This window comes from Triticum urartu, chromosome 3A (genome assembly GCF_056163025.1).
Source record: "Triticum urartu cultivar PI428250 chromosome 3A, HENAU_Tu73, whole genome shotgun sequence".
Classification (NCBI taxonomy): domain Eukaryota; kingdom Viridiplantae; phylum Streptophyta; class Magnoliopsida; order Poales; family Poaceae; genus Triticum; species Triticum urartu.
In genome coordinates, this window is record NC_141875.1 from 401,919,850 (window position 1) to 401,991,938 (window position 72,089).

Genomic DNA, 72,089 nt, shown 5'->3' on the forward strand with positions numbered 1-72,089 from the left:
TTTTCAGTTGTGGTATTCGAGTTGCTTCGAAGTCAAATGTTGATTCCATACCTTCCCTAAGCGGTGTTCTCATATTTCTATGTGAATACTAATCCTTCCTAATAATTGAGTTTGTCATGTCAATCCTTTTCAACCGGTGTGCATCTCTTCAAGTGGATCCGATCATTTTCAACATTCGCGAGAGCAATTCTAAGTTCTTTGCAACGGTGTTCGTTTCATCCATCCCAAGTTGCCTATGTTTTACCCACCCTCCCACCCTTTTTCTTCAAGGATTCTTATTTCTTAATCAAGTATCCTTTTATTGATGGGAAGTCTCTCCATTCTTTTCCGCCAATGTTCTTATCCGGTGATTCTCAGGAAGATTCTAACAGAGCTTCAAGTTTATCATTCTTTGTTCTCTTATCTTCTCCGGTGGATCCAATTCAAGTTTTGGGGGTTGATCATATTCCTTTCATTGTTTCAAATGCTTTCCCATGCCGTTGCACCTCTTAATCTTTCACCTCTCGCTATTCAATTGTTCTGGAGTGCTGAAGATATCTCAGGAGATTCGCGTTTCCATTGCTAATTCGCTTAAGCTATCTCGAGTTTGTTATCTTATTCAAGCCATTTAATTCAACCGGCGCAATCTTCTTTTAAATCATTCAACGGTGCTTTTCTTTGAGTGGGCCCTAACCCACATGTCTTTTCCCAGGATCTTACCTGACTCTTCTAATTTTCCCGGAGCTAGCCTAAATTCTTTCAAAGTTGATGTAAGAATGAATTATCATCAGTCATATGTATTTCTCCAAGATCTTATAACTCTTTTCATTGTTGGCTCAACCTCTTCGTTTTTTTCATTCTCCCGGAGTGCCTCAACAACTCATGGTGGTGTTTCTTATCGTCATTCTCAACATTTGAAGACCGAAGAAGAGTTTTTTCCTCCAAATCTTACAGGTTCTCTCAAGACTCGTGGTTCTAGCTTGATGCCATCCTCTCATAATTGTTTTCGATTGTGAGAATTCTTTTCACCCATCCGGAGCAGTTCAGGAGTCTTTTCAGTCTGATTCTCCGGAGGCCATCATTTCAGAATTATTCATTCTCAGCTTTCAGCTCTCATTCTCAAAATCTTACCGGTGCATCGCTCAAGTATTCTCTAGTCAGTTCATGATCTCTTCGTTTCACTTGTATCTAAATTCCTTCAAGTATCTTCATTCATTATTTTTCAATTCTTCCCGGTGATTCATCCCTTTACTTCGTTCGTTTTCAATCCTTACGGTGGTTCGTTCAAGAATTCTCTTCCGTTGTTTTTGTATCAATTCATTTGTTCTTTCCAATCTTACCAGCGGATCGTTGAAGTCTTTTCTTAAGATTGCGCTATATCTCTCTTAATCCTTTCTACGAGAATAAGTAGTATGTCAATTCCGTTGATTGTCATCAATTTAATTGATGAAGGATAAGCATAATGTAATTCTTATTCTTGTTTCATCGAGGTTTTTTTTCAACTCCTTATTCCGGAGGCTCATCAAACTCTTGATCTCATTTGTTCATCTTTCTTTTCCGGAGTTCCAGGTCTTCTGCATTATATCATCGCGAAGATCCATCTAAATAATTGCAAGGCTTAACCTTGTGTTTTCAACTTCTCTTTCTTTCTATCATCCTTTTATTACCGGAGTTCTTCATGGAGGCTCTGCTTGGTTGTTCGTCAAGGATCCCTTTCATTCTTCATTTGTTCTTCAAGATTTCTCTTGAAGTTATGATCCACCAAGCTATACTCAAAATTAAACATGGTGCTCAACACATGTTTTGTTTGAGGAGTTCAAGTATTCTTCTTCTTGCATTCCGAAGTGCAATTCTTTATACCTTATCTTTTGAGGTGGTGTTATGTCATTTTTGAAAATTTTCCTTCGTGTTTCATGATTCGCAAGTTGTCACGGATGAGATAGCTAAACCCATCAATTTCTTCGAGCATGAGCTCTTATCAACCAATCAATCTCCTCATTGGATTTATATTGGGTTATATTTCACCTAAAGCCTTCCCTAAGGAATGTTGCTATTGTGGTGCTCATAAATGACCCAAGTTCTTCATTTATCCTCCTGGTGAAATAAGTTTCTCATCTCCTTGTTGATATCAATCCAATCTTTTGTTTCCGTAGTGGCAGAATTTCACCTCATAGTTTTCAGATATTTTCCATAAGCCCACTACAAGCTTATCCTTTTGTTGTCGATAATCCAACAACTCCGTTCTAGCATTTGTTGTAAGCGTGCTCTCTCAAGATCTTGTTTCCTCCGTTCATTTCATTCCTTTCTTTCATTTCTTCCGGAGACATTGTGACGTTGCTCTCTTCGTCCTATTATCTCATTTTTCCAAGATCATGCTCTTTCCTTTGTCTATCCATTCAACCGGAGTGCTGTCTGCAATCTTTCTTACCCCATGTGCCATTCTTTCAATAGTTCCGGAGGCAGTTGTTGTTGTTTTCGTCAAGTATCCTCTCATCTTGTCAAATTCATGTTCAATTCCTTCCATTTACAGTCGGAGTGCTGCCCAAATTATATCATTCTTTTCCCTTCTCTATCTTGTTTTAACCGGAGTGTTATGTCTATCATTCCTCTTCTAACCGGAGTCTCATCCAAGTGCTTTCATTTTGCCTAGCTCATATTCTTTACCTTCCATTTCCAGCCGGAGTGTTGTCGTAATTGATCCTTATCGTTCCTTGTACATCTCGTTTCTACCGGAGTGCTTGCATGTACTTCTTGTCCATTGCAACCCTTTTCTTATGTCTTTCAACCTACAAGGTTCTTGTAATGTTACTTGTTCCTCTTTTCTAACAGAGTGTTTTCAACTTTGTTCATCTACGTTGTATTCTTTCTTTCAATATGTTCAACCTCTCAAGGTTCGTGGTTTCACTTGTTTGTCCAAGAAGCAACTTAGTTTACCTCTCCTCTTCCTTTTCTGCTTCTCTCCAGTGCCATCCTAGATCTCGGGACGAGATCCTCTTGTAGTGGTGGAGTGTTGTAATGCCCCGAGACCAATGCGCCAGGTGTCTTCCAGTTTTTCGCTGTTGTTGCCTTGTATTTTGCTTGTGTGTTGCTTCTTGACATGTCATCATGTGCATTGCATCATCATGTTTTCAAAACTTGCATCCGTCCCAGTCTCCTCGTTCTGTCCGTTGTCCATTCTGAGCCCAGACACACTCACACGCGCCCGCGGCACGTCCGAAATATTATTCTATAAGTGGCCAGAAAATGTTCTCGGAATGGGTTGAAAGTTGGCATGCGGTGTTGTTATGTTGTAGGTAGGCCGCCTGCCAAGTTTCATCGCGTTCGGAGTCCGTTTGATGCCCCAACGGATAACTATAGCGACAATATAGTCGGTCAAATCATCGGACATTTTTGGTCTCCGAAAACAGTCGCTGGGTCTCTCTCTCTCTCTCTCTCTCTCTCTCTCTCCCTCTCTCTCTTTTCTCTCCTCTCAGCCCGAGGCCTTCTGCACAGCCCACAAGTTCCAACCGACCCCTCATGTGTGCGTCCGAAACTTCCCCGGACCCGACCCGGGCAGTCGTCACCGTTGGATTCGGATCATCCCCAAACATCTATAAAACATCACCGTTTTGTTAATTGGGCTCCCTAACCTATTTATCCGAGGCCGTCCGATTTTGAGTGGAGGGTCCAAACCTAATCCTATTGTCCCTTTATATCAGTCCAAACCCTAAAATCTAGGGACTTGTCCCCCCTAGCCGCCGCCACCCACTCACCAAATACCCCTCGGGATCTACCCTGCCCAATCCATCGGTCCCCACCAACCAGAGCCCTCCCATGGCTCCCTTCGAATCCTCCCTCCCTCTGACCGAGGAACCAGCGCTCTCCACCGATCTCCCAGCCACCAACCTCCTCCTCCTCTCGATCCATCCTCGCGGCCACCTTCAGATCGAGCAGGAGCACTCGGCCTCGTCCCGTCGCGCCGCTCGAACCTCCTTCCAGGATAGCCGAGGACCTCCCCGACCCCGTTGTTCCTCGCCGGACCAGCAGACCGCCCTTGCCGCCTTGCTCAAGGTCACGCCAGCCGCTCCCCGTGCCCTTTCTCTTTTCTTTTCACTCTCTAACCCGTCGGCCTCTCTCTTCCTCTTCCTCCGAGGAACAAAGCGATGGTGCCCGAGGCCTCCCCTGCCTCGCCTCGCGTCTCCCCATTGCTTCCCGACGTCGCCGGCCGGCCATCGAAGCCGCCGCCCCGGCCACCTTGCACGACCTCCTGGCTCGTCCTCGTCTGCGCGGGAGACAAGCGACCAAAGCCGCGCGCCTAGTTCCCCTGCGTCGCCCTAGTCGTTGAGTCCCCTGCGTCGAGCTGTCGCTCACCTTCAAGCCGCCGCCGCGTCAAGTCCCCTGATCCTTGCCTCCACCGCCCGGATATGTTCCCCTGCCGTCGGCCTTTGCTTCTGCTTCCTCCGCATCACGCCAGCGCCGCCCTCGTCGTCACAACGTTCTTCTGTTTCCGGCGTCGCCCATGCGCCGAGTTCTGTTGCGGCCTCTGTTCTTCTGCAATGAGCAGCATCAGGTCGTCTGTGCGTTGACCGCGTCCCCTCCACCTCGTCGTTCGATCCAGCCAGGAGCAGCCCAGCAACCGCGGCCTGCTCGCTCTCCTGCGGGCCGTCTCACCACCGACCGGCCTCAAGGCCCGATGTGAGCAGCTCCCCCGCGCCTGGGCCAAATCTCAATTTCGGCCCGTTTTGTGTTTTTTTCATAGAACGATTTTCCTAATTACCCAGAGAACGCCAGATTTGCAGAAAAACCCCCCAGCTTCATGCATTTAATAAACTAAATAACCGTGCATCGGTTTAAAATGATCTAAATATGAAAAATGCTTAGAATTGCATCTAGATTCATAATTTCCAACTATCATGCATGTTTAAAATGTTTAAACTGCTGTTTGCATTAATTTTCTTAAATAACATGCTAAAATGATTTAATTCATAACTTAATAACCATAGCTCCAAATTTAATAAACTTTATATGTAAATGGGGTAGAAAAATGCATAGTTTAACATGGTGACTTTACTTTGCATGTTTAACAACTCTAAAATTTGGTTTAGGGCAGAATAGTACCAAATCTAATATATGCTCATGAGGATTTTCTGGAATTGTTGTTGTTGTTGTTTCCGGCCTCATTTAAACTTGACTAGATAGTTAGTTTTATTATGCTTCACCTCTTGCCATGTTATTCAACATTTAATATTGTTGAGTTCATAAATGGGAGAAAACTAAATAAGTCATGTGGTGTTCCGTCAATATGCAACTCGTTGCATATTGAGCTCCACTTAACTTGTAGTTTTGTTTGTGCACTTTGCCATGCCATGCCTCATTAAACCGGACATGCATCATATTTGGTTGTGCATCATGCCATGTTCATGTGACGGTTGTTTACTATGTCGTTTGATTCTTTCCGGTGTTGCTTCTTCGGGTTAGTTCCGATAACGTCGCGTTTGTGAGGTTCCGTTCGACTACGTCCGTTTATTTTCTTCCTGGACTCGTTCTTCTTCCTTGCGGGATCTTAGGCAAGATGACCATACCCTCGAAATCACTTCTATCTTTGCTTGCTAGTTGCTCGCTCTATTGCTATGTCGCGATACCTACCACTTTCTATATCATGCCTCCCATATTGCCATGTCAAGCCTCTAACCCACCTTTCCTAGCAAACCGTTGTTTCGCTATGTTACCGCTTTTGCTCAACCCCTCTTATAGCGTTGCTAGTTACAGGTGAAGATGAAGTTTGTTCCATGTTGGAACATGGATTTGGTTGGGATATCACAATATCTCTTATTTAATCAATGCATCTATATACTTGGTAAAGGGTGGAAGGCTCGGCCTTATGCCTGGTGTTTTGTTCCTAAACTTAACACAGTTCTTGTGTTATGCTTGAACAGTTGTAGAGAACTTGAAATAAACTTAACTAAAATGAATCAACCGCGTGTGTAGCCGTGATGGTCTCTTTTCGGCGGAGTCCGGGAAGTGAACACGGTTCTTGTGTTATGCTTGAACGTAAGTAGTTTCAGGATCACTTCTAAGTCACGTCCGTGCATTGCTTCTCTTCTCGCTCTCTTTTGCGTAAGTTAGCCACCATATATGCTAGTGCTTGCTGTAGCTCCACCTCATTACCCTTTCCTACTCATAAGCTTAAATAGTCTTGACCTCGCGGGTGTGAGATTGCTGAGTCCTCGTGGCTCATAGATACTTCCAAAACAGATGCAGGTGCCGATGATGCCAGTGCAGGGGACGCGACCGAACTCAAGTGGGAGTTCGACGAGGATTCGGGTCGTTATTATGTTTCTTTTACGGATGATCAGTAGAGGAGCCCAGTTGGGGCGATCGGGGATCTAGCATTTGGGGTTGTCTTTCTTTATTTTGGTTCCATAGTGGGACCTTGTTTGTATTCTGGATGATGTATGCTATATTTATGTATTGTGTGAAGTGACGATTGTAAGCCAACTCTTTATCCCTTTCTTATTCAGTACATGGGATGTGTAAAGATTACCCCTCTTGCGACATGCCTACTATGTGGTTATGCCTCTAAGTCGTGCTCCGACACATGGGAGATATAGCCGCATCGTGGGTGTTACAACTAGGTACAATGCATAAATTGAAAATGAACAATACTAAAACTAATAATCCCTCCTGGGGCCAGTATTCCGGCAGCCCCTCGCTAGTAGCTCCCTGGGGCGCGGCGTCTTCCCAGTGCGGAGGCAGCACTCCGCCTCCTCCGCCTCGCAGCGCTTGACGTACTGATCTGCCTCTTGCTGGCAGACGCGCGCGACCGATCTTGCAATTTCATTGGGCACCCACCGGAGCTCCTCGTCGGTGGCACGCTGGAGCTTATCGGCCCACCTCCATGCAGCGATGAGGCGCCCAGCGCCTATGACCTTCCTCGCGAAGTACCCGTCTTCGTACACCTCCTCAGCATGATGATGCACCCGCCCCCAAAGCTCCGCCGCCTCCTTTTTCCAGGCGGCATCATGGGCTTCACAGGCTGCCTGGTACCTGGCTTCCTCCTCCGCCATCTCCTTCTTGAACGCCACTTGCCTGGCTTTCTCAGCCGACGGCAGCGACTTCCACAAACAAAGGTTGTACTGGCCCCAAAACCAGTCCAAAGTTGGGGGTTCTGGCGCAACCTCATCAGGCGGTGCATAGGGGTCCTCGTTGTTGCTAATCGAGTGAGCGTCCTCGGGGGGTGGCGATTCCTCGTCGACGCGTGGGCAGACCGGCGGCGCCATGGCAGAGATTTGAGAGAGAGAGAGAGGAGAGAGAGAGAGAGCAAGCGAGGGGAGTGAGGGAGTCCTGGACAAGGGGTCGTCGGGCGTCCGGACTATTGACATGGCCGGACTATTGGGCCATGAAGATACGATATAGAAGGCTTTCTTCCGTGTCCGGATAGGACTCTACTTTGCGTGGATGACAAGCTAGGCGGACGGATGTATTATTTCCTTTCTATGTAACCAACTTTGTACAACCCTAGTCCCCTCTGGTGTCCATATAAACCAGAGGGGTTGGTCCGTAGAGAGACTAGACAATCATAATTAGATAGGCTAGACTTCTAGGGTTTTAGCCATTACAATCTCGTGGTAGATCAACTCTTGTAACCCCCATACTCATCAATATTAATCTAGCAGGACGTAGGGTTTTACCTCCATCAAGAAGGCCCAAACCTGGGTAAACATTGTGTTCCCTGTCTCCTGTTACCATCAACCTCAGACGCACAGTTCGGACCCCCTACCCGAGATCCGCTGGTTTTGACACCGACATTGGTGCTTTCGTTGAGAGTTCTGCTGTGCCGTTGCCGAGAGGTTCGATGGCCCCGTCAATCATCCACAACAACATTGTCCAGGGAGAAACCTTCCTCCCCGGACAGATCTTCGTGTTCGGCGGCTTCGCACTATGGGCCAACTCGCTTGGCCATCTAGAGCAGATCGATAGCTACGCCCCTGGCCATTAGGTCAGATTTGGAAGCTTGAACTACGTCGCGGACATCCGTGGAGACTTGATCTTCGACGGATTTGAGACCGCGGCAGTAGCCGCTCCCTGTCACCACGATGAACATGGCCTAAATCTGTCATCAAACTACACCCAGGAGATAGAACCTGCAACTGCTTCGGCTCTAGATCCGGAGTAGGTCACGCCATCCGAGGACGGGAGGCTCAACCCTGCCACGAGAGCCGCAGACTCGGCGACGTTAGAGCCGCACACATACCCAACCTCAAGTAAGATCTGTGTTGCCGGAACCTCGGACACGCCTCCGGCTACAAGTTCCGAAGCATATGCGTCTACGCACGACGAGCTTGACCGGGCGTCGATCGTCGAATTCAGCTCCACGGACATCTTCCGGCACTCGCCTTTAGGCGATGTGCTAAACTCATTAAAAACACTCTCCTTAGCAGGGGACTCACGATCGAATTATATCCGGTTCGAACTGGAGGCTGATGAAGAATTTCGCTTCCCACCCCCGCCCACTTAATAGCCACAATCGAAGACTTAACTGAGATGCTCGATTACGGCTCCGACGACATCGACGGTATGGACGACGATGCCGGAGAAGAAGAGGCCCAAAACCCGCCGTTTACCGGACGCTGGATGGCCACTTCCTCGTATGACCTATACATGGTGGATGCACCAAAAGAGAATAGTGGCGATGACAAGGAAGATCCAGTTGAGGATAAACCTCCCGAGATACAACCAAAGCGCTGGCGTCAGCGGCGCCACTCTAAGTCACGCCGCAGCAAAGACAGCAACACCGGCACAGGAGAAGATAACACTCTGGACGGTGCCGAAGACAATGAAGACCCCGTTGAGTCAACTGCTGAACAAAATGAACGGGAAAACGGGCAAGTTAGCCCTGGTAAACAGGCCACGCACGAAGACTTGGAGGATAATAATTATCTTCCGCTCTCTGAGGATGAGGCGAGCCTCGGCAGTGAGGATTTTATCGTGCCTGAGGAACCTCTCGAGCAGGAGCACTTCAAGCGCCAGCTAATAGCCACTCCAAGGAGCCTGAAAAAGAAGCAGCAATAGATTCAAGCTGATCAAGACCTGCTCAATGACAGATGGACTAACGTCCTGGAAGCCGAGGAATATAGCCTCAAGCGACCACTCAAAGGTTACCCGAAGCGCAAATTATTACCTGAACTCGATGACGAGGCGTTGGAGCCCATGCCATCAGCGCACAATGCGGCTAACTGACCACCATGTGGTCGGGAGAAAGCGACAGCCCAAGCCGAACACCAGCCTGTACCACCTAACCATAAAGACAAAACTGCTCAGAGATACACATATGATCTCCGGCAGGGCCTGAAGAATAAAGCAGGTCCGGCCAGATCAATCTATGTATCACGGGGGCATTCCCCGACGCGCGACGACGGCTATCGAGCTGAACATGGCAAGTATAGTTACGTCCGAGCCGAAAATCGTAGACAGACTCCATCCGAAGTACGTCGCGACCTGGCCCGACATAGAGGCGCCGCACACCCCCTCTGCTTCACTGATGAAGTAATAGAACATGAATTCCTAGAAGGGTTCAAACTCGTCAATATCGAATCATATGATGGAACCACAGATCCTGCGGTACAGAATGAAGATTTTATCCTCCATATTCACATGGCACACGACGATGATCTTCATGCCATCAAATACCTACCCCTAAAACTCAAGGGGCCAGCCCGACACTGGTTGAACAGCCTGCCTGGAAACTCTATTGGCAGCTGGGAGGACTTGGAAGAAGCCTTCCTTGACAACTTCCAAGGTACATATGTTCGATCTCCGGATGCCGATGACTTAAGTCACATAATCCAACAGCCCGGAGAGTCAGCCAGAAAATTCTAGACTAGATTCTTAACCAAAAAGAACCAGATTGTCGACTATCCGGACGCCGAAGCCATGGCGGCATTTAAACATAGCATACGGGACGAATGACTCACTCGACACCTTGGCCAAGAAAAGCCGAAGTCCATGGCAGCCCTCACGGCACTCATGACCCACTTTTGCGCGGGCGAAGATAGCTGGCTAGCCCGTAGTAATAACAATACAAGTGAACCTGGCACTTCGGAAGCCAGAAACAGCAACGGCAAGCCCCGACGCAACACACATAGACGACGAGGCAATGGTGATAATACCGAGGACACGATGGTCAACGCCGAATTCAGTGGCTCCAAGTCTGGTCAGCAGAAGAAGCCGTATAAAAGAAATAATCAGGGCCCTTCTAGCCTGGACCACATACTCAATCGCCCATGTTAGATCCGCGGCACCCCTAATAAACCAGCCAATCATACCCACAGGAGTTGTTGGGTCTCAAACAGGCCGGCAAATTAAATGCCGAAGACAAAGATAAGGGGTCATAAAGCGAGAACGACAACAAGGAGCCCCGTCCACCAAACATAGGGGGATAGAAGAAGTTTCCTCCACAAATCAAAATGGTGAACATGATATACGCCATCCATATCCCCAAGAGGGAGCGCAAACGCGTGCTCAGGGACGTCTATGCGATAGAGCCAGTCGCCCCAAAATTCAACCCATGGTCGTCATGCCCGATCACTTTCGATCGTAGGGATCATCCGACCAATATTCGTCATGGAGGGCCAGCCGCACTGGTCCTCGATCCAATAGTGGATGGATTTCATCTCACACGAGTCCTCATGGACGGCGGCGGCAGCCTCAACCTGCTTTACCAGGATACAATGCGCAAAATGGGCATCAACCCATCAAGGATCAAGCCCACGAACACCACCTTTAAAGGAGTTATACCAGGGGTAGAGGCCCGCTGCTCGGGCTCAATCACATTGGAGATCGTCTTCGAATCTCCGGACAACTTCCGAAGCGAGGAGTTAATCTTCGATATCGTCCCCTTCTGCAGTGGCTATCATGCACTGCTCGGACGAAGTGCATTTGCCCGATTCAATGCGGTGCCGCACTATGCTTATCTCAAGCTCAAGATTCCCGGGCCACGCGGTGTCATAATAGTCAATGGAAATACGGAGCGCTCCCTCCGTATCGAGGAGCACACCACTGCCCTGGCAGCAGAAGTACAGAGCGCCCACCGCAAACAGAACCTTAATACGACAGCCGTACTCCTAGACACTGTCAAACGAGTCCGGACTACCATGCGCCAGGACAGCCCAACTTGTCAAGAGCTCAACTAGCAATTCGGCCTCCGTCCCAGACCACACCAAGTGGCGGCGTTCGTGCTACGTGTACATAACTACGCACTCAAAATACCATGGGCATAGACAGAGGCATATCTAGATTGTGATTCATAATAAGGCTCGACCTCCCCTGGACACGCATATTTTCACTTTTTCTTTTTTTCCTCCTCAGGTTTCCTTTCCACAGGTCCCTCTCGCCGGCCTCATAATCGGTCCTTTCGAAGAATGGACACACCAAGGTGGCAAGTAGCACAGACATGCAGGGGAATCTCTAGGTGTCCCTCTTGGCGATCACTCTACCTGTTTTCAGGACCCGTACGCAGATCCTCCTTGGTCTTGGCATGTCAAATAGCCACTGTCGCTTCTCGCACTTTTTTGTTCACGTACGCTCTGACGTATTAATTAAAATTATAGTGGAAACAGTTTGCGGCCCAACATACGTGGCACCTTCTTCTTCTTTATTTTTATTTTTGCTATTTTAATTTGCATCCGTACACCTTGGTACGCCGTAATTCGCCAGGGGCTTTATTGCGCCCCACACTATGGCAACAAGTTCGAACACTTTTACAGTATAGTTCGGCAACCTGAATTTAGCATTATATGCATTGGCTCTGAATCATGTCTTTGGTCAATAGTTGGGTTACCCGGCTCCTGTGCTTACTACCTTACGTTCCGCTATATCGGCTAAGGTAGTAAAAGGAGAACTACTGTGATTGTGTCCCAGTTTATCTGGATTAGCACCTCAGTAGAGAAAGCCAAAAACTGACTGTCATGATGCGGCGTGAGCCGGTCAGCTCTTCGGAGGTTTCAAATCTTTAGCGATTTTCCCGCATTACGCGACGAATCGGTTCTCATCCGATCAGGTGTTTACAACACCCTAGTCTGGACACTAGGGGCTGCGCCTATATTTTCATTGTCAAACTCCTATGGCTAAGTGAGGGTAATAAAGCCACATAGTCCGATTTCCTGGTTCGTTGCGCTAAACACCTCCTTTAAGGACCAAACTCTTGGATAAAGCGTGTTTAGATTCATCCTGAACACCACCGTACTACCTACGTGGGGGCTGAAGCCGACGACTGGCCAACTCTCAGATCTGATAAAAACAGCCGCACATGAGGTAAATTTTTTAACTAAACAAAACAACAAAGCATTATATTACATATCAAGCATTGTTTTTATCATACAGGGCGGGATTACATGAATGTATTCATTCGAAAATTATGTCCTTAGCGCATTGCTTCACCACAATGCGGGATCCCTTCAGGACATCTTCAAAATACCGCTCGGGTGTGCGGTGCTCCTTTGATACGTCTCCAACGTATCTATAATTTTTTATTGCTCCATGCTATATTATCTACTGTTTTGGACATTATTGGGCTTTATTATTCACTTTTATATTATTTTTGGGACTAACCTATTAACCGGAGGCCCAACCCAGAATTGCAGTTTTTTTTGCCTATTTTAGGGTTTCGAAGAAAAGGAATATCAAACGGAGTCCAAACGGAATGAAACCTTTGGGAACGTGATTTTCTCACCGAACATGATCCAGGAGACTTGGACCCTACATCAAGACACAAAGGAGGAGGACACGAGGTAGGGGGGCATGCCTACCCCCCTAGGCGCGCCCTCCACCCTCGTGGCCCCCTGTTGCTCCACCGACGTACTCCTTCCTCCTATATATACCTATGTACCCCCAAATGATCAGATACGGAGCCAAAACCCTAATTCCACCGCCGCAACTTTCTGTATCCACGAGATCCCATCTTGGGGCCTCTTCCAGAGCTCCGCCGGAGGAGGTATCCATCACGGAGGGCTTCTACATCATCACCATAACCCCTCCGATAAAGTGTGAGTAGTTCACCTCAGACCTACGGGTCCATAGTTATTAGCTAGTTGGCTTCTTCTTTTTTTTGGATCTTAATACAATGTTCTCCCCCTCTCTTGTGGAGAACTATTTGATGTAATCTTCTTTTTGCGGTGTGTTTGTTGAGACCGATGAATTGTGGGTTTATGATCAAGTCTATCTATGAACAATATTTGAATCTTCTCTGAATTCTTTTATGTATGATTGGTTATCTCTGCAAGTCTGTTCGAATTATCAGTTTGGTTTGGCCTACTAGATTGATCTTTCTTGCAATGGGAGAAGTGCTTAGCTTTGGGTTCAATCTTGCGGTGTCCTTTCCCAGTGACAGTAGGGGCAGCAAGGCACGTATTGTATTGTTGCCATCGAGGATAACAAGATGGGGTTTTCATCATATTGCATGAGTTTATCCCTGTACATCATGTCATCTTGCTTAAGGCGTTACTCTGTTTTCATTAACTTAATACTCTAGATGCATGCTGGATAGCGGTCGATGAGTGGAGTAATAGTAGTAGATGCAGGCAGGAGTCGGTCTACTTGTCTCGAACGTGATGCCTATATACATGATCATACCTAGATATTCTCATAACTATGCTCAATTCTGTCAATTGCTCAACAATAATTCGTTCACCCACCGTAGAATACTTATGCTCTTGAGAGAAGCCACTAGTGAAACATATGGCCCATGGGTCTATCTTCATCATATTAATCTTCCAATACTTAGTTATTTCCTTTGCTTTTATTTTACTTTGCATCTTTATCATAAAAATACCAAAAATATTATCTTATCATATCTATCAGATCTCACTCTCGTAAGTGGCCGTGTAGGGATTGACAACCCCTTATCGCATTGGTTGCGAGGATTTATTTGTTTTGTGCAGGTACAAGGGACTCGCGCGTAGCCTCCTACTGGATTGATACCTTGGTTCTCAAAAACCGAGGGAAATACTTATGCTACTTTGCTGCATCATCCCTTCCTCTTCGGGGAAAAACCAACGCAGTGCTCAAGAGGTAGCAAGAAGGATTTCTGGCGCCGTTGTCGGGGAGTCTACGCAAAAGTCAATATACCAAGTACCCATCACAATCCTTATCTCCCGCATTACATTATTTGCCATTTGCCTCTCGTTTTCCTCTCCCCCACTTCATCCTTGCCGTTTTATTAGCCCTCTCTCTCTATCCTCCCTCTCTTTTTCTGTTCTCCTCTTTTCCGTTTGCTTGTCGTTATGGCTAGTCCCTTATCTTCTCCATTGTCTCCGAAGAATGAAATTATAAATTTTAAGCAAAGGTAGGGAGAAAATCTAAAAGACGCTTGGTATAGAATTTGCAATGCTCAAAATAGATCTACTAGGAAGCAATCTACTTCCGTTCTTCTTTGCAATTTTTATGTAGGCGCTACTCCTTGGCACATATATGTACTTGATTCTATCACCGGAGGGAACTTCTTGGGTAGCCATACTTTTGATTCCTATAATGCTATGATAGATTTGTTTGGCTCACCCCCTCTTTTGGTTAATGGAACTGTATTAACTTTGGAGCATGTTATGCAAAGGCTCGAAATTATTGAAAATAAGGTTGCTACCGTAGAGTTAATTGAAAATTTGGATAAAAAGATCCACAACCGAATCTCTCAATATGGATCTAAAGTAGGAGTCACTTTGAAAAATATTAAAGAGAAGGTACCCATAGTTAATGAGAAAATAAATCACAATTCCACTAGGATTGATAAACTTGAGGATATTATTACCAACTTGGGAACCGCTTTTTCTTCTGTAAAGAATACTCCAAGTCCTCCCACTAAAATTTCCAAGCTTATATATGTTCCTAAAAATCAGGGTGAATCCTCTAGTAAGGAAACTGGGGATCTCAAATCTATAAGTATTCATCCCAATCTTTTTGCTATCATTAAGGAGCCATTTGTTACAAATGAATTTTTCAATCTTGTGCCTAAAAGTTTGCTAATAAATAAAAAGAAAGAAATTCCTAAAAATGGTAGATGCCTCATTGAAGAATTGCCTACCAATGATGGCAATACCTAGATCTATCCTTGCTTTTTATGCCTAGCTAGGGGCGTTAAACGATAGCGCTTGTTGGGAGGCAACCCAATTTTATTTTTATTCCTTGATTTTTGCTCATGTTTAGTAATAAATAATTTATCTAGCCTCTGTTTAGGTTGTGTTTTTTGTGTTTAATTAGTGTTTGTGCCAAGTAGAACCGTTGGGAAGACTTGGGGAAAGTCTTGATATCTTGCTGTAAAAAACAGAAACTTTAGCGCTCACGAGAACTGCTGCCATTTTTATTTGGAAAGTGATATTAGTTAATTATTTTTGCAGATGATTAATAGATAAATTCCTCACGTCCATAAATTTATTTTAGAATTTTTGGGCTTCCAGATCTTGCGCTGGCTACATATTACTACAGACTGTTCTGTTTTTGACAGATTCTGTTTTTCGTATGTTGTTTGCTTATTTTGATGAATCTATGGCTAGTAAAATAGTTGATAAACCATAGAGAAGTTTGAATACAGTAGGTTTAACACCAATATAAATAAATAATGAGTTCATTACAGTACCTTCAAGTTGTCTTTTGTTTTCTTTCGCTAACGGAGCTCACGAGATTTTCTACTTTAAGTTTTGTGTTGTGAAGTTTTCAAGTTTTGGGTAAAGATTTGATGGATTATGGAACAAGGAGTGGCAAGAGCCTAAGCTTGGGGATACCCATGTCTCCCCCAAGATAATCTAAGGACACCTAAAAGCCAAAGCTTGGGGATGCCCCGGAAGGCATCCCCTCTTTTCGTCTACTTCTATCGGTAACTTTACTTGGAGCTATATTTTTATTCACCACATGATATGTGTTTTGCTTGGAGCATCTTGTATGATTTGAGTCTTTGCTTTTTAGTTTACCACAATCATCCTTGCTGCACACACCTTTTGAGAGAGCCATACATGATTTGGAATTTGTTAGAATACTCTATGTGCTTCCCTTATATCATTTGAGTTCTATAGTTTTGCTCTAGTACTTCACTTATATCTTTTAGAGCATGGTGGTGGATTTGTTTTATAGAAACTATAGATCTCTCATGCTTCACTTAGATTATTTTGAGAGTCTTAAATAGCATGGTAATTTGCTTAAATAATCCTAATATGCTAGGTGTTCAAGATTAATATTTTTTTCTTATGAGTGTTTTGAATACTAAGAGAAGTTTGATGCTTGATGATTGTTCTGACATATGGAGGTAATAATATCAAAGTCGTGATAGTTGAGTAGTTCTAAATTTGAGAAATGCTTGTGTTGAAGTTTGCAAGTCCCGTAGCATGCACGCATGGTAAACGTTATGTAACAAATTTGAAACACGAGGTGTTATTTGATTGTCTTCCTTATGAGTGGCGGTCAGGGACGAGCGATGGTCTTTTCCTACAAATCTATCCCCCGAGGAGCATGCGTGTAGTGATTTGGTTTTTGATGACTTGTAGATTTTTGCAATAAGTATGTGATTTCTTTATGACTAATGTTGAGTCCATGGATTATACGCACTCTCACCCTTCCATCATTGCTAGCCTCTTCGGTACCGTGCATTGCCCTTTCTCACATTGAGAGTTGGTGCAAACTTCGCCGGTGCGTCCAAACCCCGTGATATGATATGCTTTTTCACACATAAACCTCCTTATATCTTCCTCAAAACAGCCACCATATCTACCTATTATGGCATTTCCATAGCTATTCCGAGAAATATTGCCATGCAACTTTCCACCATTCCGTTCATCATGACACATTCATCATTGTCATATTGCTTAGCATGATCATGTAGTTGACATAGTATTTGTGGCAAAGCCACCGTTCATAATTCTTTCATACATGCCACTCTTGGTTCCTTGCATATCCCGGTACACCACCGGAGGCATTCATATAGAGTCATATCTTGTTCTAAGTAAGTTGTAATTATTGAGTTGTAAGTAAATAGAAGTGTGATGACCATCATTCATAGAGCATTGTCCTAAAAAAGACAAATAAAAAAAGAAAGGCCAAATAAAAAATATAAAGAAGGGACAATGCTACTATCCTTTTTCCACACTTGTGCTTCAAAGTAGCACCATAATCTTCATTATAGAGAGTCTTTTGTTTTGTCACTTTCATATACTAGTGGTAATTTTTCATTATAGAACTTGGCTTGTATATTCCAACAATGGGCCTCCTCAAGTGCCCTAGGTCTTCGTGAGCAAGCAAGTTGGATGCACACCCACTTAGTTTCTTTTGTTGAGCTTTCATACATTTATAGCTCTAGTGCATCTGTTGCATGGCAATCCCTACTTCTTGCATTAACATCAATCGATGGGCATCTCCATAGCCCATTCATTAGCCTCGTTGATGTGAGACTTTATCCTTTTTTGTCTTCTCCACATAACCCCCATCATCATATTCTATTCCACCCATAGTGCTATATCCATGGCTCGCGCTCATATATTGCATGAAAGTTTATAGGTCTGAGATTACTAAAGTATGAAACAATTGCTTGGCTTGTCATCGGGGTTGTGCATGATGAGAGCATTCTTGTGTGACAAAAATGGAGCATGACTAAACTATATGATTTTGTAGGGATGAACTTTCTTTGGCCATGTTATTTTGAGAGGACATAATTGCTTAGTTAGTATGCTTGAAGTATTATTATTTTTATGTCAATATGAACTTTTATCTTGAATCTTTGGGATCTGAATATTCATACCACAATTAAGAAGAATTACATTAAAATTATGCCAAGTAGCACTCCGCATCAAAAATTCTGTTTTTATCATTTACCTACTGGAGGATGAGCAGGAATTAAGCTTGGGGATGCTTTATACGTCTCCAACGTATCTATAATTTTTGATTGCTCCATGATATATTATCTACTATTTTGGACATTATTGGGCTTTATTATCCACTTTTATATTATTTTTGGGACTAACGTATTAACCGGAGGCCCAACCCAAAAATTGCTGTTTTGCCTATTTTAGGGTTTCGAAGAAAAGGAATATCAAACAGAGTCCAAATGGAATGAAACCTTCGGGAACGTGATTTTCTCACCGAACATGATCCAGGAGACTTGGACCACACATCAAGACACAAAGGAGGAGGACACGAGGTAGGGGGGGTGCGCCTACCCCCCCAGGTGCGCCCTCCACCCTCATGGCCCCCCTGTTGCTCCACCGACGTACTCCTTCCTCCTATATATACCTACATACCCCCAAACGATCAGATACGGAGCCAAAACCCTAATTCCACCACCGCAACTTTCTGTATCCATGAGATCCCATCTTGGAGCCTGTTCCGGAGCTCCGCCGGAGGAGGTATCCATCACGGAGGGCTTCTACATCATCACCATAGCCCCTCCGATGAAGTGTGAGTAGTTCACCTCAGACCTATGGGTCCATAGTTATTAGCTAGTTGGCTTCTTCTCTCTTTTTGGATCTTAATACAATGTTCCCCCCTCTCTTGTGGAGAACTATTCAATGTAATCTTCTTTTTGCGATGTGTTCGTTGAGATCGATGAATTGTGGGTTTATGATCAAGTCTATCTATGAACAATATTTGAATCTTCTCTGAATTCTTTTATGTATGATTGGTTATCTTTGCAAGTCTCTTCGAATTATCAGTTTGGTTTGGCCTACTAGATTGATCTTTCTTGCAATGGGAGAAGTGCTTAGCTTTGGGTTCAATCTTGCGGTGTCCTTTCCCAGTGACAGTAGGGGTAGCAAGGCACGTATTGTATTGTTGCCATCGAGGATAACAAGATGGGGTTTTCATCATATTGCATGAGTTTATCCCTCTACATCATGTCATCTTGCTTAAGGCGTTACTCTGTTTTCATTAACTTAATACTCTAGATGCATGCTGGATAGTGGTTGATGAGTGGAGTAATAGTAGTAGATGTAGGCAGGAGTCGGTCTACTTGTCTCGGACGTGATGCCTATATACATGATCATACCTAGATATTCTCATAACTATGCTCAATTCTGTCAATTGCTCAATAGTAATTCGTTCACCCACGGTAGAATACTTATGCTCTTGAGAGAAGCCACTAGTGAAACCTATGGCCCCCGAGTCTATCTTCATCATATTAATCTTCCAATACTTAGTTATTTCCTTTGCTTTTTACTTTTCTTTTATTTTACTTTGCTTTTATTTTACTTTGCATCTTTATCATAAAAATACCAAAAATATTATCTTATCATATCTATCAGATCTCACTCTCGTAAGTGGCCGTGTAGGGATTGACAACCCCTTATCGTGTTGGTTGCGAGGATTTATTTGTTTTGTGCAGGTACGAGGGACTCGCGCGTAGCCTCCTACTGGATTGATACCTTGGTTCTAAAAAACTGAGGGAAATACTTATGCTACTTTGCTGCATCATCCCTTCCTCTTCGGGGAGAAACCAACGTAGTGCTCAAGAGGTAGCATCCTTGCCCGCAGGCGGTCCTTCGGTCGCGAGCTTGACGACATCCATCTTCCCCCATTGTATCTTGACGCAGGCAAAGGCCATCTGCACACCTTCTATGCAGACCGTCCGCTTGATGGCATCTAGCCACGGGCAGGCATTGACCAGCCGCTTCATGAGGCCAAAGTAGCTGCCAAGTATAGCTTCTGCAGGCCACAGGCGGATTATTAAATCCTTCATGGCTAGTTCAGCCACCCTATGCAGCTCGACCAACTGTTTTAGTTGGTCGCTAAAGGGCATCGGATGTTCTGGTGCAAGGTATTGCGACTAGAACAGCTTCTTCGTTGAGCTCCCCTCTTCGGCACGGAAGAATTCTGTAGCGTCAGAAACACTGTGCGGCAAATCCGCAAACGCCCCTGGAGAACTTCAAATCTGAGTCAGCAAGAGATACCTCGGGCTCACATACTTGCTTTGCATAATGAAAGCCTTACCCGCCGCGATCTTCTTGGCCTCCTGGATCTCCTAGAGGGCACCTTGGGCTTCGGCTCGAGCCTCTTGTGCGCTTTGGCGGGCCTTAGCGAGTTCGGACTCTTGGTACGCATTTTGGCGCTCCAAGGATTCACATTTCTTTACTGCGTCCCGGAGCTCCTGCTGGATCTCACCAACCCTGGCCTCATATTTTTCTCGGACGGCCTTTTCATTTACCGCACTCTCCTCGGCCTCAGCCAGCGCCTTTTTGAGGGCCTCTACCTCAGTCGCCGCCCCTATTAAATGTCATGGCACTGTGATCAGCTTACATTATTCATCCCTTCCGGACATACGCAATATAAATGCATACCTTGGGTATTCTCCAGCTGGTTTTTCGCACGGCCGAGCTCTTCCTCGGTTCGTTCCAGCTTCCGCATCAGTCCGGAGACTTCGGCAGCATGAGAAGTCACGGCCAGCAGCGATGCCTGCTCACTCACAAAGACATGTATGATTAGTTTCCTGCGAATAGCTATTTGATCCTTTGTTCGGCTTTTATTTCCGAACACCGGACAGAGTCTCAGGGGCTACTGTCTATACTGTAACTTTCTTTTCACATAAATGCAGCGCTTACCTCAAAGCCCGCGGACTGAATCTTCTCAATCACCGCACCCATGAGGGTACGGTGTTCCTCAATGATGGAAGCGCTTCGTAGCACCTCCAGTAGAGTATCCGGTGCCTCTGGTTGGACAGAGGTCACCGGTGGAATGCGCACACCTCCTTCCAATGAAGGAGGCTGTTGGCCGGAATTCGGATCCATATAGGTCTCCGGGACTGCATTAGGCTGTGGGCCGAATTGGACATAGCCCCCACCGCCGGTCTCCATGGGGATGTACTCCCCCATGTGTTCGGCGGCCGAGGTCTCGCCCTCTGTCGTCGTCTTGACGACCTCCTGTGTCTCTCCCTTGCCGGGGGTCCTTCGGGACAACACCTCGACGTCATCCGTAGCCTTGGGAGAGGAGGCCATTGTAAGGGACCCGCTGTCCATCACCTTCGGGTCCAGGGAGTTCCCTGTAGACGAGGATCGCTCGAGGGCAGAACGAGCCGGACTGCAAATACATGATTCAACATGTTAGAATTATGAGGTGAAATAGGAGGATGTATGAATACTTCAGGGTCTTCGGATACTCACGATTCGGCCTGGGGCTTGTTTCGAGGGCGCCGCTCTAGGCTGCTATCGACGTCCCACACGGAGCTATCCGCGAGGGAAGCCTTTCCCTTCTTGGACGTCTCCGCCTCCAGATCTGTGGAGGTCGCACTCTTCTTCCCCCCCCTCGGGGAGGGGGAAGTTGCTTTCTTCCTCCTCTTCCTCCTCCTCGTCGTCTTCGGCAACGGAGTGAGTTTCGGCATCTTCGGACACCGCGTCCGAAGTACTCTTGGGACGGAGGCCACCTCTAGTCCCCTTGGCCTTCTTTTTTGCCTTCTTCTCCGGCGCCACGTAGGTCATCGAAACCAGCATCATCGTCAAAAGCGGGATGGCTGGTTCCTCGGGCAGCGGAGCCGAACACCGAATCCGCTCCACCTTCTTTCTCCAACCCTGAAAAGGAAAAATAGGGAAGTCGGGACATCCTCCTTGAGCAAGCCAGAAAGAGATATGCCTTGAAGCATGGAATACTTACCAAACTGGCGGGATGGGCCAGATCGTGGCCGTAGTCCTCGATTGTCTCCGGCCACGTCTCGTTGGCCTTGAAGAGCACCTTCCAGATATCCTCGCGCGTAGTTCCGAAGAATGGCGCGAGGTCTTGTGCTTGGCCGGATTGAACTCCCATAGATGGCAAGCCCGGTTCTGGCATGGAAGGATCTGGCAAATTAGCATCACCTGAATCACATCGACGATCTTGACATTCTTGTCCATCATGCTCCTGATGCGCTTCTGAAGCGCAGTCAACTCATCCGACGAAGACCAATCCAGGCCCTTCTCCTGCCAGGAGGTAAGCCGCATTGGGGCCCCGGAATTGAATTTGGGAGCCGCGGCCTAGGCAGCTTCGCGGGGCTGAGTGACATAGAACCACAGCTTCTGCCACCCCTTGACGGTCTCCACGAAGGTGCCTTTGGGCCACAGGACGTTGGACATTTTGCTCACCATGGCGCCTCCACATTCTGTGTGTTTGCCGCCCACCACCTTCGGCTTCACATTAAAGGTCTTAAGCCACAGTCCGAAGTGGGGAGGGATGCAGAGGAAGGCCTCACACACGACGATAAACGCCGAGATGGTGAGGAAGGAATTGGGGGCCAAATCATGGAAGTCCACCCCATAGTAGAACATGAGTCTGCAAACGAATGGGTGGAGAGGAAAGCCCAGCCCGCGAATGAAATGAGGGATGAACACGAACCTCTCATGGGGTTCCGGAGTGGGCACGATCTGTCCCTTAGCAGGAAGCCAATGGGCGATCTCCCTGGACAAATATCCGGCCTCCCAAAGTTGGGTGATGTCCTTCTCCTTGACGGTGGGGGCCATCCACTTGCTCTGCGCTCTGTACATGGTTGGAGTGCTTTCTTGGGGGAGGAAGGATGAGAACTTGGGTGCTGGAGCTCGAGAGTGGGTATACAGAAGGAGAGAAGGCGTGGGTGGAAGAGATGAATCATTATCTCCTTATAAAGACGGTGAATATCAAAATGCCTCCCCACTCGCCATGAAACTCGCCTATTCCCTAGGGGCCGTGCAGGCGGCACGGTTGGATTAGCCATACCCGTATTGATGAGGATCCCGCAATAAGGGGACACAATCTCTGCTTTGACAAGACATGCCAATAAAACCGCATCTCGAAATACGAAACGGCAGGCTGAAAAACGGTTCGAAATAATAATCGGGGCAGGGACGTGATATCACATTACAAAAAGTTGTCAGCAGATGGGACTCGTGAAATATTATACTCTCTGCGGGGGTGTGTGGTACTTGTTTTGCATATCCGGACACGGCCGTTGTTCGAAGACTATATTCGTTGGAGTATTCGAAGAAGGAACCCGCCTTGCAATACCGAAGACAATCTGCGCGCCGTACACCTCGTCATTGAAGCCAGATTTAGGGCAACTGAGGGAGTCCTGGACAAGGGGGTCCTCGGGCGTCCGGACTGTTGACATGGGCCGGACTGCTGGGCCATGAAGATACAATATAGAAGGCTTTCTTCCGTTTCCGGATAGGACTCTCCTCTGCGTGGATGAGAAGCTAGGCGGCCGGATGTATTATTTCCTTTCTATGTAACCGACTTTGTACAACCCTAGTCCCCTCCGGTGTCCATATAAACCAGAGGGGTTAGTCCGTAGAGAGACTAGACATCTAGGGTTTTATCCATTACGATCTCGTGGTAGATCAACTCTTGTAACCCCCATACTCATCAATATTAATCTAGCAGGACGTAGGGTTTTACCTCCATCAAGAGGGCCCGAACCTGGGTAAACATTGTGTTCCATGTCTCCTGTTACCATCAACCTCAGACGCACAGTTTGGGACCCCCTACCCGAGATCCATCGGTTTTGACACCGACAGGGAGGATGTAGATGAGAATGCAGGAGGGACGACGTGAGCAAGGTAGTATTTAGTAGTGGCCAGAATCTAGATCGACGGGGACAGTACACACGCCGGTCGCCGGAATTTACGAGTACTGTAGTTTGAATTACACATGATTCCCATAGCAAAATCCATGAGTGAACATAATAGCCAAAATCCATGTGTGAACATAATACACTAAAAAAAACACATCCGTGACATTTTGGGCCGAACGAATTTTTTTTCTGTCATACATATGACACTTCTATGGCGATAATTGTGACAAAACCCGGTATCATCATAGATGTGGTGGGCTCCTACTTCTATGACAAAAAATCATGACAAAAAATGGGCTTTTCGTCCTGGGCGGGCCGGTGACGCAGCTGCATGACATTCTTTGGGCCGTCTATGACGGAAAAAACCATGGTAGAAGCGAGGGGGAGGCAAATTTCAGGGAGTTCCCGGTTACGGAGGGAGGTCGGGGGCCGAGCGATGCGCGTTTCTCTCGTACACGTACGCGCGTGTGTGCGAGGCGTTGGCTCTAACTGAACCCGAGCGAGGCGTTGGGCTCTAACTGAACCCGAGCGACTGCACTCCAGGCTACGCGTTACTGAACCGGAGTGATCGATTAATGGTTGTTAACTGAACCCGATCGAGCGATTCCTTCGCTACTGCTGCTAACTGAAGCCGATCGATGCTGCCTCTGGGATGAACAGTGAGCGTTGCGGGGGGGTTTGGATGAACAGTGAGCGGTGGCGTTGCCTCTGGATGAACAGGACCCCGTGGTGTGGTGGAGGGCTGGATGAACAGTAGATGGTGGAGAGGGGCCCGTGGAGGGGTGGTTGAACAGGACCCCGTGGTGTGGAGGGCTGGATGAACAGTAGACGGTGGAGGGGTGCCCGTGGAGGGGTGGTTGAACAGTAGCCGGTGGAGTAGCGCGCGGTGGAGGCTGGATGAACAGGAGCCCATGGAGGCTGGAGGAGGTCGACGGTGGAGATGAACAGTATCCCGTGGAGTCCCGTTTTGCGTTACGCCACACCCCTCCTGATGAACAGGACCCCCGTTTCGACCGTAGCGCTCCAACACAAGTCCGTTTCGTCCGTTTTGCGGTACGCCACACCCCTCCCGATCAACAGGACCCCCGTTTCGACTGTAGGAGGTCCATTTCGTCCGTTTTGCGGTACGCCACACCCCTCCCGATCAACATGACCCCCATTTTGACCGTAGGAGGAAAGTTTCCTCTGTTTTGCGGTACGCTAGACCCCTCCCGATCAACAGGATCCCGTTCCGAATGTAGGAGGTCTGTTTCCTCTGTTGTGCGGTACGCCAGGCCTCGTTTCCATCGCCTGTTCCGTCCAAGCCCTCCCGATGAACACGACCACGCATTCCATTCCGACCCAGCCGGTTGGCTCCCACGCGTTCCGTTGCCTCCCGATGAACACGACGCATTCCGTTGCCTCCCCATGAACACGACGCATTCCGTTGCCTCCCCATGAACACGACGCATTCCGTTGCCTCCCCATGAACACGACGACGACGTTGTTTCTCCGTTTCGACCCAGCCATGTACACGAGCCCTGGCCGTACGTATGCGCGAGTAGGTGTTCGAGACCCCGCCCGTATGTACACATACGTGGCTGTATTTTCTTTCTTGCACCCTGGCCACTGTACGTACGTGTACATGCTACATGCACGCCTCTACTACGACACGTACACGCCTCTACTATGACACGTCCGCGCCTCTACATCCACCAGTATATATGTACGTACATGTTCGCGACCAGAATGACAACGCTACATACGCTTCGACCAGGTGGGTCCCGACTGTCAAGCACTTCCTTGCCTGCGAAGTTGTAGCTGGTGGGTCCCAGCAGTCAGGGGGGCGAATCGTTTTTTTGCCCGGACGCACTTCCTTGCATGCAAAAATGTAGCTGGTGGGTCCTAGCAGTCAGGGGCAAACATTTTTTTTGTCAAATACAGTGGCCCGTCCGGTGGGTCCCCGCTGTCAGGTGGAGGAATAATTATTTTGTACGTAATAAGGAGGCACTTCCTTGCTGCAGCCGTGGACCCAGCTGTCAGCCTCTCCACGTACAATCCACGTCTGATGGAAGCCGTTACTTGACCATGTTGACCACGCCGCGCCGAGAGCACCAGGGCGGTGGATGACAGCAAGGCCTAGGAAGGGGACGACGCGGAGCCGGGGAAGACGCGGCAGTGGATGCCCACGCGTAGAGGAGTACGAGGGTTCACTGGTTCGCTGCGGTGTGAGGCTGCCGTCGCTGCAGAATAATAGGGGTGTGGGTGAGTAGAGGGATGGCCTGGCCAGCGGTGGGAGTAGTAGGGGGCGGTGAGGTCTCCGCCGCATCGCAGCCGGCCACGGGAGGCAGGAGCACGAGGCATGACCGGCGCTGGTTTGGGCGGCTGGAGCAAGAAGACCAGAGGTTGAAGAAGCACTACGGCCGTTGGATGGACATCGTACGGTCACTGGAGCTAGAATCGTGCATATTGACTAAGTTGACAAAGCCCTCCGTCCCCGTCAACTTAGTAGCCCACAAGTCAGCATGCCACTATACTGGGTCCCAGCTAATAGGGGGAGTATTCATTTTTTATGCATAATAAGGAGGCACTTCCTTGCGTGTGAAGATATAGCTGGTGGGTCCGAGCTGTCAGCGGTGGGTCCCTGATGTTAGGTGGAGGAATCATTATTTTGCGCATAATAAGGAGGCATTTCCTTGCGTGCGGCAGTGGACCCAGTTGTCGGCCTCTCCACGTACAGTCCACTTCAGATGCATGTCGGTCGTTGACCATGTTGACCAGGCCGCGCCGAGAGCACCAGGGCGGTGGACGATGGCGAGGCCTTGGAAGGGAACGACATGGAGGCAGGGAAGACCCGGCAGTTGTTTCCCACACGGAGGGGAGTATGACTGTACGAGGGTTTACTGGTTCGTCTGCCGTCGCCGGAGAATAACAGCAGGTGTGGGTGAGTAGAGGGATGGCTAGGCCAGCGATGGGAGTACGGTGGGTCGGTGAGGCCTGCGCGGTAGCACAGCCGGCCGCGGGGAGGAGGGAGCAGGCAGTCCCGCCGGCGCTTGTTTGAGCAGTTGGAGCAGGAAGAGCAGAGATTGAAGAAGCACGACGGCCGTTCGATGGACATCCAACAGTCACTGCTTGTGCGTCAACCTTTTTTTAGGAAAGCCTCAAATCTGTGGAAAACAGCATACAACCCATTTGCCATTATTTCTAATAATTTACAGCTCATTTGCTAATTCTTAAGGTTTTTTTGGAGCCCATATTCTTTTTGTTAGCATTACAGCCCATATTGTGGCCACGGTTAAAAAAATTTATACGAAATTTTGCATATTTCGGTGCGGTCCAAACTGTTTTTAATCCCAAAATTTCGACTCACGTTCAAACTGATTTTAAAAATAAATGTATATCAATATAAAATCCAACAAATTCTCCATGCATAAAAATTAATGTAATTTAAAATCTCGAAATAAAAAAAAGATATTTGAAACTAATTGCCGGTTTGATGTGTTTTAAAAATATACATCCCATTTCTTGGCCAGCCGAATGAAGCTCTCCTCGTCTTGAAAGATTTGCATCCCAACAGGCCTGACAAAGCGACTTACTTGGCAAATCACAAAAAAACTGGGTTGTGGCCGTGGACCCAGTTGTCAGCCTTTCCACGTATAGTACTCTTCCGATGGAAGTCGGTTGTTGACCACATTGACCACACCGCGCCGAGAGCACCAAGGCGGTGGACGGCGCCGAGGCCTAGGAAGGGGACGACGTGGAGCCGGGGAAGACGCGACAGTGGATGCCACGTGGAGAGGAGTACGAGGGTTCACTGGTTCAGCTGCGGCGTGAGGCCGCCGCCGCCGCAGAATAACAGGGGGTGTGGGTGAGTAGAGGGATACCCTGGGCCAGCGGTGGGAGTAGTAGGGGGCGGTGAGGCCTCCGCGGCATCACAACCGGCCACGAGAGGCAGGAGCACGCGGCACGACCGGCGCCGCTTTGGGCGGCTGGAGCAAGAAGACGGGAGATTGAAGAAGAATGCCGGCCATTGGATGTAAATCCAACGCCTTCTTAGGCTTCGACCTACTGGCCGAGATGTCAGCCAGTCCATTTGTTTTTCTAGTCCATTCGGTGGGCTGGGTGAAACAATGATGTAGCATATATGCAGCCCGTTTAAATCCCATTTGCATTTTTCTCGAAATCTGCGGACTTGATGGGCTGGGTGAAAATATCATGTTGGGCTAGACGGAAAAATGTTATGAAAACATAAACACATGATTGCACGTCAGTAAAATCTTTGTAAGCTTATGTACGCAATCACTAGGAGTTAACTTGCCAAGTTATATATAAACAATTATTATTATTATTTTGTAAGAACTTTCAACTTATGAAATAAAATATCATTTTAATTTGATGAGTTAATAGTACGTGGGGTATTATTATTTTTTAGGCTAGACGTGGGACAATTGAGTTGGTTCTAGGGGAAAGTACTGGGAGAAAACTCAGTTTACATCAAAAAAGAAAGTGGGAGAAAATTCAGAGACCTGCTGGGTCCACCCGAGGAGGGGAATATGTTGGGAGGAAGGAGATTCAAAGCACGACAGCCGAGTGAACTAGTTTTTTTATGGACAAGTGAACTAGTTTACATACATAAGCAAATAGCCACTAAAAAAGTAATCAGGTTAATGGGTTCTTAAAAGAAATATTTCGGACAAAACAGATAATTACGACACATAGGCTAATGCATGAAACACTCAGATGATAAAGATGCTTACAAATAGACAAAGTACAACATCTAGACCTTCCTGGCACGCTTGATCATGACGCTGCGGCTGTCCATGTACTCGTCGGTTACGGGAAGCAGACACGCCCTCATGTCCAAGATCTGCCTGTACATGTCTGATACGTCTCCAATGTATCTATAATTTTAGATTGCTCCATGCTATATTATCTACTGTTTTGGACATTATTGGGCTTTATTATCCACTTTTATATTATTTTTGGGACTAACCTATTAACCAGAGGCCCAACCCAAATTGCTGTTTTTGCCTGTTTTAGGGTTTCGAAGAAAAGGAATATCAAATGGAGTCCAAACGGAATGAAACCTTCGGAAACGTGATTTTCTCATCAGATAAGATCCAGGAGACTTGGACCCTCCGTCAAGAAAGCCACGAGGCGGTCACGAGGGTGGAGGGCGCCCCCCTAGGGCGCGCTCCCCTGCCTCGTGGGCCCCTCGAAGCTCCACTGACGTACTTCTTCCTCCTATATATATCGACGTACCCCCAAACGATCGGGCACGGAGCCAAAAACCTAATTCCACCGCCACAACTTTTTGTATCCACGAGATCCCATCTTGGGGCCTGTTCCGAAGCTTCGCCGGAGGGGGCATCGATCACGGAGGGCTTCTACATCATCATCCAAGCCCCTCCGATGAAGTGTGAGTAGTTTACTTCAGACCTACGGGTCCATAGCTAGTAGCTAGATGGCTTCTTCTCTCTTTTTGGATCTCAATACAATGTTCTCCCCCTCTCTCGTGGAGATCTATTCGATGTAATCTTCTTTTTGCGGTGTGTTTGTTGAGACTAATGAATTGTGGGTTTATGATCAAGTCTATCTATGAATAATATTTGAATCTTCTCTGAATTCTTTTATGTATGATTGGTTATCTTTGCAAGTCTCTTCGAATTATCAGTTTGGTTTGGCCTACTAGATTGGTTTTTCTTGCCATGGGAGAAGTGCTTAGCTTTGGGTTGGATCTTGCGGTATCCTTTCCCCTTGATAGAAGGGGCAGCAAGGCACGTATTGTATTGTTGCCCTCGAGGATAACAAGATGGTTTTTTTTATCATATTGCATGAAACTATCCCTCTACATCATGTCATCTTGCTTAAGGCATTACTCTATTTTTAACTTAATACTCTAGATGCATGCTGGATAGTGGTCGATGAGTGGAGTAATAGTAGTAAATGCAGAATCGTTTCGGTCTACTTGTCTCAGACGTGATGCCTGTATACATGATCATACCTAGATATTCTCATAACTATGCTCAATTCTGTCAATTGCTCAACAGTAATTTGTTCACCCACCGTAGAATACTTATGCTCTTGAGAGAAGCCACTAGTGAAACCTATGGCCCTCGGGTCTCTTTCTCATCATATCAATCTCCATCACTTTATTATTGCTTTGCTTTTACTTTTTACTTTGCATCTCTATACCAAAAATACCAAAAATATTATTTATCATCTCTATCAGATCTCACTTTCGTAAGTGACTGTGAAGGGATTGACAACCCCTAAGCGCGTTGGTTGCGTCGAGCTATTGTTTTTGTGTAGGTACGAGGGACTCGAGCGTAGCCTCCTACTAGATTGATACCCTGGTTCTCAAAAACCGAGGGAAATACTTATGCTACCTTGCTACATCATCCCTTCCTCTTCGGGGAAATCCAACGCAGTGCTCAAGAGGTAGCAAGAAGAATTTCTGGCACCGTTGCCGGGGAGTGTGCGCAAAAGTCAACATACCAAGTACACATGACAATCCCTATATCCCGCATTACATTATTTGCCATTCGCCTCTCGTTTTCCTCTCCCCCACTTCACCCTTGCCGTTTTATTCGCCCTCTGTCTCTCTATCCCCCTCTCTATTTGCCTCTTTTTTCCCGTTTACTTTTTGTTTGCTCGTGTGTTAGTTTGTTTGCTTGTCGTTATGGCTAGTCCCTTATCTTCTCCATTGACCCCTGAGTTCGAAATCTTTCACTTTAAACAAAGGTTAGGAGAAAACCTAAAAGATGCCTGGTTGAGAATAATGGAATCTCATTGTAATTGTACCTCTGAAATAAATCTGAGAATTTTGCTTCGCAATTTTTATGTTGGATTAAATATGTCTCATAGACAACTCTTGGATTGCGTTGCCAAAGGCAAATCGATCCCCATATTGCACTTGAAATTATAGAAGGTATAGTGGGAACACTACCTCAACAAAAGGGGCCTCATCCTACTCAGGAAGAGACACAAGTTTTTGAAAAAAATTGTGAAGTTACTAAAATCTTGCAGAAATCTCTTGAACCTCTTAAGAACATTGGTGGAAATATTCACCGCATGAATATGTTGATTACCCTTTGAAATAAGCGGTTGGATTCTTTAGATCTAAAAATTTCAGAATATGAAGGGAAACGTAAAGAACCTCCCGGATTCGAGCTTGATTCTGCTAAAAAATTAAAAACCAAAGATGGCAATACCTAGATCTATTCTTGCTTGTTATGCCTAGCTAGGGGCGTTAAACGATAGCGCTTGTTGGGAGGCAACCCAATTTTATTTTTATTCCTTGCTTTTTGCTCCTGTTTAGTAATAAATAAATTATCTAGCCTATATTTTGGTTGTGTTTTTTGTGTTTAATTAGTGTTTGTGCCAAGTAGAACCGTTGGGAAGACTTGGGGAAAGTCTTGTTGAACTTGCTGTAAAAAACAGAAACTTTAGCGCTCACGATAACTGCTGTCATTTTTATTTGGAAAGTGGTATTTAGTTAATTCTTTTTGCATACGATTAATAGATAAATTCCTCACGACCCGCAATTTATTTTATAATTTTTGGGGTTCCAGATCTTGTGCTAGCTACAGATTACTACAGACTGTTCTGTTTTTGACAGATTCTGTTTTTCGTGTGTTGTTTCCTTATTTTGATGAATCTATGGCTAGTAAAATAGTTTATAATCCATAGAGAAGTTGGAATACATTAGGTATAACACCAATATAAATAAAGAATGAGTTAATTACAGTACCTTGAAGTGGTCTTTTGTTTTCTTTCGCTAACGGAGCTCACGAGATTTTCTACTTTGAGTTTTGTGTTGTGAAGTTTTCAAGTTTTGGGTAAAGATTTGATGGATTATGGAACGAGGAGTGGTAAGAGCCTAAGCTTGGGGATGCCCATGTCACCCCCAAGACAATCTAAGGACACCTAAAAGCAAAAGCTTGGGGATGCCCCGGAAGGCATCCCCTCTTTCGTCTACTTCTATCGGTAACTTTACTTGGAGCTATATTTTTATTCACCACATGATATGTGTTTTGCTTGGAGCGTCTTTTATGATTTGAGTCTTTGCTTGTTAGTCTACCACAATCATCCTTGCTGCACACACCTTTTGAGAGAGCCATACATGATTTGGAATTTGATAGAATACTCTATGTGCTTCACTTATATCTTTTGAGCTTTATAGTTTTGCTCTAGTGCTTCACTTATATCTTTTAGAGCACGGTGGTGGATTTGTTCTATAGAAACTATTGATCTCTCATGCTTCACTTGATTATTTTGAGAGTCTTAATAGCATGGTAATTTGCTTAAAATCCTAATATGCTTGGTATGCAAGATTAAGAATAAAAATTTCGTATGAGTATGTTGAATACTAAGAAAAGTTTGATGCTTGATGATTGTTTTGAGATATGGAGGTAATAATATCAAAGTCATGCTAGTTGAGTAGTTGTGAAATTGAGAAATACTTGTGTTGAAGTTTTCAAGTCCCGTAGTATGAAGTTTTCAAGTCCCGTAGTATGCATGTATGGTAAACGTTATGCAACAAATTTGAAACATGAGGTGTTATTTGATTGTCTTCCTTATGAGTGGCGGTCGGGGACGAGCGATGGTCTTTTCCTACCAATCTATCCCCCTAGGAGCATGCGCGTAGTGCCGAGGTTTTTGATGACTTGTAGATTTTTGCAATAAGTATGTGAGTTCTTTATGACTAATGTTGAGTCCGTGGATTATACGCACTCTCACCCTTCCATCCTTGCTAGCCTCTTCGGTACCGTGTATTGCCCTTTCTCACATTGAGAGTTGGCACAAACTTCGCTGGTGCATCCAAACCCCGTGATATGATACGCTCTTTCACACATAAACCTCCTCCTTATATCTTCCTCAAAACAGCCACCGTACCTACCTATTATGGCATTTCCATAGCCATTCCGAGATATATTGCCATGCAACTTTCCATCATTCCATTTATCATGACACATTCATCATTGTCATATTGCTTAGCATGATCATGTAGTTGACATAGTATTTGTGGCAAAGCCACCATTCATAATTCTGTCATACATGTCACTCTTGGTTCATTGCATATCCCGGTACACCGCTGGAGGCATTCATATAGAGTCATCTTTGTTCTAGTATCGAGTTGTAATCATTGAGTTGTAAATAAATAGAAGTGTGATGATCATCATTATTAGAGCATTGTCCCAAGTGAGGAATAAAAAAAAGAAAGGCCATAAAAAAGAGTAGGCCCCCCAAAAAAAGAGAAATGCCATAAAAAAGAGAAGGCCCAAAAAATGAGAGAAAAAGAGAGAAGGGACAATGTTACTATCCTTTTACCACACTTGTGCTTCAAAGTAGCACCATGATCTTCATAGTAGAGAGTCTCTCATATTATCACTTTCATATACTAGTGGGAATTTTTCATTATAGAACTTGGCTTGTATATTCCAACAATGGGCCTCCTCAAGTGCCCTAGGTCTTCATGAGCAAGCAAGTTGGATGCACACCCACTAGTTTCCTTTGTTGAGCTTTCATACATTTATAGCTCTAGTGCATCCGTTGCATGGCATCCCTACTCCTTGCATTAACATCAATCGGTGGGCATCTCCATAGCCCATTGATTAGCCTCATTGATGTGAGACTTTCTCCTTTTTTGTCTTCTCCACGTAACCCCCTCATTATATTCTATTCCACCCATAGTGCTATGTCCATGGCTCGCGCTCATATATTGCGTGAAAGTTTATAGGTTTGAGATTACTAAAGTATGAAACAATTGCTTGGCTTGTCATCGGGGTTGTGCATGATGAGAGCATTCTTGTGTGACGAAAATAAAACATGACTAAACTATATTATTTTGTAGGGATGAACTTTCTTTGGCCATGTTATTTTGAGAATACATAATTGCTTAGTTAGTATGCTTGAAGTATTACCATTTTTATGTCAATATGAACTTTTGTCTTGAATCTTTTGGATCTGAATATTCATACCACAATTAAGAAGAATTACATCGAAATTATGCCAAGTAGCACTCCACATTTAAAATTATGTTTTTATAATTTACCTACTCGAGGACGAGCAGGAATTAATCTTGGGGATGCTTGATACGTCTCCAACGTATCTATAATTTTTGATTGCTCCATGCTATATTATCTACTATTTTGGACATTATTGGGCTTTATTATCCACTTTTATATTATTTTTGGGACTAACCTATTAACCGGAGTTCCAGCCCAAATTGCTGTTTTTTTTGCCTATTTTAGGGTTTTGAAGAAAAGGAATATCAAACGGAGTCCAAACGGAATGAAACCTTCGGAAACGTGATTTTCTCATCAGATAAGATCCAGGAGACTTGGACCCTCCATCAAGAAAGCCACGAGGCGGTAACGAGGGTGGAGGGCGCCCCCCTAGGGCGCGCCCCCTGCCTCATGGGCCCCTCGAATCTCCACCGACGTACTTCTTCCTCCTATATATATCCACGTACCCCCAAACGATCGGGGATGGAGCCAAAAACCTAATTCCACCGCCACAACTTTTTGTATCCACGAGATCCCATCTTGGGGCCTGTTCCGGAGCTCCGCCGGAGGGGGCATCGATCACGGAGGGCTTCTACATCATCATCCAAGCCCCTCCGATGAAGTGTGAGTAGTTTACTTCAGACCTACGGGTCCATAGCTAGTAGCTAGATGGCTTCTTCTCTCTTTTTGGATCTCAATACAATGTTCTCCCCTCTCTCGTGGAGATCTATTCGATGTAATCTTCTTTTTGCGGTGTGTTTGTTGAGACTGATGAATTGTGGGTTTATGATCAAGTCTATCTATGAATAATATTTGAATCTTCTCTGAATTCTTTTATGTATGATTGGTTATCTTTGCAAGTCTCTTCGAATTATCAGTTTGGTTTGGCCTACTAGATTGGTTTTTCTTGCCATGGGAGAAGTGCTTAGCTTTGGGTTCGATCTTGCGGTATCCTTTCCCCTTGACAGAAGGGGCAGCAAGGCACGTATTGTATTGTTGCCATCAAGGATAACAAGATGGGGTTTTTTCTATCATATTGCATGAAACTATCCCTCTACATCATGTCATCTTGCTTAAGGCATTACTCTATTTTTAACTTAATACTCTAGATGCATGCTGGATAGCGGTCGATGAGTGGAGTAATAGTAGTAGATGCAGAATCGTTTCGGTCTACTTGTCTCGGACGTTATGCCTGTACACATGATCATACCTAGATATTCTCATAACTATGCTCAATTCTGTCAATTGCTCAACAGTAATTTGTTCACCCACCGTAGAATACTTATGCTCTTGAGAGAAGCCACTAGTGAAACCTATGCCCCCCGGGTCTCTTTCTCATCATATCAATCTCGATCACTTTATTATTGCTTTGCTTTTACTTTTTACTTTGCATCTCTATACCAAAAAAACCAAAAATATTATTTATCATCTCTATCAGATCTCACTTTCGTAAGTGACCGTGAAGGGATTGACAACCCCTAAGCGCGTTGGTTGTGTCGAGCTATTGTTTTTGTGTAGGTACGAGGGACTCGAGCGTAGCCTCCTACTGGATTGATACCTTGGTTCTCAAAAACTGAGGGAAATACTTACGCTACTTTGCTGCATCATCCCTTCCTCTTCGGGGAAATCCAACGCAGTGCTCAAGAGGTAGCAATGTCGTAGCATGCGTATGCGTCCTTGGCCGCGTAGGTTATGTAGGCTAGATTCAGAGGTACCTCCCACGTGTTCAGGTCATCTTCTTTCATGTTGGCGTATCAGGGGTCGATGATGGTCTCAGTGAGGACAACCACGGAGTCCTTCTCCTGCCTGTTGCTGATGATCTTGTATTGCTTCTAGATGTCGACAAGCTTGTTGCACCAGATGGCTGAATCGTCGCGTTCTTCCTTCTCTCCACCATAGCGAAGGTGCAGTCGGCGTTGCCGATGAAAAGGGCGAATGCTCTAGAACCTGGTGCAGCCATAGGACTGAGGCGAGGCAGAGCTTCACCGAGTCTGTATCGTTGGTGTACATCACATTCAACTTGGTGCAGCCATAGGACTAAATGGCGAACTCAAAGGGGAACTCCTTGCTGAAGTCCATATCCAGCAGGCTCACCCCTCGGATCGCCATTGGAGTCTCTTCGAGTGAACGAGTGTGTAGGCGGCGACAGCAGTTCGTTTTTCAGCTCTTGGGGAACTGGATTCAACAGTAAGCTGAGTGTGTACAGGCGACAACAGTTACTACCCCTCCCTCGTCCGCTGCACGCCCGGCAGAAGATGCACCCTCGGCCACACGTCGGTTCACGAGCGGGTCTGTATTGGTACTGTAATAACAGGAGTTAGTGGTCACTTTACTTAAATTTAATTAGCTTTAATAGAAATTTATACGTAAAACAAGCAATGCATTCGCTCGTTCTATCAGTGCCACAGGATCAACATGCACAACAATTAGAATTATTATTCTCAGGACACACACGATCAACACATTTGTCGCACTTTCACAAAGATAATACTACCAAGTTTGAACTGTTTGTTATGGTTGTTGTCCTCTGCATCATCATGCCGTGTTTCCCAGCTTGCAAGATTCAGAACCAACAAATAAGATCCAAATAATAAGTACAACAAAGATGCCTACACATCTCATTGATTCCCAGCTTGCAAGATTCAGAACCAACAAATAAGATCCAAATAATAAGTACAACAAAGATGCCTACACATCTCATTGATTCCCAGCTTGCAAGATTCAGAACCAACAAAATAAGATTCAAATAATAAGTACAACAAAGATGCCTACACATCTCATTAATTCCCAGCTTGCAAGATTCAGAACCAACCCATTAGAGCCTTTTGATAAAGTGAATATCGGGATTAAATCCATCTTGGCTAGCCATGTCATACAATAGAAGAACTTGGCGAATGCTCTTGACCGTCACAACATCTGTAGTTGAGTATTCCTGTTTGCACAACATGTTTGCACAACACAAACAAGGAGAAAGGAGAGCATGATTTCGCTTTAATAACGGCCTCCTTGAACTCAACCTCCCGCTCTACTTGGATGAGGTCTGCCTGGAGTTCCATGATTCAATTCATGCGCCTTTTTCTGCAGTTCACCTGAAATGAAGCAAAGATTGCATCATTCAGCTAGCAAGAAGTACTTGCTCTTGTGAGCTGGTAGGTTCTTCTTTAGTAGTTGCACTAAAATTGAGGAACATTAAGGTTGGCTGTCCGGCTCATGTAAGGTGCAACTATAATTTTCTTATCCTTTTGTGCAGTTCCACTAAAATAAAGTGCCATTGTGGTGACAGTGACGGCTCCATCTTGCAAAGGCTAATAAAATGTTGCACGAGATTACCAGCAGAACTTGACGGAGATTTTGGAAACTCCAATCACCATTTTGTGCAGTTCCACCAAAATTGAGAGATGTTGCCCACGTGACATTTTAGTTGAACTGCACAAGACACTCATTCCAAAAAAAGTGTTTTGTGCAGTTCACCAAAAGGTCACAATAGCAACAAGGTGAAATGGATATCCCTATCTGCACAAAAAGATAGAAAGTTAATAGTTGCTGGTCAATAAGAATATACGAAACATGTACAAAATGAAAAGAAGCATCTTAGTTATGTTCATGGCAATCACGCAAGGACAGTAGAAATTTTAAAATGTCAACAATGCTTTATGTTACCAGAAGCATTACGATCAACAATGAGATTCCTCAAATATGGGATTACTTTAATGGTGGCATTGCTTGTTTACCAGACACAGTAAATCAACAGCAGCTAATGAGTTGGTTTAAGGGCATGGGACCATGGGGACACCAGGACACGTAGAAGCGTAAAGGAGCAACTTACTTATCATACTGGGGAAAATAGAAGGAGTGCCATTTGTAACACGGTTTAATTGCATCTTATCACTGGATGCATTAGATTAACAATAACATTGGTTAGAGATCTCCCTAAGGTAACAGTGTGATCGCTTCATTTTACATGTGCCCTTACATTAACAACAGCAAAAGTTTGGTATAAGGACATGCGATAGTGGACGCATCAGCACAATGTACCTACAAGGAGGCATAAAGTGGTGATGCCGAGTTTGTTCATGCTATGTGAGGGCAGCAAACCTAATCCTGGAGACCTTGTACTATGTGAGGGTAGCAAATCTAATCCTGGAGACCTTTTACTATGTGAGGGCAGCAAATCTAATCCTGGAGACCTTTTACTATGTGAGGGCAGCAATCTAATCCTGGAGACCTTTTACTATGTGAGGGCAACAAATCTAATCCTGAGACCTTTTACTATGTGAGGGCAGCAAATCTAATCCTGAGACCTTTTACTATGTGAGGGCAGCAAATCTAATCCTGGAGACCTTTTACTATGTGATGGCAGCAAATCTAATCCTGGACATACTGTATTGACTTGTCCACCAGCCGCCACTTTCTATCCTTTTTTCAACCAATAATAGATCTATTCCTTATCCAGTTTGTACTGCGTTTTCCCATTATTTCCCTTTTCAACCAAGAGACCGGTTGGGTATCCGGTCTCTACTACTTTCACCATATTATTTCCTCTTTGAATCAAGTCCTAGATTCATGCTACAACTTTATCCCATTTCTTCGTTGTTTGAACAAAGCCCTAGATTCGAATGCATGAAGTAGCTTTACCTCTAATAATACTAAAAATTTAGGTGGCTTTGGAAGAGCTGATGGGAGTAGAAAAAGATGCACATGCAGACACGTGGGGAGCTGGGGCAGTAGAGCAAGGCCGCTTTCGAAGAACTTATACCCGAGGGTCACCGGGATGTCGGCGACGGCAGGTCGGATCTGTAGACAATACGACAGGGAGGAAGAAGGGTCGGAGGACCTCCCGAGCCGGCGGTGTGTCGGAGAGAACGACACGGGCAGAGGATCTGGCCCCTCCGACAGCTGTGGGTTTCCTCCCTCGGCGGCGATGACCGCATGAACGATGCCTATGGTCGCCAGCACCGTCTGGAAATGCTGCACGATGCGGGGCCGCAGGGCGGCGCCTTGGATGATTTAGCACAGCCAACTGCCGCTCGCGTCCATCGCCTCCATAGGTGCTTGTGGCTTCTGGTCACTTGGTCTTGGATTGGAGTGAGCAGTGTTGCGCAGAGACTTGGGAGTAGATGGATTGGAGTGGTGGGGCTATACTAGCAAGTAGTTGTACGTACTAGTACAATAGTGGGCTCACATAGCAATTTTGTCTCATGCAAGAGCCTGGCTATATGCGTGCTCCAATGTTCGCAACTGCAACGTTCGGTTTGCGCTTGGCTCTTCGCCTCTTCGAGAAGACGAACAATGATGTTACTACTACTGCTTCTACAGTGTCGAATCCACTGCTGCACATCCGTCCACCGCGAGCGGGGCGGATAACTTGTTGTAGAAGTACTACTAAGCAAAAGCCTGTCCTTGTTTGCGAGCAACCGCGCGCATGGGTGAGGGAGAAGGCGTGTAGTAAAATCAAGCTTCTCCTCGTTGTACGAGTTGATGCGACACATCATAGCACTGGCCCCACATGCTTGCCTCTAAACTTGGCTGAAAGACCCACAGTGTACAATATATTTGCTACAACCTCTAATATTTACCCACCACAAATTAAAATAGATGCGCCCGTATGCATCATTCTGATGCAGAGGCCAGGGAGTCCCCCCTTTTCAAAAAAAAACAAATTAAAATATATATTCCTGTCTTGACCAGATGAGCGTGCAAACTACAATCACCAGGGTGTCAGGTAGGTCCAGAAGACTATTTTTTAAACTTCGAGACGGCCACATAGCATGGAGCCGACCCCAACGATTTTAAGCTTACAGGCACGGTACACGCTATCCTAGACTACTCTACACATGAAACTGCCACACGAGCGTCCGGGCTGTGCTTGGCTCTTCGCCTCTTCGAGAAGTCGAACAATGATGGAGTACTACTGCACTGGAGGAGTACTACAATACGCTTCAGGCCATCTGACACGGATTGAACTGCTGCATGTCCACCACATGCGGGAGGGAGAGCGTGTAGCGAAAGCTTCTCCTAGTCTTGCCAGCCACCACGCTCATGGGCGAGGGAGGGACGCTCCTGCCTTTGCGTGTATGACAGGTGGGCCCGACAGGTGTGTGGCCAACCTGTCATACAGCCAAAGGCAGGTGCAGTTAAGTCCGCGAGGGAGAGGATAATCAAACTTCTCGTTGATGTACGAGTTGACGCGACACATCAAAGCACTACACTCGATATATTTAAATAATTTGTGTTTACCGATGCATTAATTACAACGCATGCATGCATGCCGTGACTCTCCTTTTGATACTTGCATGTGTTGATTTAATGCACCTTGAAGTAGTATAAAATATGTGACGGTAAAGCTTTGTAATACCCCGACCCAAGTCGAGAGATGGTTGTGCACGAGGAGGGCGAGATCATGCAGACCGAACAGGACCCGACGATGGAGCTCTCTAAGGTCTCGATGGACCTCACCGTGCTCCACTGCCCCTTGTGCCTCCGCCCCTTGACGCCTCCAGTGTATGAGGTTCGAATACACCTCGTCCGTTCGGCTGATTGAGCAAGGTGCAGGTTTCTTGATTGATGTGTTGTTCGATTGATTTCTGCAGTGCAAGGGAGGGCACCTGGCCTACGTGGACTGCCGCATCGAGCGCCCCGGGAACCAGCGGCAGTGCCAGAAGTGCGAGCGCGACGGTGGCTTCGACGTGCGGAACACGGGGGTGGACTCCGTCCTTTCGTCGGTGAGGGTGGAGTGCCCGCACGAAGGCTGTGGGCTCTATGTCACTTACCACAAGCTCGCTGATCACCAGAGCGTGTGTCCGCTCGCGCCCTGCAAATGCCCCGTGCCCGTCTACGGCTACGAAGGCCTGCCGCCGGTGCTCTACCACCACATCAGCACCGCGCATCCCATGCCCGTGCACAGGATCCAGTACGGCAAGGTGCTCCAGCTGCAAGTGCCACTGTCGGAGCCACGACTCTTGCTGTTCGTGAAGGAGGACCGCCACACGTTTTTCTTGGTCGGCGGCATGCTCGACATCGGCGCGCCTATCACCGTGTCGGTCGTCTGCATCAGAGCGGGGGCGTCCCCACTGCCGCACTACGTGGCCAAGCTGTGGGCGAACGGCCCACCGGGGGAGCCCAAAGGCACGACCAACATTGTCAAGGTGGAAATGGAGGTGACAAGCAGCAAGGATCCCGGCGACGTCGACGTGCAGGAGCTGACCTTCTTGACAGTTCCGCCCAAGCTGCTGGTCGGGGCTAAGCTTGTGTCCCTCCACATTCAGATTGACAAGCTCACGTCCTAAATGTTTCTACAGTGCCTTTTGTTTATCTTAGTAATATGCTAATATAGGGATTACCTTGGTCTACTTTAGCTTAAGAAATGGTGGGTTTTGGTGGCGATGCAACAATTACTTCGACATCAAATCAGTAATTTCCAACAGTCGAACAGATATTTTGTGTCTGTTGGATATAAAATTCCTTTGGGTAAGAAGTACTACTTGTCATCAAAATGGATAAAAGGAGATGTATGTAGACGTATTTTAGTTCTAGATACGTCCCTTTTTATCCATTTTGATGACAAGCACTCCCTCCGTTCCACAATACATGCCTTCCATTTGTCAAAATATAGATGTATCTAGACATGTTTTAGTATATAGGTACATCCATGATAGAGCCAATCGGATGGTTGAGAACACTACAATTCGTAGCTACATATGCGTGTGTGACTCCCAGATGCAGAGGCCGGGGGTCATCATCCTCCTTTTCGAGAACAAACAGACGCGTGTGTGAGAGGACGAGTGCGTGCGTGCACCTCTACTCTTCCTGTATAACGTACTACTAAACTCAGAGTACAAGTTTTTGTGGGTGGCACGATGGTGCGTGCGAGAAGTCCCGAGAGATAGGTTTAATGCGTCTGAAAAAGACTAGCCTAGAGCTCGTCACGCGGCTATTCCTGTCGAACGCCCCATTAACCGTAAGATATGTATACGACGGTGCCAGTTATTGCACGTACACAGTAGTACTCCCTCCTTTCCGGTTTATAGGGCTTAATTCAAAAATCTCACCAACCAAGATGGTGAGTGGTGGAATATTTTTTGTAGTTTGCAAAAGCACCTAATTAATGCTCTTGTTTTTCTCAAAAAATTATGTTTATCAATGCATTAATTGCAATGCATGCATGCATAAAATACATGCATTGGTCAATTTTCTCTTAATACTTGCATGCAATGATTTAATGCACCTTGGAATCTGAACATGTGTTGGGGAACAACCAAATTGAGCCTTATAAAATGGAAAAACTAAAATTTGAATTGCAAATTACTCCATGCTATATTGAATTGCAAACCTATTCACACCGATCCCAACCTAAACGGTTTCCCACTTAGGAGCGTATTAGTACCACGCTATATTGAATTGCAAACATGTTCACACCGATCACAACCTAAACGGTTTCCCACTTAGGAGCGTATTAGTACTCGGTTATAAATACTAGTATTCCAAGATGACTACACATTCCTCCTCAACTCCTCATCCACAAAAACAAACAAGTCATTCAGCATCCTTCCCTTGCGTCTGCCATGGCCAGCATGAGTTCTGGGTCGAGAGATTGCCACCAGGGAGAGGCGAGCATGGAAGCGGAAGCACGAGAGATGTCCCGCCTCGCTGCGAGAGCAGCCGACATGTCCCGCCGCGCGGAAGTAGCAGCATAGAGGTCCCGCCGCGCTGTCGATGCAGCAGACTGGTCCAGCCGCACCGCAAAAGCAGTAGAGATGTACCGCCGCACCACGAAGGCAGCAAAGATGTCCCGCCGCATCGCGGCGGCCTGGGAAAATTTCTCGCGGGCAGGCGACGACTGTTACAGGTGCATGCATGCGATCGTCCATAGCCAGATGGATCAGATCTCCGGCTGGGCGGGGTTGCAGGACGACTTGAAAGCCTCGTTTGAATAGGCTACCGGCGTCATCCGGCACCTAAGGGAGGGCAATGAGAGGCTTCGTGCCGAGCGCGACCTGCTGAGGGAGAAGATCGTCCGAAGTGCAGACCAGCAGGAGGAGACCAGTGCCTTGTTGAAGAGGACCGGCGTCATCGTCAAGAAACTTATGGACGAGAATGACATGCTCCACAACGAGCGCCAAAGGTTGGTGGAGGAATCTGTGGATGTTCTCAAGCAGCGTCTTGAGGACACGAAAGAGCTCATCGCCGCTCGCCGCGGAGACTAGTTCCCGCGGCTTACAGCAACGCATCAAGAAAGTGGAGATCAGCGAGCCAGATCCTCGTCTTCCTTCTTCTTTTGCCCTTGTGTATTTCGGGCATAGCCGCATGTGGCTTTTTTTAATTATCTTTCTAATTATGTAAGACAATTAGTCGTCCTTATCTTTCTGTGGAAGATCAATGTTGCAAGGCTGGAATGAAGAAAACTCTTGCTGTGGCGACCCTGACGTTGCTGTTCTTCTAGTTGCTGCTGGGCTTCCTTTACTTTCCTTGTTTCTTTTGATGTAATAATCGATTTAGGATGTGGATTGTGTCGTCGGTTGTGAAATGTTGGGTTCTAGCGCGGATGTTTGGCCTTTGTTGGCCTCTTGGGATCTTGCGATTTCAATCTGGTAGCTTTTAGTCCTTCGTGTTAGGCTGGAGTTGTGCTGAACTTCTTGTGAATTGTGGTGGTTTTCAGTAATGAAAATCGGAAGGGGCAAGCCCTTCTTTGATCAAAAAAAATTAATCGTCCTTATATATTCATCAGTCTTGCTATAAGTCGTAGTAGGTGCTATATAGATCCGTTGGATCTTACATCAAGATCTGTGCTTTCAGATTTTCTTTTTTCTCTCTTAAATCTCAGTCGAGGGAGACATGGCCATGCCATTAAACAGAGGCTCAGGCGCCATTAATGGAGACCTTGGGAGAGAGGTGGACCACAGATGGAGGTCAAAGGGCTCTCCTCCCGATAAGCATGTGCAGGGGTCTGATCGCACGCCTCTCGTACTCGCATAGCTACCCTGCACGGCGCCTCCTAGCTAATAAAAAATGGGGACGTGTGGCGGCACGTAAATGGTAATAGTAAGTAGAACGCCCACGGTTTCAATAATACTTGTGTTTCCGATTGTAACGTGATAGCACTTGTTCCAAAATGACTTTGTTGATTGTTAATGTGTGCGCCTTCGCAAATCGGACTGCAAATTTACCACAGCATGTTGGTGCCATGTCATGGCACCAAGCCAAGTTTCATTATTTTCATGCGTGTTTTGGATTTACATGAATTAAAAAAACTAAGTTTCTCAATGTTTCCAACCCAGCCACGACGCCCAGAATTTTGAATTTCATTCCCATTTCTTGCATGGAACCTAGAAATTTACCCGAGGACACACATGTGATTTTTCAACCAACTTTGGTGCACTGGAACATGTGCTTGTATTTCAAATTTGAATTATGCACACAAAGGTGACATGTTCCCTCCCAAAACCACGAGCCTTCTTGAGAGAAGCTCCGATTTGCAAGAAGCTTATACCAAAATTTGTTCCTATTCGGCCAATTTTTTATACCACGGCATGGTACTACCATGACATGACACCATGCCAAGTTTCATGATTTTAAAACCAAGTTTCTCAATGTTCTCGACCGAGCCACGATGCCCAGATGTTTGAATTTTATTCTCATTTTTGCATGGGACCTACTCCCTCCTTCCATCTATATAGGGCCTAATGTGTTTTTCAAGACAGCCTTTGACTATTGACAAGATTAATAGCACATGAGATGTATACTATGAAAATTATATTATTGGAAGCTCCTTTGACATACAAATTTGAAGGTATGCTTTGTGTAAGTTGCATGCCATATATTATTGCTCTAATATTTGGTCAAAGTTAGCCTCGAAAAACGCATTAGGACCTATATAGATGGAAGGAGGGAGTAGAAATTCACCCGAGGACACAAATGTGATTTTTCAACCAACTTTGGTGCACGGGAGCATGTGCTTGTATTTCAAATTTGAATTATGCACATTAAATGACCAAAAACTCAATTAATGTGTAAATAAGGGCAAACGAAGCTGGAATAATTCCAAATTTAATAGGGCACTCATGTAGTTCTATGTTGCCTTTGTAAATAAACTCAAGGGGGACAACGTATATCATTTCGCACTCAAAGGTGGCACGTTCCCTCTCAGAACCACGAGCCTTCTTGAGAGAAGCTTCGGTTTGCAAGAAGCTTATACCAAAATCTGTTCCTATTCGACCAATTTTTTTACCCCAACATGGTAGTACCATGACATGACATCCAAGCCAAGTTTCATGATTTTCAGACGTGTTTTGGATTTACAAGAATTTTAAAACCAAGTTTCTCAATGTTCTCGGCCGAGCCACGATGCCCAGATGTTTTAATTTTATTCTCATTTCTTGCATGGGACCTAAAAATTCACCCGAGGACACAAATGTGATTTTTCAACCAACTTTGGTGCACAAGAGCATGTGCTTGTAGTTCAAATTTGACTTATGGACATTAAATGACCAGAAACTCAATTAATGTATAAAAAACGACAAACGAACCCGGAATAATTCCAAAATTTAACAGGGCACTAATGTAGTTCTATGTTGCCTTTGTTAAGAAACTCAAGGGGGGCAGCGTATATCATTTCACACTCAAAGGTGGCACGTTCCCTCTTAGAACCACGAGCTTCCAAATCGGCCCAATTTTTTTACCACAACATGTTAGTGCCATGACATGACACCATGCCAAGTTTCATGATTTCTAGGCGAGTTTTGGATTTACATGAATTTAAAATCAAATTTCTCGATGTTCTCGGCCGAGTCATGACGCCCAGATGTTTGAATTTCATTCTCATTTCTTTCGTGGGACCTAGAAATTCAACCAAGGACACACATGTGATTTTTCAACCCACTTTGGTGCACCGGAGCATGTGCATGCAATTCATATTTAGATTATGCACATTAAAAGTCCAGAAACTCAATTAATGTATAAAAAGGCCAAATGAACCCGAAATAATTCCAAAATTTAACAGGGCACTCATATAGTTCTATGTTGCCTCTGTAAATAAAATCACAGGGGAGGCAGCGCATATCGTTTCGCACACAAAGGTGACACGTTCCCTCTCGGAACCACGAGGCTTGTTGAGAGAATCTCCGGTTTTGCAAGAGGCTTAAACCAAAAATTGTCCCAATTCAGCCAAAAAATATACGTATGAAAACAGGGTTTAGATTATCCCAAACATCTCGCTACCTAGACCAATAATGTACTATGATTTGAATTCAACATAAAATGGATACAAATATTTGAATTGGAGAGCGTATGGTACATGTAGTTCATAGTGAAATATGATTACTGCTATATGTATGTTTTTTTATCAAGATAATATTTAAATTATTGTATAACTTGACAACAATCGTATTCAAATAAGGAAAATTGACTCAAATTTAGTCCATATGGTAGACAACAATATATATGTTCACATGGTGGACTAAAATGTTCATATATGATGGAAGATAAAAATGTACGACTACATCAATTATAAACCGCAAGGTCTCCTAACGATATATTTGAATTCAACATAATGTGGATTCAAAAATTGAAATTCGAGATCATGGCATCTGTAATCATATAAAAAGGGACATTACTCTTTCTTTGGTGGGAATTGATTTGTTTTTTGTTGTTGTTGAGGGAAGTGCGAATCGATTTGGTACTGTGCAGGGTAATCTTGTTCTCCCAATTTTTTTACATTTTTCTTGTAGTTTTTTCAATGGCATCTATAGCAATATAGTAAAAGGGGACATGACTCTCTTGTGTCTTGTATGAATTGTTTTTTTACACGTTAAGTTTGTTCTGCCGAACAAGGAATCCGCACCTTGTTATCCCGAAATTTTCAAGCTCGAGTATCTTTTGTCTCACCTGCTTTGAAACTCCCGCTTCTTCAACCCGCGCCACGCCTTGTTATCCCAAAATTTGGACGCGTGCGAGAACTCCCTCCTCATCCGAAATTGCTCCTGCAGCCCAGACACGCGAAATCCCCCTTCTACCCCTCAGCCGGAAATGAAGCTCCACGTCGCAGTGTCAAAACCGGTGGGGGTACGCTGGTAACTTACCCTACATTTCGGATAAGCACGTCCCTAAGCTTGGCTCCCCCTCCCCCTTCGCCCCCCCATTCGTACACCGAGGTCGCCAAAACCCGCGAAACCCCACGCTCCTCCCTCGGCCTCCCGACCGCTGCCCAGCCGGAGACTCTTCCCCGACTACGTCATCCACCGCAACAGCTCGCCGTCCCTCATCCACCACACCGGATGAGGATCCGTTGTCGATCTCGTCATCCCGCCGGATCAGCCGCCCCGTCCTCCACCTCCAAGGAGCTGCCCCGAGGTTCGCCTCGTCTATCGCGCCACCTCAATCCCCACAACGCCGTCTTGACCTGCCCCACCAGAACCGCATCACCCTCACCAATTCCTCCAATGAAGCCGAGGCCAACTCGGCGCCACCAAGGAGGTTCTGCACTCACCGCTGCATTTTATCTTTTATTCGATCTCACGGGGCTGCCTGTGCTTGATACCGAGCAGACATGGCGTGTCTCCATCGACGGCGCCGTCGCCGACCACATCATCCATGGCGTCTCTCCCCCATGTCGTTGCTTCCTCGGCGGCGACTTCCACAATGGCACTAGCTGCAGCTGCTCCGGCTCTTGCTCGCGCCGCGGCTCTGTTCTTGCTGTCGGTCGTGCTGCTGCACTGCTCCTGCTTTCGTTCGTGATGCTGCTCTGCTCTTGCTCTCGCTTGCGCTGTTGCTACTACTGCACGACCTCCGGCAGCTACAGGAGTTGCTGCTTTAGAACTCGCTCGCGGTGCTACTGCACGACTTGCTCTCTGCTAGTGCGTTCCCTGCTCAAGCGTCTCCTGATTTAGATCACCGCTTCTCTGCTACTAGTGCTCGAACGCCCTAAACATCTATTGCAATGCTCTGTTACTAGTTCAATCAGTTTCGACAGTAAAATTCAGTTTCGACTGTGAAGTTCATTTTCTTCAGTTAAGTTCAGAGTGAACAGTACTTACAACATCTGTCGGAGCGGCCGTGGCGCGGCTGATGCGTTTTACATCTAGCACTTTTTGGTGATGTATTTTACATCATCTATTGCAAATGATATTAGGGTCCCACTTCAGATTAACATTGTCTGTCTTGTCATGCTTCAGCCTCGTCGCCGTACACCTTAGCGGAGCTGCTCCAATGACGGAACCGTCCATCACAGCGGAGCAGTACCCTCGGCGCCGTTTCCAGAGGCCTCGGATCTTCTTCCCCACCTTCGACAGTCACACTAGCATCATCACCATCCTCCACGTCCAACCCAGATGCTGAGGTCCACAAGGCTATGCCAAAGAGGTTGTACACTCATCGCATCACTTTGTTTCTCCATTCCTCTGTTCTTCCAATTCATGTGAGCCAAACACCCAGGTTGACTGAAATCCTATGTTTCCAAATGCTCTGTTTTGCATGTGCATTCCTATCCTATTCTTGTGTTTTTCCTGTCCCTGCGTTTATAGAATCCTCCAATTCTAAGGATCCCTTACAGATTTACTTCATTTTCAGATAGGCGTCAAAGAAAACTCTGTGTGTTATGTCCTGCTCCTGCCGTGCCATCATCCACCCCACCTGAGGTGCACCATCGACAGAAGCGTTCACTGCAGCAGAGATCCCCCCTGCAGACTTCCTTTCGCCGCCTCAGATCATCTTCCCCGTTGCCGGCAGCCACGCCAACTGCATTACCATCATCGACTGAGCAAATGAACCTGAGGACTACACAGTTCCGGAAGAGAGGGCGCAGTCTTTCGTGTTTACTTACGTTATACATCGGTTATTATTAGCTGTTACTTTATCGTTCAATCTTGAGTTTTGAATTGCCCATGGGTCTCATATCGAGCCAGCAATGAATAGTATCTGTCTACTATCTGGTTCATCTGGGGTCTTCTATGTGGTTCATGTTGGGTGGGCAACAAACAACAGATGATCCATTGTCTATCTTTTTAAACTGAAGCTATAATCTACCTGCTATCATTAGTTTTGGATCCATCCACTCGTTTGCTACCATCAGTCTTGATTTTTGCATGCACCCCTTAGGCCTTACAAACTCTAACTATTTTTATTATTATGCATGTCAGATATTGTACACAATCATATTGAACATGTAGAGAAAAAGAGAAGACCATTGCGTGCGAATATAATGTCATGCAGACGCCGCTCCATGGTGGGCGAAGTGCCCCCCCTCCAGATTGTATTTCAAAGGAAGATAACTATTCAGATGGAGATTCAGAAGGAGCCGACCACGCCAGTTTACCACCTGAGGTGTTTGCTCTAACCTGGCATGCTGATGTTGGTCATATCATGCATATGGCGCCTTGCATTGCTTACATTGTACATCTTATATGTCATCAGCTTAGTTTAGATTTGCTTTGTGTGAATGCCACCTGTTTGGTTTCTATATCATACTCCCACCATTCCTAAATATTTTTCTTTTTAGAGATTTCAACAAGTGACTACATACGGAACAAAATGAGTGAATCTACACTCTAAAATATGTCTATATACATCCGTATGTGGTAGTCCATTTGAAATCTCTAAAAAGACAAATATTTAGGAACGGAAGGAGTATATGGGAATTATGCAATGCCATCTTCTGTAGCCAGGCATCATATACGTGAATCATGCAATGCCATCCTGTTTAGCCAGTCATCGTATATGTGAATTGTATCGTGCCATATTTTTTTCCATAATGCATTCCATTTGTCAATAATGTTTATACATTAATCTACTCTTCCTGTGCATCAGCCATTTGAGTCGGTCATGGGAAAATCTGGAGTGAAAAAAAGGTCTTCTGAGCAGTTAGTGCTACCTGTCGATGCAAATTTCTTGCTGGTTACAGATAGCTCCTCAGAGGAGGATTCAGAGAGAGATGACCAGTCGTATCCCCCCCGAGGTGCATGCTCTAACTTGGCTGGGTTATATTGCTCATATCATGCATATGGTGTCTTGCATTGCCGTGCCATCTGCTTAGATTAGACATGCTTTGTGTGAATGCCTCCTGTTTGCTTTCTATATCAGATATGTGAATTATGCATGCCATGTTTTTCAGCCAGTTATCATATATGTGAATTATGCACCGCCATGGAGCCAGGCATCATATATGTGAATTATCTCATGCCATCTTTTTTTTCATTACGTATTCCATTTGTCGACAATCTGTGTATATTGAACTACTCTTCATGTGTATCAGCCATTTGAGCCGGTTATGGAAAAATCTGGAGTGAAAACAAGGTCTTCAGAGCAGGCAATGGTACCTGTTGAAGCATATATCTCGATGGTTATAGGGAGCTCCTCAGAGGAGGATTCAGAGACAGATGACTAGTCCTATATCCCACCTGAGGTGTATGCTCTAAGTTGCAATGTTTATATTTCTCATATGATGCATATGGTGTCTTGCATTGCTTAGTTTAGACATCATATGCACAATATTGAATTCTATCTGCTTAGTTTAGAGATCATACATGCGAGTGCCAGCTGCTTAGTATATGAAGCAATTATGTCAGTTATATCATGCCATCTTGTATACTTAGACAACATGTATGTGAATTATTTCATCCCAACCTATTTTAGAAAGACATCATATAGTTTTGTCATGTCATCCTGTTTAGGTACTCATCATATGTTGAATTATGCCATTATATCCTGTTAAGTTATCCATCATATATCTGAAACTGTGTCATGCTATCCTGTTTAGTTAGGCATCATATATGTGAAATTGTGTCATGTTGTCCTGTTTGGTTAGACAACATATATGTGAATTACCACATCTGTCTATCATACAATGTCTGTACGTTCAATTTCTTTTCTTGTTTATCAGCCATTTGAATTGGAGGGGGTGATGGCAGTATCTAAGGGAGCAAAAACCTGTTCTTCACAAAAGACAGTGCTACCCGTCGATGAAGATAGAACCATGGTTGTACTGGCCCACATACTAGCCGCACCACACATAATCGAGACTCTTCCAGATTGCACACTTACACCGTTGGGCAGAGAACCAGTTACAACCCATCTAACCGCAACCCCAGCGGATAGTAACCCACTTATAGTTGACAAAGCACCATGTCCACCACAGAGTACCCCGACACGAGCAGTTTGTAGAGCTACTGCAGTGCCCAAAGCACGAAGACCACCAGAGCTAACCCAAACTCCACATTTAAAGCAGAAGAGCAACTGTTCTCAGGTCAGATTCCGTAGCTATGGTCCATACTCTGCTGTTGCATCACTGTATTTACTCATACCAACTACTTTCGAATTTGAAGGATCCAATTGAAACTCCAATGGCGCAACAGGTATGTTTTAAACCTATTTCTTTAACTGGATTGCTGTTCTAACTTCTTGCTCTATGTTGATTTCAGTTTAAGTTGTATAAACAGTTATGTTCTCATGTGATGCACATTACAAGTGCTGCCAATGTTGTGTAGTTTCTCACACTTATATTCTGTCTATGCTGATGTGTCTTAAAAATATATGAGTTGAACTGTGTCTCTATCTTGATTAGGGAACATAAACTAGAATGATATGGACAATACAGTGACCATAGCACATAGATATATGTTTGTTTCATGCTGTTATCCTGTCCACCTTACTACTGAACCGGTTTACCAAAATGAGTTTCGTATACTACAAGCTAAACCTGTGATGTGTCTGCTTGTTTCTCTTGTAGTATGCAAACAGAATATTGAAGAAGAGCACCCCACTATGCAATGGTAGAGAAAGTAATGCAAATAAGGTTCAAGATAGTGAGACAAACCTGTTGGTCTCCAAGAAAGGTGATAAAAACGATCTTGTAGACAGTGAGAAAACCCCACAGTCATGCGTTGATGTAGTGTTCGAGTTACTGGCCAATACCGCTGGCACAAGCTCTTCGAACTCACTGCCTGAATCACTTCGGCTTCTTCAGTCTTAGCTACAAGCTGAAAGGCATCAGTCAGCTGTGCTACGGCAAGAAGCCGAAGGGCTGAGGAAGTCCCTGCAGAATCCAGATGCATACTTTCTTGTGCAACAGCAAGCGTTGGAGGATTTAAGCGCCAAACAAGATAAAGTTAATAAGCTTGCTAAGCATCTTGCTAGCATTATGGATACCCAGGATATTGTTTCTTGAACTCTTCTGAAGTGGTTTTAGTTCTGGACTTATTTTGCTGCGGCATTTATATGCTGCTTTGTTCCCTATATTTGCACTGGTGGTGAACTTTGATGCCCAGTGGATGTAATATGTGTAATAGCCGTGATAGCCTAACATAAGTTGCTTGCTTATTTATTTCCTTGTTGTCTTGTTTATTTGTTTGCTTGTAGTCAGTGCAGTTCTTTCTCCGCGGTTTGCTAGTGGCTGCAATAACCTATTTTTTAAAACTAGGCCACAATAACCATGGGCTAATATTTACTGTAGTGACACTGGGCCTCCTACGGGCCGTAGAAACAGTGGGTCTTCTACGGGCCATAGAAACAGTAGGCCTTCTACGGGCCGTAGAAACAATGGGCCTTCTACGGGCCGTAGAAACAATGGGCCTTCTACGGACCGTATCATCAATGGGCCTTATACGGGCCGTATGATCAATTGGCCAAACATGGGCCAATAACAGGCCGCATTATGGCCATAAACGGGCTAGAGTTGGAATCATCCGTTCATGGGCCGACCATAACGGGCCATCGTTAATAGGCCGTATTTGATGATGCTATGAAAACGGCCCAACATATTAACGGAGCACAAACGGGCCGACTGTAACCACGGGCTGAATTTGGCCCACAAGCAGAAAATGACAGTAACGGCCCATAAGTAAACGAATGCTGGAAATGAGCCCAAGAATAAATGGGCTCTGAGAAGGCCGAAAGATAACATGGGCTGGAAACGGCCCAACGGAATAACAGGCCGTTAATGGGTATAAAGTGATACACTGTTCATTACGGGCCAGTTTCACCACGGGCCGTTAATGGGTGTAAAGTGATACACTGTTCATTACGGGCTAGTTTCACCATGGGCCGTTAATAGGCCAAGAGTTACATAGCGCCTCATATGGGCCAAAAGACGTCATGGGCCATACATGGGCTAGAAGTGAAAACGGGCTGGAATCATATTGGATGGCCCAGATGACGCTACTGGGCCTAATTCGGATAGGGCGTAACGGGCCTTGGGTTAGTGGGCTATAAATGGGCTATATGCGAACAGGCCGTTAACAGGCTTTCCATGGGCCGGCCAGCCACCTTTTGACCAAGTCAAATGGGCCGGCCTTTTCACAGGAATGGGCCTCTGTTGGGCCGTGCCATGTGTCGACGTATCATAGGCGCCTTCTGTCCAATGAGTGGATGACATCTGTCCCAACGATGAGCCGACACGTGTTTCCTCCAGCCAATGATGATTTTACACGTGGAAAATCCCCATTGGTCGGGGCTGTTAACGGGTTATCGGATCCAAAACCCGACCTGATAGCTTAATGGCGTTCCGTTACAGTGGATGCCACGTGTCGGTCACCCTTGACGAAAGCACTTCTGTGACACGCGATTTATCGTCATGGAAGTGCACACTTCCGTGATGATAATTTTGGTAATGTCATGGAACACTTCTATGACAGCACATGTATGACTATCTTGATTCTGTCATAAAATCGTCATGGATGTACATGCATGACAAAAAACGCGACCTACTGTGACAAACACGTATCATCACGGAAGTGTATTTTTTTTGTACTGTGGAGTCGACGATCTGGTCGATGCGCGGGAGCGGGAACGGATCTTGGGGGCAGGCCTTGTTGAGGTTGGTGAAGTCGACGCACATCCGCTCCTTCCCGCCTTTCTTAGGGACGACGACGGGATTTGCCAGCCACTCTAGGTAGCGAACCTCGCGGATGACACCCGTGGCCTCCAGCTTGCGGGTTTCTTGGACGATGAAAGCTTGCTTCTCAGTGGACTACCGCCTCGCCTTCTGCTTCATGGGGCGTATGTTGGGGCACACTTTCAGGTGGTGTTCTATCACCTCTCTTGGGACCCCCACCAGCTGATCGGGCTCCCAAGCGAACACTTCCTTGTTTGCGCGCAAGAACTTCACCAACGCCTCCTCCTGATCAGGCTCGAGGTTGGCGCCTATGGTAAAGGTTGCCCCTGCGGACCCGTCCTCCTCGACTGGCACTCGCTTGGTTTCTGCTTTGTCCAGAGTGAAAAACTACTTCTTCTTGGTTGGTGCGGCTCCCTTGGCCTTGGAGGTGTCCGAGTCAGAGGGCTGCACTGTTGCGGCGGTCTTGAGGGCGAGCTTGAGCGTCATCAAGGCTTCCTTGGCGCCCCCCTTGATGGTGAGGACACCCTCGCTCCCCGACATCTTCATGAGGTTGTAAGCCGGATGGGTTGCTGCCATGAACTGGGCTAGAACTGGGTACCCGAGGATGGCGTTGTACAGGAGGCTGATGTGGGCGATGTCAAAGTCGATGAGCTCGGTGCGGTAGTTGTCGCGCGTGCCGAAGGTCACGGGGAGGCGGATATGCCCCAAGGGGCAGGCAGAGCCTCCACCGACCCCTGAGAAAGGCTTGCTAGGGAGGAGCCGCTCGAGCGGTATGTGAAGAAGACTGAAGGCCTCGACCGGGAGCACGTTGAGGACAGCTCCGCCGTTGATGAGCGTCTTGGTGATGGATACGTGGCATATGGTGGGCGTGCAAAGCATTGGGAGCGCACTCGAGCCGACGGTGGAGGCGGGATGATCCCCTGAGTCGAAGGTGAGGTCGGCCTCGGGCGCGGCCCAGCCCGGCGGAGCCCCCGGGTGCTTGGATATGGTGCTGATCTGGCGAAAGAACGGCTTGACGTGACGATTTGAGGGTGGTGCTTGCGAGCCGCCGAGGAGGGCCGCAACCGCGTGGTGCGCCGGTGCCCCATAGCGCCCAACGAAGAGGTCACGCAGCTCCTCCCAAGATGCCACCGTGGATCCGGGGAGGTTGAGTAGCCAGGCACGCGGGGCGTCAGTGAGGGCCATAGGAAGACAGTTGGCCATGACCTTGTCGTTGCCCCGGCCTTAAGGACGACTTCCTCATACGCCAACAAGAAAGCCGATGGGTCCGCCGCGTCGTCATAGCGTGGCGGCATCTCCAACTTGAACTTGGGCGACCACTTTACCTGCCGCGGGGCAGGAGCAAGGGCTCGGAGACCCCGAGCGCCACTATGGGCGCCCGTAGATCTAGCCGGCGGAGCGGCGCCAGCCATGGAGAATGGGTGCGAAGATGGTGGAGCGCGAATCGACAGAAGGAAACTCTGGCGTACCCCCTACCTGGCGCGCCAAATGTCGGATCACGGGTTCCGGTAAAACCCTCCAGGTTCGAACACAGGGGTGCGTGCGAAGATCTCCCCCCTACCGATCCAAGTCCTAGCTCGGCTAAGATCTTATGAACTAACTCGACAAACTCACAGCATAAGGGACACAAGATTTATACCGGTTCGGGCCACCGTTGTGGTGTAATACCCTACTCCAGTGTGGTGTGGTGGATTGCCTCTTGGGCTGAGGATGATTAGTACAAGGGGAAGAACAGCCTCCTGAGGAGAGGTGTTCTTGTGCTTGGTGAATTCGTGGTTGTCCTGGTATCTCTTGGCCAAACTGGTCTATCTATCTTCCTCCTGGCTACGGTGGTGGCTAGTCCTATTTATAGAGGCCCTGGTCCTCTCCCCAAATATTGAGCGGGAAGGGAGCCAACAACGGCCAAGTTGAAAGGGGACAACTAGTACAGCTTATCCTGCCAAAAGCAGTCTTCGCCTGTCAAAGGCTCTGGTGGTGACGCCGTCTTGGGCTCTACGGTGACCTCCGTCTTGCCGTCCTTCTGGTCTTGGTCTTGTTGCACTGATATGGAAACCTTTACTTGACGCCTTAGTACTCCGTGCCTGCGCCTGCTTCCTTAGCACCGAAGAGGAAACAAGGACACTGCGCGCTGGCGCCTGCCTAGCCTTGGTCGTCATGGCTCACGTCACTGGAACCTCGTGAGTTTTGCCTAGCCTTAAACTCTCCACCCCTCGCGAGCCAGCCTGATGACGCCGCTCCTGAAGAGGTCTTGTGTCATCCGCCTCGCGAGGCTTGGCCCCTCACGAGGGTCTTGAGTCTTTGCTGGTGAAGATGGGCCATACGAGCCCGCTCGCAGAGCCACGCCGTGGGCCACAGGAAGGCAAGTCTAGGGACCCCCATTCCCAGAACGCCGACAGAATTGAGTAACAGAGAGCTCAAATAAATTTTGCAAAAGACTGTTAATAGATCTAGAAAGAATTGGTCCAAGAAACTTGATGATGCATTATGGGCTTATAGAACTGCATATAAAAATCCTATGGGTATGTCTCCATATAAAATGGTTTATGGTAAAGCATGTCACTTACCTCTTGAATTAGAACTAAGGCATATTGGGCTATTAAAGAGCTCAATTATGATTTCAAACTTGCCGGTGAGAAGAGGTTATTTGACATTAGCTCACTTGATGAATGGAGAACCCGGGCCTATGAGAATGCCAAGCCGTTTAAAGAAAAAGTTAAAAGATGGCATGATAAAAGGATACAAAAACGTGAGTTCAATGTAGGTGATTATGTGTTGCTATACAACCCTCGTTTAAGATTTTTTTGCAGGCAAACTTCTCTATAAATGGGAAGGTCCTTACATTATCGAGGAGGTCTATCGTTCCGGTGCCATAAAAATCAACAACTTCAAAGGCACAAATCCGAAGGTGGTGAACGGTCAAAGAATCAAACATTATATCTCAGGTAATCCCATGAATGTTGAAACTAATATTATTGAAACTGTAACCCCGGAGGAATGCATAAGGGACACTTTCCAGAACGTTTCAGACTCCGAAAAGGAATAGGTACGTGGTACGGTAAGTAAACCGACTCCAAAAAATTTCTAATGGCAATTGTTCTCCGTTTTGGAATATTTAAGAAAATAGGAAAATAAGAAGCAGACCGGAAAGGACACGGGGCTTCCACGAGGGTGGAGGGCGTGCCCTACCCCCTTGGGCGCCCCCTGCCTCGTGGGCACCTCGTGTGCCCTCCGGACTCCGTTTTCTTGCACGATACTTCTTTTAGTCGGTAAAAATTCATTATATAACCTTCTGAAGGTTTTAACCACCGTATCACGCAAATATCTCCTGTCTTTGTTTCGAGCTTTCCTGCTGCAGAGTTGAGCAACATGTCATCCCAAGATTCAGAAGGAGAAAACTATGTGGCTGATTACCTTGCAGATCCTAAGGTCTATGGGGATGTGGAGCATTGTGGTTGGACTACGGAAGTAGAAGAGGACTATGAACCTAAGGGAAAGGAGGAGACGAGCTCAGATGAAGATGAAGTCCCACTACCTCAACCTGGGGACATGCATGTGGAGTTCAGAAAGTCAAGCCTCCCAGATAGAGCAAAGAAACCTAAGATAGAGTTTATCCCTTTTCGCCTCTTGCAGGAAAACAAGCAGGAATTATGCAAAAAGATACTATGCCTGGAGCAGGAGATCGATGACCTGAGGGATCAAAACTCTATCCTCAAGCGCAAATTAAGGAAGAAGCCTACGCCATCAACAAAACCATCATCTTATTCACCAGCAAAGAAGAACTGAGCCTCTGGTATGGGCACTCCCCTTGGCAACTACCAAGCTTGGGGGAGTGCCCCGGTATCATATCACCATCACTTTTATCTTTACCGTTTTTTAGTTCGATCCTTTTGATAATATCTTGATCTAGTAGAATAAAGTTTTAGTATGGTCTATTGTTATTTTTTCTTTATGATCTTCTTATGTAATCGAGTCCATGAGCTATATATAATAAAGATTAGTGTTGAGTCAAGGGCTTGATTATTTTGCTATGAGGGAATAGAATTAAAGAGAAGAAATAAAAAGAAATAAAGAGATCATATGGATATTATGGAGAGTAATGAACTCACATATAAAGAGTATGATGAATAAAAGTTGTTGAGAGTTGACAAACATAGTTTTGGTCATTGTTGCAATTAATAGGAAGTAATAAAGAAAGAGAGGTTTTCACATATAAATATACTATCTTGGACATCTTTTATAATTGTGAGCACTCATTAAAGTATGATATGCTAAAGAGTTGATGTTGGACAAGGAATACAACGTAATGGGTTAAGTTTTCTTACATCTGAGATAAATTATATTGTCATGGATCATCCAACATGTTGAGCTTGCCTTTCCCTCTCTTGCTAGCCAATTTCTTTGCACCAAGTAGAGATACTACTTGTGCTTCCAAATATGCCTAAAACCCAGTTTTGCCATGAGAGTCCACCATATCTACCTATGGATTGAGTAAGATCCATCAAGTAAGTTGTCATCGGTGCAAGCAATAAAAAAATTGCTCTCTAAATATGTATGACTTATTAGTGTGGAGAAAATAAGCTTTATACGATCTTGTGATGTGGAAGAAATAAAAGCGACGGACTGCATAATAAAGGTCCACATCACAAGTGGCGATATAAAGTGACGTTCTTTTGCATTAAGATTTCGTGCATCCAACCATAAAAGCGCATGACAACCTCTGCTTCCCTCTGCGAAGGGCCTATCTTTTATTCTTGTCTTATACTTCATGCAAAGGGTCATGGTGATATTCACCTTTCCTTTTTTACATTTTATCCTTTGGCAAGCACAATGTGTTGGAAATATCCTGATATATATAGCTAATTGGACGTGAGTTCTCATGAGCTATTATTGTTGACATTAACCTTGAGGTAAAAAGTTGGGAGGCAAAACTATAAGCCCCTATCTTTCTTTGTGTCCGATTAAAACTTCATACCCATACATATTGCGTGAGTGTTAGCAATTGTGAAAGACTGAATGATAGTTGAGTATGTGGACTTGCTGAAAAGCTCTTATATTGACTCTTTCCTGTGTTATGATAAATTGCAATTGCCTCAATGACCGAGATTAGAGTTTGTTGGTTCTCAATGAAGTTTATGATTCATACTTGAAATTGTGATTGAATTGTTACTTTAGCATAAGAGATCATATGACAACACACACACACACCCACACACACACATATATATATATATATATGATGCTGCTCTAAGAATGATCATGATGCCCTCATATCCGTATTTTATTTTATCGACACCTCTATCTCCAAACATGTGGACATATTTTTCAATTTCGGCTTTCGCTTGAGGACAAGCGAGGTCTAAGCTTGGGGGAGTTGATACATCCATTTTGCATCATGCTTTTATATCGATATTTATTGCATTATGGGATGTTATTACACATTATGTCACAATACTTATGCCTATTCTCTCTTATTTTACAAGGTTTACATGAAGAGGGAGAATGCCGACAGCTGGGATTCTGGGCTGGAAAAGGAGCAAATATTACATACCTATTCTGCACATCTCCAAAAGTCCTGAAACTTCATGGGAGCATGTTTCAGAATATATAAAAAATATTGGGTGAAAGAAGTACCTGAGGGGGGCCACCCACTGGCCACGAGGGTGGGGGCGCGCCCTACCCCCTGGGCGTGCCCCCTGCCTCGTGGACCCCCTCGTGGTCCTTCAATACCCATCTTTGGCTATATGGAGTCTTTCATCGAGGAAAAATCACAAGCAAGCTTTCGGGAGAAACTCCGCCGCCACGAGGCGGAACCTTGGCGGAACCAATCTAGGGCTCCGGCAGAGCTGTTCTGCCGGGGAAACTTCCCTCCGGGAGGGGGAAATCATCACCATCGTCATCACCAACGATCCTCTCATCGGGAGGGGGTCAATCTCCATCAACATCTTCACCAGCACCATCTCATCTCAAACCGTAGTCATCTCTTGTATCCAATCTTTGTATCCAAACCTTAGATCGGTACTTGTGGGTTGCTAGTAGTGTTGATTACTCCTTGTAGTTGATGCTAGTTGGTTTACTTGGTGGAAGATCATATGTTCACATCCATTATGCATATTAATACCCCTCTGATTATGAACATGAATATGCTTTGTGAGTAGTTACGTTTGTTCCTGAGGACATGGGAGAAGTCTTGCTATAAGTAGTCATGTGAATTTGGTATTCGTTCGATATTTTGATGAGATGTATGTTGTCATCCCTCTAGTGGTGTCATGTGAATGTCGACTACATGACACTTAACCATTCTTTGGGACTAGAGGGAGGCATTGGGAAGTAATAAGTAGATGATGGGTTGCTAGAGTGACAGAAGCTTACACCCTAGTTTATGCATTGCTTCGTAAGGGGCTGATTTGGATCCATATGTTTCATGTTATGGTTAGGTTTACCTTAATACTTCTGTTGTAGTTGCGGATGCTTGCAATGGGGGTTAATCATAAGTGGGATGCTTGTCCAAGTAAGGACAGTACCCAAGCACCGGTCCACCCACATATCAAATTATCAAAGTACCGAACGTGAATCATATGAATGTGATGAAAACTAGCTTGACGGTAATTCCCATGTGTCCTTGGGAGCGCTTTCCTTCATATAAGAGTTTTTCCAGGCTTGTCCTTTGCTACAAAAAGGATTGGGCCATCTTGCTGCACCTTATTTACTTTTATTACTTGCTACTCGTTACAAATTACCTTATCACAAAACTATCAGTTACCGATAGTTTTAGTGCTTGCACAGAATACCCTACTGAAAACTGCTTATCATTTTCTTCTGGTCCTCGTTGGGTTCGACCCTCTTACTTATCGAAAAGGCTACGATAGATCCCCTACACTTGTGGGTCACCAGGGACCAGACCCTCAGCAATCTTTTTCATCAAAGGCCACTGCGACCATCCTGACCGAAGAAACATTCGAGTCAAGGGATGGGAGCACCTAAGTTTCAAAAAGCGGCGAGGTTCTCTTATGCACGAGTTTTTTCTTATAGAACACATATGGACAAGAGATATAACTTATCTGTTTGGCTTGCCGGAGATCGCATTGTTGGTTCATCTTTCTAGCTTCCCTTAGAGGTCTATTTCTTGGCAGGAACCTGCAGTTTTATGCATACGGAAATTATGCCAGATGCGATCTTATCTACATGAACATGTGGTGCTCATGAAATGCTTATGCATGCATGCAACTTGTCAGGGGGGGGGGGCAATGCTTCATTTACTTCTCTATTGCTTAGGGTCTGCACCTGGCTTTGTACAAGGGGGTTACATGCAACTGAGGCAAGGCCTATAAAAAAGGGTGGCTATAGAGCAGGGCCCGATAGCCACGCCTTACGGGTAGAACTTGCGGAGATGCTCAATATTCCACGAGTTTTGCAATTGAATGCCATCTCCAGTCTCTAGACGGACTGCGCCAGGCCTGGTGACTCGAACTACCCGGTAAGGGCCTTCCCACTTTGGCGTTAACTTGTTTGTACCCTTGGCGGACTGAACGCGCCTAAGGACAAGGTCGCCTTCCTCAAAACACCGGGCATGAACCCTACGGCTGTGATAGTGACGCAGGTGTCGGTGTCAAAACCGGCGGATCTCGGGTAGGGGGTCCCGAACTGTGTGTCTAGGATTGATGGTAACAGGAGACGGGGGAGACAATGTTTACCCAGGTTCGGGCCCTCTCTATGGAGGTAATACCCTACTTCCTGCTTGATTGATCTTGATGAATATGAGTATTACAAGAGTTGATCGACCACGAGATCGTAATGACTAAACCCTAAAAGTCTAGTCTGGCTATGATTATTAATGTCATAATGATCTATTGACTAGCCTGGCCTTGGCTTATATAATGTACCAGAGGCCTAGGAAAACAAGAGTCCTAGCCGAATACATTGGTGGAGAGGAGTCCTTGTCTCGATCACCAAGTCTTGTGGAATACTCCTTGAATGCGGCATGGGCTGCCCAAAGTGGCCCCTGAGTGAACCGCCATGGGGGTCCTCGGCCCGATCCACCTGGGCGGGAGACGATGTGGTGAGTACCCCCTAGTCCAGGACACTGTCAGTAGCCCCCTGAACCGGTCTTCAAGTTGGGGACGCTCCTTGATCCTTCCGAACTATTCTTCATCTTTGGTCGTCGGTCTTGAAAACTGGTTCAACAAATCTTCTCGTCTTCGATCTTGAGGATCGCCGAAGTGAATCCGAAGGGTTTACACATCGGGTATCCGAGGAGCCTCTTTAAGTTCTCAGCCTTTATAAATGTCTTAGGATTATTTTTTATGCCACACCTCGGGTTTGAAGTTGTTCCCGTGCAGCGGTGTCCTCTTGCATCCGAGCTCCAAGGCCGGACTGCATTCGAGATATCTTTTGCAGCCGAGCACCAACGCCGGACCATATCCGAGCTCCAACACCGGACTATATCCTAGGTGTCATAGTTCACCTTGGCTTGAAAAAGTTTGAAGGAGGTTATCCGAGTTTAACACTGAAAAGTTCTCTATGGAACGAGCCATTCGAATCCGGGCTTTATGCCGGACCACTTCCGAGCTCCAATGATGGTCAGCGTCCAGGTGTCGTAAACTACCTCGGTCTTTTAAAAGATTGAATGAATTCAGCCGAGCTTAATGCCGGAAATGCCCTCTACGGAGCCAGCCACTGGCGCCCGAGCTTTATGCCGGACTGCTTCCGAGGTGGTGCACCACCCCGACCGTAGACTGATTTTTGTGAATATGATTGGTGCAATTTACTCTCTACGGAGATATATAGCCAGTATATGTATATCCAGTAGCCCTCAAGGTGTGTGTCAGTCTAAACCCAAGGTGCACCTGAAGGAAAACATAAAACTGCTGATCCTGGTAGCCCCTGAGACTCAGGTCGATTTGCGAAATCATCCTGAGGATCAACTCCTAGCTTGGCAGCATACGTAGGAATAGAAACACAGTGTAATATATTAGAGATAATACCGATCGGCGAACGGACCCTCGAGAGAGGGTTTTGAGAAGTTGCCGCAATATATTAGCTTGACGCCAAATAGGTCCAGATGGTACCTATTGTTGTCCGAAGACGCGTTTGCCCATAGTTTGGTCCAGCCGAACACTGAGCACTTTGAATTTTCTGCACTGAATAGGCAATGCAGTAGGCCCCGAGACACAGGTCGGGTGGCAACACCAGATCAGGGGATCGATGTGCCCCTTTAATATTTATAAATAATGAGCGTGAAGTCCAGTAGCCCTCGAGCCTTAATGTGGGCACGGGTGGCCGAATTAAGGATCGATATCTGTGTGAAAAAAATTTGTTGTGTTTAACACAAACTTCTCAAAAAGAGAATAAAGATCTCTTAAAGGAGCTAGAGCCAGCAAAAGCTGGGCTCGCCAAGGTTGGCCCCAAGGGGCTTAATAGATAGGAAATCGATGCCACTTGGGATTTAGGAGAGCTTTATGTAAGTTTCTCACTTGGTCTTTAAAAGATGAGCTGCAATAAATCGACTTTACTTGCAATTTATGATCCTATGTATCCAAGTGTTTTACATCATTAATGCTCGGATCCGCATTGTACAAAACTTTGTTGACCGACCATCGGCTTCCACCTCCTCGGCCAACAGCCGGGGAGTGCTTGTCCTTCTTTATAAAGCCTTCATGAGAGTAAAGATTTACGACAAACAAGCCAATCCGGTCATATGGTTTGATAAACAAAGGTACGCGAAGAGATATGTTATACTACTTAATGTAAGAAACATCTTCCAAGGAAAATAGTACCGCTACCGATTCCTTTCTTTGAGTCGTCATGCTTATCATGATCATGAAACCTCACCTCCGATCAATGTGGGAGGAAAATATTGAGGATTTAGTTCGGGGAAAGTTCCCGAACTCTATGGTATTAATGAACCAAAAGTTTCACTTCCATCGTTGCCGACCAATGTGATCCTTTAAGATCTCTAGTTTTCGGTTGCACCCAGTCTGAGGTACTAACACGGATGACCCGTTAGTAACAATCACAGAGGTGCTCCCTTTACCGCCTAGCCGAACAATCGGGAACATAGGGGTAAGCACAGGTGAGGGAGTCCTGGATTAGGGGGTCTCCGGACAGCCGGACTATCTCCATTGGCCGGACTATTGGACTATGAAGGTACAAGATTGAAGACTTCGTCTCGTGTCCGGGTGGGACTCTACTTGGCGTGGAGGGCAAGCTAGGAAATACGGATATGGATATCTCCTCCTCTGTAACCGACCTTGTGTAACCCTAACCCTCTCCGGTGTCTATATAAACCGAAGGGTTTTAGTCCGTAGGACAACAACCACAACATACAATCATACCATAGGCTAGCTTCTAGGGTTTAGCCTCTCCGATCTTGTGGTAGATCTACTCTTGTACTACCCATATCATCAATATTAATCAAGCAGGACGTAGGGTTTTACCTCCATCAAGAGGGCCCGAACCTGGGTAAAACATCGTGTCCCCTGCCTCCTGTTACCATCCGGCCTAGACGCGCAGTTCGGGACGCCCTACTCGAGATCCGCCGGCTTTGACACCGACATTGGTGCTTTCATTGAGAGTTCCTCTGTGTCGTCGCCGTTAGGCTTGATGGCTCCTACTATCATCGATAGTGATGCGGTCCAGGGTGAGACTTTTCTCCCCGGACAGATCTTCGTATTCAGCGGCTTTGCACTGCGGGCTAATTCGCTTGGCCATCTGGAGCAAATTGAAAGCTACGCCCCTGGCCATCAGGTCAGATTTGGAAGTTTGAACTACACGGCCGACATCTGCGAAGACTTGATCTTCGACGGATTTGAGCCACAGCCGGGCGCGCCGCACTGTCACGATGGGTATGACCTAGCTCTGCCGCCGAACAGTACCCCAGAGGCCGCGCCCGCATCAGCTCCGACCCTTAGCTCGGAGCCAACTGCGCCAATCGAGGACGGATGGCTAGACAGCGCCTCAGGGGCTGCAGTGTCAATGGCGATCGAGCCGAACAGCAGCCTAATCCTCTACGAAGCCCATGACTCCAAGGTGCCAGACTCTTTTCTGGACTCCGAACCGCCCGCGCCCCTGCCAATCAAATCCGATTGGGCGCCGATCATGGAATTCACCGCCGCGGATATCTTTCAGCACTCGCCCCTCGGCGACATTCTGAATTCACTAAGGTCTCTCTCTTTGTCAGGAGAGCCCTCGCCGGACTATGGCCAACAGGGTTGGGATGCGGACGACGAAATTCGACGCCCACCCACCACCCACTTTGTAGCCACTGTCGATGATTTAACCGACATGCTCGACTTCGACTCCGAAGACATCGACGGTATGGACGACGATGTAGGAGACGAACATGAACCAGTGCCTATAGCGCACTGGAAAGCCACCTCGTCATATGACATATACATGGTGGATACACCCAAAGAAGGAAATGGCGACGAGATAGCGGAGGACGACCCCTCCAAGAAGCAACCCAAGCACTGACGTCAGCAGCGCTGCTCTAAGTCTCGCCAAAGCAAAAGTGGTGATACCGGCACAGGAGATAATAACACTCCGGATAGTGCCGAAGACAACAATAATCCCCTCCAGCAAGATTTAGAGCAAGAGGATGGAGGAGCCAGCTCTCCTGAGAGAGCGGCAGACGGAGAGGAGGAGGATGACAATTACATGCCCCCCTCCGAAGACGAGGCAAGCCTCGACGATGATGAATTCGCCGTACCAGAGGATCCCGTCGAACAAGAGCGCTTCAAGCGCCGGCTTATGGCCACGGCAAATAGCCTGAAGAAAAAGCAGCAGCAGCTTCAAGCTGATCAAGATCTGCTAGCTGACAGATGGACTGAAGTCCTCGCGGCCGAGGAATATAAACTCGAGCGCCCCTCCAAGAATTACCCAAAGTGCAGGTTACTACCCCGACTGGAGGAAGAAGCATATGATACGGCTGATCGGCCACCTCGTGGACGCGATAGAGAGGCATTCTAGCCAAAAGCTCAGCCTCCACCCCGACGCCATTCAAATAAAAAGGCATGGGGAGATACGCCGGACCTGCGAGACATATTGGAGGACAAAGCAAAGCATGCAAGATCGATCTACGGATCACGAGGGCGCACCACTCTGCGAGACGATAAACGTCATGCCGGATACAGTAAAAGCAAATCCGGCAGGGCCGAACACAGCGGGCAAGACCCATTCGAGCTGCATCGCGATATAGCCCAATACAGAGGCGCCGCACACCCCTTATGCTTCACAGAAGAAGTAATGGAACATCAATTCCCAGAAGGTTTCAAACCTGTAAATATTGAATCATACGACGGCACAACAGATCCCGCGGTATGGATCGAGGATTTCCTCCTCCACATCCACATGGCCCGCGGTGATGACTTACACGCAATCAAATACCTCCCACTAAAGCTCAAAGGACCAGCGCGGCATTGGCTTAACAGCTTGCCAGCGGACTCCATTAGCTGTTGGGAAGATCTGGAAGCCGCATTCCTCGACAACTTTCAGGGCACTTATGTGCGACCACCAGACGCCGATGACTTGAGCCACATAATTCAGCAGCCAGAAGAGTCGGCCAGGCAATTCTGGACTCGGTTCCTTACAAAGAAAAATCAGATCGTCAACTGTCCGGATGCAGAGGCCTTAGCGGCTTTCAAACATAACATCTGAGACGAGTGGCTAGCCCGACACCTTGGTCAGGAAAAGCCGAAATCTATGGCAGCTCTCACAACGCTCATGACCTGCTTTTGTGCGGGAGAAGACAGCTGGCTGGCTCGCAGTAATAACATATCAAAGAACCATGGTACCCCGGATACCAAGGACGGCAATAGCAGGTCATGTCGCAACAAACATAAGCGCCGTATTAACAGTGAAAATACCAAGGATACGGTAGTCAATGCCGGATTAAAAGGCTCTTAACCCGGTCAGCGGAAAAAGGCATTCAAACAAAGTACGCCGGGTCCGTCCAGCTTGGACCGCATACTCGATCGCTCGTGTCAAATACACGGAACCCCAGACAAGCCAGCCAATCACACCAACAGGGATTGTTGGGTGTTCAAGCAGGCCGACTAGTTAATTGCCGAAAACAAGGACAAGGGGCCGCATAGCAATGACGAGGAGGAGCCCCGGCAGCCGCACACCGGAGGACAGAAGAGGTTTCCCCCGCAAGTGTGGACGGTGAACATGATATACGCAACCCACATCCCCAAGAGGGAGCGGAAGCGTGCGCTCAGGGACGTATATGCGTTGGAGCCAGTTGCCCCAAAGTTCAACCCTTGGTCCTCCTGTCCGATCACCTTCGATCGCAGGGACCACCCCACTAGTATCCGTCACGACGGATTTGCCGCACTGGTCCTAGACCCAATCATTGACGGATTCCACCTCACTCGAGTCCTTATGGATGGCGGCAGCAGCCTGAACCTGCTTTATCAGGACACAATGCGCAAAATGGGTATAGACCCCTCAAGGATCAAACCCACAAAAATGACCTTTAAAGGCGTCATTCTAGGTGTGGAGGCCCATTGCACAGGCTCAATTACACTAGAAGTGGTCTTCGGATCCCCGGATAATTTCCGAAGCGAGGAGTTAATCTTCGATATAGTCCCGTTCTGCAGTGGTTATCACGCGCTGCTCGGGCGAACCGCATTTGCTAGATTCAATGCGGTACCGCATTATGCATACCTCAAGCTCAAGATGCCAGGACCTCGCGGAGTAATTACAGTCAATGGAAACACAGAGCGCTCTCTCCGAACAGAGGAGCACACCGCGGCCCTCGCAGCAGAAGCGCAAAGCAGCCTCTCAAGGCAATCAACCAGTTCGGCGCTTCAAGGCCCGGACAGCTTCAAGCGCGCTCGGAGCAATCAGCAAATAGACCACCTGGCGCGATCTGAGCTCGCGTAGCAATACGGCGGCCACCCCAATCCCAGCCCAACGGCGAAACTCGTGCCGCGTGTACATAATTACGCATTAAAAATACCATGGGCACATGTGGGGAGGGGGGCACAACTGCGGCACGCCCCAAGACGCGGCTTAAACCGCACTAGGGGCTTCCTGTTTGGTTATTTTTCTCTTTTTTTCAGGACCTTAATCTCTGAAAACACTGTCCGGTAGCACTATTGCCGAACACATGATGCAGCAACCAAGGAGGCAGACAGCTACGTCATGCCACGGAATTCCCAGGTGGATTACAGTAACGAGCGAAATATTCGATTTAATATCATTCCTCAGCTTGCCCTTGGAAGGGACATAGTCCTACTCTTTGCTTATCGCACTATCTGTATCACTCTACTTTAACGCAATTTTTTGAATAAACAATGCATGACATTACGACTATTATTGCATTCTTGTTATATATATATGTGTGTGTGTGTGTGTGTGTGTGTGTTCATTAATGACGCCTTGCAACCGTACACTTTGGAACGACCAATACACCAGGGGCTTACGTACCCCACAATGCGGTGTGAAAAGTCCAAACACTTTCACAAGTGCGGCACCCCGAACTTATAGCATTATATGCATCAGCTCCTAATCATGTCTTTGGTCAAATGTTGGGTTTGCCTAGCTCCTATGTTTTGGTACCTTATGTTCCGCTCCATCGGCTAAGGTAGCGCTAGGAGAACTATTGCGATTGTGCCCCGGTTCTGCTGGGTTCAGCACCTCAGTAGAGAAAGCTAAAACTGACTGTCATGATAAGGCGAGAGACTGGTCGCTGTTCGGCGAGGTTTTCAAGTCCCTAAAGACTTATGCCGCTTAGAGCGAGGGGCCGGCCCTGTCCGGCTTAAAGGCGTGTATCGCGCCCGGAATTCGGCCTTCCGAATACCAGGGGCTTCGCCAAAATTTAAAATTATAGAATTCTATGGCTAAGTGAGAGTGATAAATCATTATTAGTCCGGTTGCCTTGTTCGCTGTGCTGAGCACCTCCCTCAAAGGACCCAAACATGGGAACAAGAGTGCTTAGGTTTATCCCAAACACCCCAACACTCGTGGCATGGGGGCAGAAGCCGAGGACTATCCATCTCTCAGATTGGATAAACAGCCAAACATAAGGTAATATTTTAAATTCAAACAAGCGTTGCATAGCGCATATGAAACAAGTTTTCATAAATACAGGATAAAACGAGCAAGTCTAACTCAAATATTACATCTTTTGAGCACTTGTCCGCTATGAGACGGGCACCCGGCAGAACATCCTCGTAGTACATCTCGGGGTGGCGGTGCTCCTTGCCCTCTGGCGGCCCCTCCTTGATCAGCTTCACGGCGTCTAGCTTGACCCACTGCAATTTCACATGGGCGAAAGCCCGGCGTGCACCTTCAATGCAGACAGATCGCTTGACGACCTCCATCCGCGGGCAGGCATCCACAAGCCGCCTCACCAGGCCGAAGAAGTTGTTCGGAAGGGCGTCGCCAGTCCACAGCCGGACTATAAAGCTCTTCATGGCCCGATCGGCCGCCTTATGTAGCTTGACCATCTGCTTCAGCTGGTCGCTCATTGGCACTGGGTGTTCGGCCTCAGCATACTGAGACCAGAACAACTTCTCCGTTGAGCTTCCATCCTCGGCCTGGTAAAATTGTGCGGCATCGGACACGCTGCGGGGCAAATCTGCGAATGCTCCCGGAGAGCTCCGGATTCGGGTAAGTAATCGGTAATTTACTTTTACATGCTTGCTTTGCATATAGAAAGCCTTACCCGCCGCTATCTTCTTCATCGCGTCGACCTCCTGGAGGGCCTTTTGGGCTTCGGCCTTGGCACTTTTTGCGCTCTTGAGGGCCGCGGCAAGCTCAGACTCCCGCGTCTTTGAGTCAAGCTCCAATGCCTCGTGCTTCGCCATGAGAGCCTGGAGCTCTTGCTGCACCTCGCCCACCCGAGCCTCGTGCTTCTCTCGTTCGGTGCGGTCCTTGGCCGCTTTATCTTCGGCCTTGGCTAGCGCTTGCTTCAGGGTCGCCACCTCGGTCGTGGCCCCGGGCAAATATACGATGATCCTGTCATTTTGCAATCGCGTCTTCTTTTATATATACATATCTATAGACAGGGTATTACTTACCCTTGTTCTCCTCGAGCTACCTCTCAGCAAGGCCGAGCTCTTTCCTGGACCCCTCAAGGTTCTGCTTTAGTACGGCGACCTCCGCAGTCAGTGCGGCGGACGCCAGCAGCGAAGCCTGCATATGCATATTGACTACTTATATTAGACTCCTGCGATATTATTTGATCCTCTATTCGGCTTTTCTTTGTGAACACCGAAAAAAGCATCAAGGGCTACTGTCTATGCGGTAATATTTCTACTACATTTTAAAACACTTACCTCGAAGCCTGTTAGAAGGCTGACACAGGCTTCAGTCAACCCGCTCTTGGCGGAATGAACCTTCTGGACCACCGCACTCATAACAGTATGGTGCTCCTCGTCGATGGAAGCGCTGCGAAGCGCTTCCAACAGATTGTCCCGCGCCTCTGGATGGATAGAGGTCACCGGAACAGGCGTCTTGCCCCTCTTAGAAGGAGGCCGCCTGCCTGAGCCTGGAACCGCTGGAGGTTCCGGCGCGGTGTTCGGCTGAGGGCCGAACTCGGAGTTCTTAGGGGCCCCGTCCCCTCGGCTCCCGGAGTCTGGAAGGTCGCCTTGAGGTGCCTCCAGGACTGTCTCCCCTCGGTCCGGTGCCTCTTGAGACAGCACCTCGGCGTCGTCGGCAGGATGAGGGGAGGTGGTGGTCGGTACTGGATCGCTATCCATGTCCGACGAGCCCAAGGAGCCGTCCGATGATACATCGATACTGGCTCGTGGCGGCGTGCATAATTATGTTCGGCGTTAGGGATAACGGTGCGACAAAGGAATTCTATGAGTTACTCTGGTATCCGAATACTTACGATCTCCCCAGGGGCTTGGCCCTGGGCAACCACTCGCCTTCGCCTTCGTCGGCGGCGGTGGAACTGTCCGGAAGGAGAGTCCTTCCCTTCTTGGACCCTTCGGCCCCCCAGTTGGGGCGGCCTTCCTTTTCTTATCTCCCCCAGCCGGTGGGGGAGCATCTTGTTCTTCTTCTTCCTCGTCTTCGGGGGAAGAGTGCGCCGCAGAGTCATCGGACGGTGAGTCCGACGACGCCTGGCGTCGGGAACTCTTTCGGGTTCCCTTGGCCTTCTTGGTCTTCTCCGGCACCTTATAAGGGGCCTGAGTCAACATCTTCGCAAGAAGAGCGTCTATGGGGCCTTCGGGCAAAGGAGCCGGACAGTCGATCTGTCCGGCCGTCTTCTGCCAGTCCTATCAAAGGTACGGGAGTTTAGATCTCGCATGGAGTCAATCTATAAAAAATAAGTATCCTGTGAAAGGCAAAGCAGCTCACCGCACTGGCTTGGCGCTTCGCGCTGAATCCACGATCCTCAGTAATAGGAGGGGGGACCTCAGCACTTTTGAACAGCACCCTCCAGGCATCTTCGTGAGTCGTGTTGAAGAGCCTGTTCAGAGTTCGGTGTTGCGCCGGGTTGAACTCCCACAAGTTGAACTCCCGTTGTTGGCACGGGACGATCTGGCGGTGGAGCATGACCTGGACCATGTTGACAAGTTTGAGCTTCTTGTTCACCATGTTTTGAATACATGTTTGGAGTCCGGTCAGCTCTCCCAAACTACCCCAGGATAGGCCCTTCTCTTTCCAGGAAGTGAGCCACGTGGGGATGCCAGATCGGAACTCGGGGGCCGCTGCCCATGCAGGGTCGCGCGGCTCGGTGATGTAGAACCACCCCGATTGCCACCCCTTTATGGTTTCCACAAAGGAGCCCTCGAGCCATGTTATGTTGGGCATCTTGCCCACCATGGCGCCTCCGCACTCCGCCTGGTGCCCGCCCACAACCTTCGGCTTGACATTGAAGGTCTTCAGCCATAAGCCGAAGTGGGGCTTGATGCGGAGGAAGGCCTCGCACACGACGATAAACGCTGAGATGTTGAGGATGAAGTTCGAGGCTAGATCGTGGAAATCCAGGCCGTAATAGAACATGAGCCCCCGGATGAATGGATGAAGAGGGAATCCCAGTCCGCGGAGGAAATGGGTGAGGAACACTACCCTCTCATGGGGCCTGGGGGTGGGGATGAGCTGCCCCTCATCTGGGAGCAGATGCGCGATGTCGTCAGGCAGGTATCCGGCTCTCCTTAGTTTCTTGATGCCCCCTCCGTGACGGAGGAGACCATCCACCTGCCTCCCGCTCTGGACATGATTGGAGAAGGTTGAGGTGGGAAGTGCGGACTTGGGCGCTGGAGCTCGAGTGTGCGAAAACGGATGAGCAAAGGAGGAAGAAGGCGTGGATAGAAAGGTGAATCCTTATCCCTTTATATGGGCGGACGAAGCTAAGCGTCCCCACTTGCCTGGTAAAACTCGCTTATCCCCCAAGCGCCGTAATTGATGGCGTGGTTGGGTTACCCATGCCCGTATTAATGAGAATCCCATAATAAGGGGACACGATCTCTGCTTTGATGAGACGTGTCGAAAAACTGCCTCGCGTTATGTGCGGGGCTGGTTAAAGAACACGGTTCGAATAATCACCGGGCCATGACATACGTCATGCTGCCAAAACAAGCCAGCAAATTAGATTTGCGAAAATATTATTCTCTCTACGGTGGTATGTGGAACTTATTTTGCAGGGTCGGACACTATCCTCGTATTCAAATTCTTCTGTGATGTATTTGGAGAAGGAACCTGCCTTGCAATGCCGAAGACAATACTACGCGCCGGACTCATCGTCATTGAAGCCTGGTTCAGGGGCTACTGAGGGAGTCCTGGATTAGGGGGTCTCCGGACAGCCGGACTATCTCCATTGGCCGGACTGTTGGACTATGAA

At 46.8% G+C, this 72,089-nt stretch overlaps 1 protein-coding gene across 1 annotated transcript; it reads left to right on the forward strand.

Annotated features, from left to right (window-relative positions):
* The first annotated feature begins 22,377 nt into the window (after positions 1-22,377).
* On the forward strand, positions 22,378-40,766 carry LOC147979852 (E3 ubiquitin-protein ligase SINA-like 4). The gene is made up of 3 exons (XM_087515367.1): positions 22,378-22,491; positions 40,071-40,637; positions 40,746-40,766. Exons 1-3 carry the CDS (start codon positions 22,378-22,380, stop codon positions 40,764-40,766), a joined length of 702 nt encoding a protein of 233 aa, XP_087371493.1.
* The last annotated feature ends 31,323 nt before the right edge of the window (positions 40,767-72,089 follow it).

Bases quoted from the DNA above. Each gene is read 5' to 3' on its own strand.
- LOC147979852 (XM_087515367.1), top strand. From the start codon at position 22,378: ATGTCCTTCTCCTTGACGGTGGGGGCCATCCACTTGCTCTGCGCTCTG. The intron at 22,492-40,070 runs GTATACAGAAGG...TGATTTCTGCAG, and splicing joins GTGCTGGAGCTCGAGAGTGG to TGCAAGGGAGGGCACCTGGC. The intron at 40,638-40,745 runs GTGACAAGCAGC...CTCCACATTCAG, and splicing joins TTGTCAAGGTGGAAATGGAG to ATTGACAAGCTCACGTCCTA.